Genomic DNA, 72089 nt, shown 5'->3' with positions numbered 1-72089 from the left:
TTCCAAATCTAATACCCTTAGCAATTTAAAATTGGAAAATGCCCTAACCAAGGACGGTGGTGGCTTACAACCACGAAAAGTAAGAAGGGAGCGAAGGTACGACATTCTTACATTGCTCGATACAAAAGCATCCTCTGTGATGATGGATAAGCGTCGACACTTCTCAACATTCTTTGTGATTTTTGCATTGAGCGCGAGGCAAGACTCCTCTTCCACTGACTCCTCAATGGCTAGGTCTCGCATAAGGTCATGCATTCGACAAAAACTTACCCTACCGCTACCGCCTGTTTTTGAAACCAATAGAATGCTCCTATCAATTAGCTGCATGAGGTAGTCCTTTCCTACCTCCTCGACTAACATGCCTGATCTTCTTTCTTCTATGAATCCTTCTGCTATCCAAAGTCTGATGAGTTTTTCGGTATTAATCTCATAATCTTCAGGGAACAAAGCGCAATAGAGAAAGCATGATTTGAGATGTCTAGGCAACTCATTGTAGCTCAACTTTAGGATACTTCTCACATTTTCAGATGTAGAACCGTTGCTCAAATGCCACCCTAGGCTGTTATACACTTTTTCCCACTCTGTCTGTGTTCTCTCCTTCTTAGAGATAACACCTCCCAATACTGCAAGCGCAAGTGGCAAACCTTTACATTTCCTCAGCATATCATCACACACTCGCTGTAGTTCTTGAGGAATAGAGGTTTCCACATAACTCCCTCGAGACGCTTTCCTACAAAACAAGGCCAATGCTTCATCATGGGATAGAGGTTCCATCCGATGAACAAAACTTGAGACATCATCTGCTTCCAGTGCAGAAGCTATGCTTTCGATGCGAGTCGTAACCACGATAGTACTTCCATTAAAATTCATGGGCAATGCGTCTTTGACTTGATTCCAAGCCTTTGCATCCCACACATCGTCCAACACAAGCATGTATCTTTTTCCCTTCAAGAAGCCACTGAGTTCTTTTTTCATATCGGTTTCATCCATCCTCTCTGGATCCTGCAAGTAGCCACTTAGTTCTTTTTTCATTTCGGTTTCATCCATCTTCTCCTGATCCTTCTTTACACATAACTCTTTGAGCATACGTTTTAGAAGATCCCTAGTATCAAAACTTTGGGATACAACTACCCAAGCGTGAATTTTGAAATGTTTCTTCACTTTCGGGTTATTATAAACTTTGGTTACGAGGGTGGTCTTCCCGGATCCTCCCATCCCGGCTACTATAATGGACATAAGCTTTGGAACTTCACCTCCCACTTCTTCATTCACCAACTTTGCAATCAAGGAATCCACGTCCTTTTGAAATCCCACAAAATCATGTTGCTCCATAAGATATGAATCACCATCCCTCCATGTTTGATTTGTAGTATATGAACTATTATTATCTAGAGTAGACCTTTGAAGGTCATACCTGTCTTTCCTTTGTGAAATTTCATCGATCCTCTGTCGGATGTTCTGTATCTTCTTCGCAAGGTCACGACGTGCTTTTAATTGCCTAATTTTGTGAGTGCTCTTGCTAAGGAAACCCTTAAGGCCACCACCTTGGTAAGATCCAAGCATGAACTCGTCAATAACATCCTCAATATCATATGCAACACGTCTTACTTGTTTCACCCATGTCCTGATTCTCTCGTCGATGTCTCTCTTTTTATCTGCATCTTTCAGAAAAGCTTCCATACTCTCTAATTCTTCTTTCAACTCTTGCACTTGAGGCCCAACCCCTCTTTGCAACCGCCACTCACTCACCAACATGGCGTCTAACTTCCGGATTAGGTATCCAACAGCCGGATCAGCCATCTCTGCTACTCACAAGCGACTGCTTCCAACTGACTCTTCTTCCCTACATCAAGCTTATGTTAACGCCAAAAACCTGCATCAGTCTAGAATCTAGTTTGGTGGGTGTTGGACAAAGTAAAAAATGGTGACTCGGCTTTCACATGGTGTGCTACCGCTCATTGGATCCCACTTGTCTTGTCCAAATTGACTCTTGTCCTATGCAAGCTGCGTCTAAAAAATTCTCAATTCAACCACACCCGTCCCTTCTTGTATGAAACAAAGACAAAAGTACAGCCCATACTTTCAGTAGATACTTTTTTTTATCGTGATATTTCGGTTTCAAGGGGGCTGATGGTGAGAAAATAAGGAGCATGTTGAAACATTTGTTGCCCATAAGATTGGACTTGCATTCAGACAAGGCATGGTTGTCTTGTCCCATAAGTCAATAACGTGGTGGAAAAAAGCTGAGGCTGGACCCAGAAAAAGACCACCAAAGGGGCTTTGGCCGCTCGGCAGGCGGTCAAGGTTTTATTCTCATGAGCATCCTCCTCTGCACCAGCTGACACCAAGCATAAGTTCCAGGGGTCCTAGCTTTGGCTTTCTTTCTTTTTTTTATTCCTTTTTCCCTTTTTCTTCACATACTTCTACAATCAGTTCCAAAAAGAATCTTGTTTTCTGTTTCATACTACTCTGCTTCACACATCGCTTCCCCTATCCATTTTGCTGTCTGGCAACTGTGATTCACCTATGAGATCTAAGGCAATCTGATATCCTAAAGATTTGAGATCTTATGATCTCATGTGAAAAAATCTTTGGCCCAACACTCTCACTCTTAAAAATTAGGTAAAATTTCATTTAGGGGCCAACCATTTGCCCTTAATTCTAAATATGGATCTCACATCTCTGAAAATCCAAATATGACCCTCTGTTTTTTCTATACCTCATGTTAAATAACAAGCCAAATTACAATTGTCACCTTCATTATTAACAGTTCAAACTGTACTTTTACTGTTTTTTATGAGGATGATTGAGTGCACTACATAAAATCGCAAAAATCGAAAATGATCTTTACTGGCGTAACTATTATAAATAAAAAAAAAAAGTCGATGAACCATAATTACAGGTTTATATATAAGGATCCAATAGGGGATATGGATCGAATTATATCAGGGCCATTTTTAGCCTATAAAAGCATGTCCTCATATGTTCACTCGATTTCAAAATTCAAAAATTTCCATCATTTTATGGTTATGTTTTGAGTCAAGCCACCCAGTAAGGGTTGAGTTTCACACGTTTCTATAACCCATTGTCCTCATTCTTTATAGAACGATATCATGTGAATGAGGTTCGACAGTCACAGGTCCAAACAGTAGAAGTGAAATATTACCATTTTCATCATGGTATTAATTTAATTAACATGACAAAACGCCTCTTTATTTAACAGCTTTTCCTAGTAGAAGCATTTTTATATTTTAATGCTTGCTTGTATTTTTACAACGATTTCTCAAAATGCACAAATTTTTTTTTTTTATATATTGCATGAGTTTCCTAAACAAAAAATTTGCAAGGACAAGACTGTTGGGCGGGATCACTCAGCAGGTAGAATCAAATTCCTGGTTGACTGGCCTCAACTATGGTTGCTTTTGGTCTCTTGTTGTGCGGAGAAATTGCGTGGATGGTGTGAACTGTTTGGTTGGACTGATCCAGATCCAACCCAATGCAGACCCAGGCCCACATGTGATGCACCAATTTAAACCAAGTTTCACCTAGACCAAGCATTAGACTCAGAAGTGGTTTGACCCGTTTAAGACACATTTGTTCTGAAATTAACTTGGTCCGAGCTACATTCTAGCTTGTGTTTACCCAATGTTTAGGTGTGAATGGGCTAGGCTCCAACCTAAGCTCACCTTGTTTCTGCATGCACCAGACACACACAAAAGTGGAGCTTCGATTGTTTGATTAGGTGGGCCCGAACCCGATACCATAACCAAAAACCGGGTCCAAGTCAGATACCAACCAAACCCGACCCCTTGACACCCCTAATGGTGCCACAGAACAATTGCCTTGTATGCGGCTTCTAATTCCATGAAATTGATTTTGATCATGATCCGTTTTCTCATGACGACTTGAGAAAATACATCCTGTTATGGTTCACATTTACATGAGAAAGTGTTCATTTACATAAGCTTCCCACACTTCATGTGAGATGTGATAATTCACCGCGCACAAAGTGCATTGGTAATTCGAAAAGACACCAATGGCCAATCCTTCTCTCTTAAAAAGAATGAAAATTTGCGGAGGGTATCCATCTTAGTCTTCACTATCAATCCATCTCAAGCGCGACCTTTGCTCCCTAGCCAAAGCTATTTAGGGACAGCCATATATTAAAGACTATGTTTACCAGCGCCCCTAGCTCCACCACGTAAAATTCCTCCCTGATCTTTTTTTTCATATAAATTTCTCAAGAAAGTAAACTTTTACTAACAGATAATTGAGGTCTGGATTGTATGATGATAAGGTTTCAAGGGAGGACACAACACGATAAGGTCTGGATTGCATGAAGATAAGGACTCCTGATCACTATGAGTGAGAGGTATCAGATGGACTGGATTGCATGAAGATAAGGTTTCAAGGGGGTTGAAACACTCGTTGCAGATAAGATTGGACTTGCATTCACACAAGAAGTGTATAATTGCATTGTTGTCCCATAATAACGTGGTGGAAAAAAGAAGTAGAAAAAGACCACCAACCAACCCTTTCCTTGTATATGTGGAAATTGACTAATACTCGCTTCTCGTTTCTGCTTCACACATCGCGCGCTTCCCCTATCCATTTCGCTGTGTGGCAACTGTGATTCATTCTATAAGGTTGTGATCTAAGGCAATCGGATATCCTAAAGATTTCAGATCTTAGGATCTCATGAGCAAAAATCTTTGGCCCAACATTCTCACTCATAAAAATTAGGTAAAATTTCATTTAGGGGGCAACCATTTGCCCTTAATTCTAAATATGGATCTCATATCTTGGAAAATCCAAATATGACCCTCTGTTTTTCTAGAAACTGTAAAATAAGGGCTTGCATTTATTACTGTCCATTACCTCATGTTAAATGACAAGCCAAATTATATTTGTGACCTTCATCATTAACGGTTCAAACTGTACTTTTACTTCTTTTTTACGAGGATAGAGAAAATCGCAAATTAATATCGCTAGAAATGATCTTTACTGGTGCAACCTTTATATTGGCCAGTAAAAGTATTTTGTTTGGTGCACGCTGCTAGTTCGTCGGTAGAAGTCTCTTCCTGCGGCAACACCACTGAAGGATCTCACTTCCCTTTTCCTATATTGGTACTTTTCAATTTTACAACGACAATAAAACAAACCAAAAGGGAGTCACGTTTTCAAAAATGATAAATATTGATCTGACGACTCTATTTGATTGTTTTCAGAAAAAAGTTTGGCCCGTTTGATTTGGAGAAACCGAGTTCCCGTTTGTATATTTGCACTAAGCATGCTTGAATCACAATGACATTTTCTTAACAACCTTATAACACATATCTGCATGATTGAATCACTATAAATTTTTTTTGTCAGCCTTAGAGCACATATCTGAATTCTGTTAATGGCCTTCACTTTATTGCTAGTCTATGTGTCATTCATCCGTGTTACTTTGAATGCCTTAAATTAGGTGCATTGCATATAATTTATTTCATTATATTTTGTTTATCAATACTAACCTTTTGGTTCTCTTGTAGGATGCTGGAGATAATCAGCTCAGAGAAACTGATGGGCAAATCGAGATAACGAAGATGATGATGTTCCAAATCTTAGCGATGATTAGATTCATGTGTTGAATTTGTTGCACCTTATTGTTGTTTCAAACGAAACTCTTTGTATATGTTGACTTATAAATAATTAGAACTTGGCAAGGATTATAGTGGATCAATAAAAAAAAATTCCTTGTAACTTTTGTTAAATTTGTTTCACCTGCTTTGTATATGTGTACTTTATTTTTTATACACAGGTTATATAAATTATATAACAAAAAAAAAATTCTCGATATTTATATTTCAAACAATTTTTTTTTAAAAAAAAACTATGATAGATTAACGACGGATATTCTGTCGTTAATATCCACTGCAAAATTAGGGACGGATATTTATCTGTCTCAAAAATTGAATCAATCGATGTTTTGCGGTGGAATGTAATCCGTCGCGAATCTGTCGATAAATTGGTGACGGAATTTAGCGACAGATTATCGACAAATATGTATCTATCATAAAACCAAATCAATGCTTAATTTGGGATGGATTAACGATGGATCATGACATTCACTAATTTGTCGCTTATTAGTAGCGGAAGTAACGACAGATCAGTTCTGTCGCTAATTAGCGACCAGAAAATTGCGACGAACCCTATCCATTGCTAAGCCATCGTCAATCCATCACTAAACAGTTCAACGATGGATTTGCGACAAATTAGCATCGGATAGCGTCCATCGCTAATCCGCAGAATTCTGGTAGTGAATGTGCCCATTGACACACATGGCCGAAACTTTGTTTTGGTAATAGCGGATCTAACACAACAACTGCATCCTTAAGCGGAATTTAGGTCGGATTTGGTTATTTTTCACATAATCAGATGGATTCGATTTGAATGTTTTGATTTTTGTGTTAGAATCTCAATTTCAATCCAATTAGGGCATTTCCAATTAACCAAATTTGGTAATACCCATATCTGACCCAAACCCAACCCATTTATATCCTTATTTGGAAAGGTGAATTCATTGTCATGTGAAAATATATGCCATAAGAATGAATCTATGTTATTTAAAATCATATGAATTAGTTTCTTATGTTGAATTTTCATTTTATGAAACAAAAAACAATTTAATTTATCAACTTCGTTTTGCACTAAGAAATGTTGAATTCAACTACATAATTTCATACTTTGTTCAAATTGAAGGATAGTTTTATAGCCAAACCCAAATGTGTTGAACCCAATATCTTTTATTCCATATTTTAATATATTATATCCAAATCTAAATATGTTAGATGTGTAAATGTTAGTAAAAAGTTTCAGCGATGCTTTGAAAATATCATGAAACATGCAATATTATTGTTGACAGTTTAAACAACCAAAATATTGTAATATCTACGTTTACATTGGCTACATCCCAGAAAAAAGGGAAACTTTATATATTTTTTACTTTTGTGTCTTTCTAGTATTTTTGTCCCTAATTTTTTGCTTTTTTTTGTTGCCGATATTTTTCAATAAAAACAAGAAAAAGATCACCTACTCATGAGAATCCAACTATAGTCAGTTTCTAGTTTTAAACTTTTGTGTTGTGTGAGTATGCATGAGAAAGAGAGAGCAAAATATGGGGGGTGAGAAAAAATTCCATATGAATAGAAGTCACATTGTGTGGGTTTGGTTGGGTGTGTGTGACTTCTAATCCCATGAAATAGACTTTCATTGAGGTCTATTTTCTCATTGACTTTAGCTATGTTTGGCCCATTATTGCCTCGTTTGTTTCATGCTACTTGCAAGGGAAGGTGCTGAGCTGGCAATCCTGATGTAAGCATTTCCCACCACCATAAATGAAACAAATATCAAATCATGGAATAGTGTTATGCAGGCACAAGTGAGTCCCGATTTTTTCCACCACCTAACATTTTTGTGTAGCTTGGAGCAAGATGGATGTGCAAGGAATGAGAAAAATCAAATGGAAGAAGCAATGGAAAATAAGGTTGTGTATTAGACTGTGGTTTATATTCTCATTATGGTAACTATTGCTGCACTACCTTGTAACCATCTTTTCTAAAAATGAGTCGGTGTAAAATGCTAAGAACTTTTTTGTTGAAATTTCATGGAAAGCCATTTATATTATCTTTATTTGCTTTCCTTGTGATAATTTTAAGTTCAAATTTTCTTTTGTAACACATTTTCATATATTGAAAACTTCACATGATGAGTTTGTGTTGGGTTTTCCCTCCTTATCTCCCATTCGCTACACTCCAGACCTATTCGTTGCAGTCACTTTCAAGCACGTCGTCTGATCTTGTTGAGAACATTTTTCGTATTCGCTGGACAGCGATGTGTAGAAGTCCTTTCAGCTGAATGACGATTCAGCTGTTCAGAGTTTGTGGATCAGCGATTTGTGGTTTAGGTTTGGAGGTGCGTAAGTCGACTTCGTATTCACTACATATCGATTTGTGAGTATCGCGGGAGAGCAATTTGTGTTGTCAGCCTGATAGCGATTTGTGGCTTCTGCAGAAAGTCGATTTGTGAGTATCGCTGGGTAGCGATTTGTGGCTTCTGCAGGAAGTCGATTTGTGAGTATCGCTGGATAGCGATTTGTGGCTCCTGTAGGAAGTTGATTTGGAGTATTGCTGGATAGCGATTTGTGGCTTCTGCAGGAAGTCGGTTTGGAGTATCGCTGGATAGCGATTTGTGGCTTCTGCAGGAAGTCGATTTGGAGTATCGCAGAATAGCGATTTGTGGCTTCTGCAGGAAGTCGATTTGTGACATCACTGCATGGCGATTTGTGGTCATCGCTGGAGAGCGATTTATGGCATCACAACATAGTGATTTACGGGTATTGCTGAAATAGCAATTAGTGCTTCTGATGCTTCGTAAGTTGTGCAAGGCAATTCGGATCTTATCCCTTATAAATATATGATGGATGAGAGATGTGTGATGATCTTTTCGGTGAGAGCTTTGCAGAGTGTGAAAAAAGGCAAAGTGAGAGAAACACTTTTAGGGCACCGAAAGGGTGCAGAGAGAGCAAGGGTAAGAAGTGTTGCTACACTTCTTTTTGGACAGCTTCATTAAGTTGTTTTTTCAGATCATTTGTACCTTGTTCTTCAGTGAGATATATCCTCTTGTTCATTTGTTACACCTCGTGTGTTTGTAAGGCTTATACCTTTTGTAATCTTTGTTTAAAGATAGTGAAAGGTGTTGATATATCGATCGTTGTGGACGTACCTCAGTTGAGAGGGAACCACGTAAATTGTTGGGTTGTCACTACAAGAAAAATGTTAATTAGCGACAGAAATTTGCAATGGATTTTTTCTGTCACGAATTTACGACAGATTAGCTAGAGAAAACTATCCATCGCTAACATTCGTATGATTTGTGAAATTAGCGACGGAAAAAAATCATCGCTAATCCATTGCTATTTAGCGATGGATTAGCAATGACAATTTTTTGTCGCTAATTCTCTATACAGGAAAAACATTTTAGCGACGAATTTAGCGAGGGAATTGTTTCCTCGCTAATCTGTCACTAATTAGCGATGGATTATGGACAAAAAAATTCCCTCGCTAAATTCGTCGCTAATTTTCGATTTAAACCGACCCATCTAGAGCGCAAAATTTTCCCTCTTTCCCCGTTCAAAATTTAAACCGACCTCTCCATTGCTCTAAACAGACTTCTTCGTCGAGGGTGACGAAGTTCGGACGACTTCTTCGTGGAGGGCGCAAAGCAGTTCATTGCCATCGGGTTGACGCCATCGTCGACGAGGTCATTGATGCTGCAGAGGTTCTTCCGGTTGCTATTTCCTCGATCGTCGTCGATGAAGCGTATCAAGGCATCCCTGGCCAAGTGGTAGGGAAAAGGGAAGCAGAAAAGCGGAAGGGCTGATTTCGGAGGACGGCGACGAGGCAGAGCGGTCGCTGGATAAAAGTTTCACGAAGGACGGCGATGCCGGAGAGCACGTCGGTTCTGTGCTGAAGACCCCGCAGTGGCGGGCCTGTCCGCTCGAGTGTAAGACCCTGTGCAATGCCTGTCGGGTGTGGTACAAATCTGGCTTATTGTTGCCGGAATACCGTCCGACACAGGGCATTTTATTTTATTTGATTTTTTAAAATTTAGTGATGGAGTAGTGACGGATAATGTCCATCGCAAAACAAAATCTGTGTTGCTTATTTAGCGACGGACTAACGACGAATCATATTCGTCGCTAATCTGTCGTAAATTAGCGACAGAAGTAAAGACAAATAAGTTTTGTCACTAATTTGCGACCGAAAATTTGTGATGGGCGCTATCCATCTCTAATCCATCGTCAATCTGTCGCTAAACAGTTTAGCGATGGATATCGTCCGTCGCAAATTCACGATTTTCTTGTAGTGTATTTTTGTTTCTGCTGTTGGTTTGATTTATTTCTTCCATTGTCATCGTCGCATTGTTTCTATCGATTCACACTTGTGAGAAAGACTCAATGTGTCTGTTTGTTTTCGCTTTATTCCCCCAACAGTTTGTCCATCGTGTGCATGCTTTTCATCCACATCTAGGAACATATGGTGTATGATTTTAACATAAAGAGTGGAAAAAGACACTTCGTATGAGGCGGGGAGGGCATGAGTGGTTTTTCAAACCACGTTCTCCCTTTCATACACAAAGAGGGGTTCCCCTTTCATCTTTCGTCTTCAACTTTCTTTTCCCACCAAGCAACAATGCTTTGCTTTGATGGTTCTGCATCAACCAAATTTTCCAACTACCATTTGCTTAACAAGAATATATGAAAGTTGGTGGCATCCTTATATATGATGGCAAAAATTGAACAAGTTAGAGGAATCGACAAAGAAAAGCCAAAGCGTGAATCTCTCCAAATCACAACGAAAATCTCATTCCACACAATGCATAAGAGCAGTACAACACCAAAGTAGAAAAACAAACGGATGATAACGGAAGCACAAAAAAATCCGAAAAATAATAATGCCACACTGGAACTGTGGTGCATATGAAATCTACGAGTGAAAAAAAACTTTCTTTTCTCTCCCAATGCACCACAACCATAGGAATAGAGACCTGTGCCAAACTGCGAAATTAACCGACGATAAGCATAGTCGCAGACTTACAAATCTTGCTATTGGGATTTTCTTAGCAAGGGAGAAACACACAATAAATTAAAAATTTTGTTTTTCTTTAATAAAATATTGGCATGTTTAAAATTCTAAAATATATAAAATTATAAGAAAAACTCAAATATATATATATATATATATATATAGAATTAATGATGTAATAATATCGTGATAAAAACACAATTTTTTCAAAATAATATTTTGAAAATGTCACTTTTTCGATTATCTTGCTATAAAATAAGAAGATTTAAAAAAAATTGCCGATATTTGTGACTATTAAGGGCGGGCTACTTCCCACTCGTTTGGCCTTATTATTTGGGTGGATCAAGCCAAAACTCAGTCCAAAACTATTTTTTTAATAAAATATTTAATATTTAAAATACATTCAAAGTGGTACTCGTGTAAAGAAAATGCAAGTGGTTATGGATTTTTGCCGATATGCACTCCCGAAGAAAAAACATAAAAAAGTATAAAATAAATAAATAAATTGACAACAGGTTAAAAGTAGATGAAAGCTGGAACAGTTGAATCTGTAGAGAGACTCACTTGAAAAAGCAAAAGCGGCGTCATCTCTATTCTTCGCCCAATAGTCATTGTTCACCATTGTCTTTCTTCAATTAAGGGAATGTGTTGAACTAGGGAGTGATCTTGGCCTTCATCTTTACTCAACCTTTTTGTGAATTCAATTGGCATGTCCGAATAGAAAAACTCTTGGAGGTTGGTGAGGTATTGAATTCCCTGAGGCACTGTCTTTAGCTTGCGGCAACTATCGATGCTTAGCTCCTTAAGGTTTGGCATTGCACCCTTCGGCAACACCACGCTTTCCAAATTGTCCAAACCACCCAAGTACAGGTGCTTAAGCTTGGGAAACCCCTTATCTTCACATTCTAATTTATGTCCCCAATAAGCCTCGCAAATCATAAGTCGTACCAAACGTGGACACGATTGGAGGACCGAAAATGGGTCTTCACTCAAACTGGCGCTCCATAACTCTAAGTCGGTGAGGTTAGGCAGGTATTCAACCCTAGTCGGTAACTTCTCTAAACCCCCTTCGAGTGAAAGGGTTTCAAGGTGCTGTAAAGGAGGTGAAAATAATGAGAGTACTTGAACACCATCATTCTGAATGAAGCTGACACGCAGCTCTGAGAGGCATACCATCTTTTGAATGGAAGTACAAAGCTCATCACTGTGTTCTCCATGAACATATGCTATTCCAAGGTTTCTGAGTGCGGTCAGGCTCCCAATCTCTTGAATGATTTTTTTCCTTGAACCGCTTATATACCTCAAGGTTTGTAGGCATCTCAAATTACTGATTCCCTCGGATAGTTCGGCAACTTGAAGGATACCTCCACTGAAAGCACCAGCCTCCAAATGGCGCAAGCTTTTCATTTTGTAAATCCCTTTAGAGATACTAGTAATATTAGTGAAACTCACATCTAACGTTTGTAGGTTCTGAAGCCTTTGAATTGACCTAGGGAGTTCTGTCAGAAACCTGTTATGACTTAAACTCAAGAACCTCAAATGAAACATTTCTGCCACTTCACTAGGAAGCCTTTTGAGATTGGCCCACTCCAAATCTAATACCCTTAGCAATTTAAATTTTGAAAATGCCCTGACCAAGGACCGTGGTAGCATATAGGTACCAAGAGAAGGACTGGGGCGAAGGTACAACATTCTTACATTTCTCGATACATACACAACATCGCTACCAAAAGTAAAAACGCGGCGAAGGAAGAAACGAAGTAAGAGAAGCTCGAGATGGCACGCAATTCTTCCACTGCCCCATTCAAACACAACATTGTTACCAAAAGTAAGAAGGGAGCGAAGGTACGACATTCTTACACGGCTCGATACAAATGCAACATCATCTGCATCCTCTGTGATGATGGATAAGCGTCGACACTTCTCAACATTCTTTGTGGTTTTTGCATTGAGCGCGAGGCAAAACTCCTCTTCCTCTGACTCCTCAATGGCTAGGTCTCGCATAAGGTCGTGCATTCGAAATGATTTTACTCTACCGCTAAAGTCTGTTGCTGAAACCAATAGCATGCTCCTATCAATTAGTTGCATGAGGTAGTCCTTTCCTACCTCCTCGGCTAACATGCCTGATCTTCTTTCTTCTATGAATCCTTCTGCTATCCAAAGTCTGATGAGTTTTTCGATATTAATCATATGATCTTCAGGGAACAAAGCGCAATAGAGAAAACATGATTTGAGATGTCTAGGCAACTCACTGTAGCTCAACTTTAGGATATTTCTCACATTTTTAGATGTAGAACCATTGCTCAAATACCACCCGAGGCTGTCATACACCTTTTTCCACTCTGACTGTGTTCTCTCCTTCTTAGAGATAACACCTCCCAATACTGCAATCGCAAGTGGCAAACCTTCACATTTCTTCAGCATATCATCACACACTCGCTGTAGTTCTTGAGGAACAGAGGTTTCCACAGAACTCACTGGAAACGCTTTCCTACGAAACAAGGCCAATGCTTCATCATGGGGTAGAGGTTCCATCCGATGAACAAAACTTGAGACATCATCTGCTTCCAGTGCATATTCTAGGCTTTCGATGCGAGTCGTAACCACGAGAGTACTTCCATTAAAATTCATTGGCAATGCGGCTTTGACTGCATTCCAACCCATTGCATCCCACACATCGTCCAACACAAGCATGTATTTATTTTTCCCCAAGTACTCTCTGAGTTTATTTATCATATCAGTTTCATCCATCTTTTCCTTTTCCTGATCCTGCTTTATGCATAACTCTTTGAGCATACGATTTAGAAGATCCCTAGTATCAAAACTTTGGGATACAACTACCCAAGCGCAACAATCGAAATGTTTCTTCACTTTTGGGTCATTATAAACTTTGGTCATGAGGGTGGTCTTCCCTGATCCTCCCATCCCTGCCACTATAATGGACCTAAGCTTTGGAACATCACTAGGCCCTTCATCATTTACCAATTTTTTGATTAAGGAATCAATGTCCTTTTGGAACCCCACAAAATCACTTTGCTCCATACGATACGCATCACCATCCTTCCATTTTTGACCTCTTGTTTCTGAACTCTTATCCGGAGTAGTTGGGAGTAGATTATACATGCTTTGCCTTTGTGAAATACGATCAATCCTCTTTATGATTCCTTGTATCTTCTTCGCTAGGTGATGACGTTTTTTTAATTGCCTAATGTTGAGAGTGTTGTTAAGGAAGCCATGACTCGTAAATCGAACCATGAATTCATCAATAACATCCTCAACATCATAAGCGACACGTCTCACTTGTTTCACCCATGTATTGATTCTCTCATCCCTGTCTTTCTTTGCATCAGCATCTTTGAGAAAAGCTTTAATACTCTCTAATTCTTCTTTCATCAATTGAACTTCATCACGAACTGCTCCCAGCAACTGCCACTCGCTCACCAACAAGGTGTCCAATTTCTGAAGCAGTAATCCAACGGCCGCATCAGCCATATCTGCTCCTCCCAAGCTCTCCAATGGCTGCTTCCACCTTATCCTCCTTTTTTCGTGGATAGCAAGTCTACGTTAATGAGGCAAGGCTGCAAGGTTTGCCCTCAAGGATCTTGAACATGTAGTCTAGCTAGGTTAGGCTCGATAACTCAATTAGGCTCAGTTGACATACTTATATAGAATTTTAATATATATATATATATATATTATTTTTCTATACTTGAACAAAAAAAAGGAGTGTTACCTTAAGTTTCTTTGAAAGATGACCTGAGTTTAAATTTCACTACTTAATTTTTTTTTAAAAGAACTTTTGACACAAATTTTTAAAAAAACTTTAATACTATTTATAAATGTGTTCAGCTAGAGCTGAGCCTTGCTTGAACTTGAATCGAGCCGAGCCTGAGAATAGGCTGTTCAAGCTCGCTTCGGCTCAAGCTCAACCTGAGCTTGAACAGCCACTTCTTCTCGATTCAAGCCCTCAGCTCGAACCCAGCTAGCGTGACATTTACTTTTTGATGCCTAATGTGATGTCACATCTTCTCATGTCCCGTCATGTCTGTTTAAGACAGCTAACATTTACTTTTGAGCTCCTAATTTTTTTTTTCTTTTAAAATTTAAAATGATAAATTTGCCCTTAATAATGACTTGGTTTTCAGTGAGAGTTCTTCATTCGTAAAAAAGAAGCTTTATACTTTCTCTCTCAAGGCAGGCCAATTTATAACAACAAAAGTGGTACAAAAGAGTTTGGATTGACTAAGCTTTAATTCTAAATCCAACAAAAAATTGTTTATCATAGACTGTAATATATATATATATATGGATTAGGATTTGCTACATCGTTTGTATGTGCAAATGACCTAGCAAATCAGTGGAACCCCTTGTTATGTTTTTTTTTTCTCACAACTTACATCTTAGCTACAGTTTTTGTTTAGTAAGAACAGATTTTTGGATCTCTGAAATCCAGCATTCATCATTAACAGTTCAAAAATATATATTAGATAACATTTTCTCAAGTTTTTTTTTTTTTTGGAAAACAAGATTTTTCAAAATATCATAAGATTTGTCGTCATTGATATTTTGATGACATTTGTAACTGGTGTGGAAGGTAAACGCATGGCCGGCTGGCCTCTTTGAGATTTGAAAAAACAATATGGAGAAATATGGGCCTTCAATGAAATATGCCTATGGCCTCAACTTCTCTAGAGAGGCCCCGGGGCTAAACCTGTATCTTTCACATAAGTTTTCTCTTCCCTAATCTTTTTTCATATGAATTTCTTGAGATGTCGTTTTTAGAGTTTTCATAAGCTTCCGACACTTCATGTTAGATGTGAGAATTCACCGTGCACAAAGTGCACGGGTGAACAACTATGGTAATTCACGGCTTGCCGCACCACAGCATACTGTAAGCCAACATTTCAGCCGATGGCACCATCGAAAAGACACCAATGGCCAATCCTTCTCTCTTAAAAAGAATGAAAATTTGCGGAGGGTATCCATCTTAGTAGGGTTGGCGGGTCGGGTTGGCGGGTTGGCGGGTCAGCATACCTCAACCCGAACCCGACCCGTTTATTAAACGGGTCGGCTGTGGCAAACACGAACCCGACCCGTTTAATAAACGGGTAACCCGACACGACCCGCCAACCCATTTAATAAATTAATGGGTTGGGTCGGGTAAACCGGTTTTCAGGTTGGCGGGTCGGGTTGGCGGGTTGACGGATCGGGTTGGCAGGTAGGCAGGTTGGCGGGTTGACCCACCCGCCTAACCCGTTTATTAAACGGGTCAGCCAGGTTGGCGGGTTGGCATACCCCCAACCCGAACCCGACCTGTTTAATAAACGGGTTACACGCGTCGACCCGTTTATTAAACGGGTTGGCTTAAGCCCAACCCGAACCCGCCTAAGAGGCGGGTTGGCGGGTCGTGTCAGAAATTGCCACCCCTACATCTTAGTCTTCACTATCAATCCATCTCAAGCGCTACCTTTGCTCGATAGCCAAGCTATTTAGGGACAGCCATATATTAAAAACTGTTTACCAGCGCCCCTACCTCCACCACGTAAAATTCTTCCCTCATCTTTTTTTTTCATATAAATTTCTCAAGTCCGTAAACTTTTCGTAACATCAGATATGGACTCAAGGACTCCTTCTCACTATGGATGAGCCGTAGCAGATGGACCACAACACAATAATTGAGCTCTAGATTGCATGATGACAAGGTTTCAAGGGGGCTGATGGTGAAAAAATAAGGCGCGTGGTGAATGCATTATGTACAAAATTTTATTATTTGAACGAGACAATTGTGATCCACCCATAAGTAGGGGTGGCAATCGGGTCGTGTTGGCGGGTCAGCATACCTCAAAACGAACTCGACCCGTTTATTAAACGGGTCGGTTGTGGCAAACACGAACCCACCCCATTTATTAAATGGGTAACCGGACACAACACGGTTAGCCGTTTAATAAACTGGTTGGGTTGGGTAAACGGGTTGGCGGGTCGGGTTCAGGGTTTTACATTGAAAAGTTTATGGGTTGGCGGGTTAGCGGGCGGGTTGGTGGGTTAGCGGGCCCGTTTATTAAACGGGTTGGCAGGTTGGCATACCCCTAACACGAACCCGACCCGTTTAATAAACGGGTTAGGCAGGTCGACCCGTTTATGACACAAACCCGTTTAAGTCAAAACCCGGCTAAGAAACAGGTTGGTGGGTCGTGTCAGATTTTTCCACCCCTACCCATAAGCACTTCTTGGCCATATGAAAACTTAAATGATTCAAAAATAAATAGAAAAGGCTGCAAGGTTTCAAAAATAGAAATGTCAAGAAAAAAAAGACTTCGTTGTTCTACATGCCGAACAATATGTAACCATTTGCATGTGCAAAAAACCTTTATGGAAGTTTGACAGCGTTGTACATCACTATTTGGTTAAAAGTTGTCATTAAGATCTGAAATTGTGCTTACTGGAAGGGAGTTTTGCTTCTTGAAGCTTTTACCAAAATAAACCTATTTCAGTTTTAAAAGGCACAACATCTATCTTACTAATCCATGCATCAAATTACAAGAAAGTTACAAATTAAATAGCACGAATAAATTCAAATAAATGTATATTAGAAGACTAGACACAAGATGGACTTACCACATATTTTGACTAGAGGATGTCATGCTCTCAATTCATAGCTTGAAGAAGACTACTCTAGCTATCTTCTTCCTTCCTCTATCATATTGTGAATAATAAAGCCTAATCACACTGATATATATAGCCTTTACAATAGGGTTGAAACATAGACAAAAGTACCACCCATATTTTCAAGTAGATACTTTTTTATGGTGATAATTGAGGTCTGGATTGCATGATGATAAGGTTTCAAGGGAGAACACAACACGATAATTAAGGTCTGGATTGTATGAAGATGGGACTCAAGGACTCCTCACTATGAGTGAGAGGTATCAGATGGACCACAACACCAAAATTAAGGTCTGAATTGCATGAAGATAAGGTTCCAAGGGGGTTGAAACACTCATTGCTGATAAGATTGGACTTGCATTCACACAAGAAGTGTATAATTGCATTGTTTTCCCATAATAACGTTGTGGAAAAAAGACCTAGAAAAAGACCACCAACCAACCCTTTCCTTGTGTACGTGGAAATTGAGTAATACTCGCTTCTCGTTTCTGCTTCACACATCGCTTCCCCTATCCATTTCGCTGTGTGGCAACTGTGATTCATTCTATAAGGTTGTGATCTAAGGCAATCGGATATCCTAAAGATTTTAGATCTTAGCATCTCATGAGCAAAAATCTTTGGCCCAACACTCTCACTCTTAAAAAATTAGGTAAAATTTCATTTAGGGGCCAACCATTTGCCCTTAATTCTAAATATGGATCTCACATCTCTGTTTTTCTAGAAACTGTAAAATAAGAGCTTGTATTTATTACTGTCCTTTACCTCATGTTAAATGACAAGCCAAATTATAATTGTGACCTTCATCATTAACGGTTCAAACTCTACCTTTACTTCTTTTTTTGAGGATACAGAAAATCGCAAATTAATATCGCTAGAAATGATCTTTACTGGTGCAACCTTTATATTGGCCAGTAAAAGTATTTTGTTTGGTGAACGCTGCTAGTTCGTCGGTAGAAGTCTCTTCCTGCGGCAACACCACTGAAGGATCTCACTTCCCTTTTCCTATAGTGGTACTTTTCAATTTTCCAACAAACCAAAAGGGAGTCACGTTTTCAAAAATGATAAATATTGACCTGAGTTCTCTATTTGATTGTTTTCAGAAAAAAGTTTGGCCCATTTTATTAAATTTCAAAAATTTGAGGCTATATTTGGAATTAAGGGCAAAAATTTAGAAGATATATTTTTTCTATAGCTGTGGATATGATTACGTTTGCTGTATTGAAAAATTCCTGTTTAAAAAGGGGGAAATGACTAAATGCTCAAGAACTGAAACACATATTTTCTATTAATTTTATTTCTTAAGAATTGTTTTCATTGTAACCAAGGGAAATGTGAAGTGATTTCTGCAAGCCCGGAAAATAAGTTTTCAAAGCTTATATTCGTTATAAAAATTTTCTCACCAAATTTGCCTTCACTTTTTTGTTAATTCCATGGATACCCCTTACTTTGTACAACTGGTAGCATTGAAAGATGGAGCTTGACTTTTGGGTCACTTCTGAACAAGCTCAAACCTAAATGTTCTTTTGGTGTTAAGTTGTGCCTGCGGTATGAACCACAAGATGATACATGACTAATTAAGGTATATAATAATGAACTAAAATTTAAATATGTTCAACTTCAAAAATTTTGGGGGATTTATTTGAGTTACTTGTATAGCTATGATGAGTCCCTACGCTCTACTCCACTCCTTATGAACCAAGATTTTCATAGGTTTTTTATAAATATAACCTTGCAAATGCATTTGGTATGATCCATTTGCTTAGAATCAACTATTGGATCATTGTACTCAGATCGAGAAATATAATTTTTTATTTTTACCACCAAGCTAGTACCCCACATGGTAAGCAGGGTCCTGTGTCCAGCTGAAGGCCCAAGATCGAACCCCTCTGTCACATGGGGGCGGCTGTTCTTCTGGTAGGGGTCTGCCTAACCCCAGCTTCGACCAAAGCTAACTCACTCTACCATTTTGCCCTTTATTCTAAATATGGATCTCACATTTCTGAAAATCCAAATATGATTGTTTTTTCTGGAAACTGTCAAATAAGGGCCTGTATTTATTATTGTTTTTTACCTCATGTTAAACCAGAAGCCAAATTACAATTGTGACCTAAATCTTGTTTCATATGAATTTCTTGAGATATAGCCTTTAGATTTATCATAAGCTTCTAACAAGTTAATAGCATGGTGGAAAAAAAACTGGAGCTGGACCCATTATGGTTTCAATCCATGTTATAGTCTTTGCATCAACCAATCCTTTCGCTGTGCATGTGGAAATTAAAAACCAAGAAAAAAACCTGCAAAGAGGTTGGCATAGTAGGTTGGGATCCTAAGCCGCTAGGCAGGCAGTCAAAGTTTTATTGTCATGGGCATCCTCCTCTGCACCAGCTAACATCTCGTATATGTTTCCAGAGAAGGGGTCTAGGCCGATGAGTTTTATGCTGTCGACATGATGACACAAAGCAAATTAAATTTACTGGCTAAGGTGGTCATGAAAAATATTTATCGTATATTTTTTATATGCGTAAGTTTTTGACAACTCATATGATATGTATGTCATGATTAATGCAATTCAATCTATACATGGTTTCTTAACTATAATCTTTAAAATGTTTATACACTCTTTTTTCAACATGCGAACTTGATTTATTTTATGTTTGATGAAAAATTATGTTTTCTCTCATCAAGAAAAATATTATACTTATATTATTATGGATTATGATACTCCTTGTGAAATACTACCAAAAATATTATATGAAAAGTGTTATACATGATTTCATTCATAAGAGAGTGGATGTTGTACGGGATTGATTTACTATACATGGAGCATGATAGATTTCAAGAATTATGTAATATATTACAAAACAAAGAGTTTGTTATGTGATCGATAATATGTAATGGTTGAAGAACAAGTTGTCATTTTGTTGTTAACATTAAGACCTAATGAACAAAATTGAACATTTTTGGTGAAACTATTAGCATATATAGATATAACAATATTTGAATGCCATGCACTAGAATTCTACCAAAAATAAGTGGCAACCATCGTTTCTACTCATATTTCAAGGTAAACAATTTGTGTGTAATTCATAATAATTTTCTTCATAAGACATTAATTCATAGTAATTGTAGGTTTACAATAATATTCTTGTTTTGCAGGATTGTATTGATGCCATTGACAAGACTCATATACATGTGTGTATACCAATAAAAGAACAAGCATGATTTTACAATCAAAAGAATCAACGCGCAAAAAATATGATGGTTACAATAGACTTTGATATAAAGTTTCACTATGTATTGGTTAGATAGGAGGGTTCAGCATCTGATTCAAGAATTTTGTATGATGCAGTTGATAAAAGAGATGACCCACTCCAAGTACTTCAAGGTATATTTTCAAATCTAAAAAAAATTTGTTAAATGTTTTCATTGGTATATTGATTGTTTTTATATGTATAAAAAAGCACTACCTTGTAGATGCATATTATCCTAATATAACTGAAACTTTATTACCATTTTGCAAGAATACACAAATCATGATCCACCCAAAATGAAGAAAGAAATATTCAATGCATCATTGAGAATTATTGTTGAGCACACATTTGGTTTATTGAAAGCTCATTTTCATATGCTTAAAACGCGTCAACGAAGTATGTATATCAATTATAGCGTGCATTCTTCACAATTTTATTTTTGAACAAAACCCAAATGCTGACCAGTTTGAACCAGATGATGTCACAAGAAACCTAAGTCATCATCCTATTAAAGAAACTTAAGTCATCTCCCGAAGTGTCAAGCAAAGAAGCAACAAAGTTCATCGTTTATGAATTGCAGACATGCTTTAGTGAGAATATCGTCGTCTTAGAGTAGCTTGATTTAAAAAAAACACTGCTGGGAAGCTATGACTATAAGAGTGAATGTTAAATTTTTATAGTTTATGTTTGTATGACTGATTTTAATGCGTGGACTATGTATGTGTTATGGGATGAATTGGACTTATATTTTTCAACAACCTTGCTTGGATTTACTTGGAATATGAAATCAAATATGAGACATATGCAAGATTGAAAATATTTTCCACACAAACAAACAAGCAAAAAAAAAATTTAAATTTTAAAAATAATTTCCAGCTAGATTCCATGATGATAAGGTTTCAAGGGAGCTGATGATAAGAAAATAAGGACCATTGAAACACTTGCCAATAAGATTGGACTTACATTCAAGGCGTACGTAGTGTGTAATGGAACCATTGTTCCACACGTCAATAGCGTGGTGGAAAAAAGTTGGGGCAGCTTCCCGATGCAGCGATCTATGAACCAATGCTCCACCAAGCTCACAATCCTTAAAAATTTATTTATTTTCTTTTAAAAATTTACAGGTTTTAAATCCCTTTATGCCCCCTTAGTATTGGGTACACAAAGTAGAATGGAGCTGGGACCAAGTTAATTTCACAACAAATGTGTCTTAAATGGGTCAAACCACTTCTGAGTCTAATGTTTGGTCTAGCTGAAACTTGGGCTAAATTGGTGCATCACATGTGGGCCCGTCTTAAGGAAACTCATGCAATATATAAAAAAAAAAAAATTGCATTTTGAGAAATCGTTATAAAAATATAAGCAAACATTAAAATATAATATAAAAATGCTTATACTAGGAAAAAGCTGTTAAATAAATTAAGAAGATTTTTGTCATGTTAATTAACTTAATACCATGACGAAAGTGGTAATATTTTTGAAATATTGTGGTTTTCAAAATCCAGTTTCTGAGGCCGCCCAATGTCCCGAATAACCTAATCTAATTGTGAAACTTTTATCATGATAAAGTTCAAAAATAGTACTTCCAGTTCACTTCTACTGTTTGGATATGTGACCAATGTAATAATGGTTAAACCTCATTCATATGATATCGTTCTATAAAGAATGAGGAAAATGGGTTATAGAAACCGGTGAAACTCAGCCCATACTGGGTCGCCTGCCTAGCGGCTAAGGCCCTCACCCTACTACCCCAACCACCTTGGAGGGTCTTTTTCTAGGTCCTTAATTTCCACATGCACAACGAAAGGGTTGGTTAATGCAAAGACTATAACATAATTACTTTATTTTTTTCTTTTAAAATTTTGCAGGTTTTAAATCCCTTTATGCCCCTCAGTTGTGAATGGGCAAGGCTCCAACCTAAGCTCAACTCGTTTCTGCGCGCACTAGACACACAAAAGTGGAGCTTTGATTGTTTGATTATGTGTGCTTGAATGGTAAAAAGAATTCGGATTCAATTCAATGGTGCCTAGGGGTGTCAACGGGCCTGGTTTACCTGGACCCGACCCGAACCAATCCCTAAAGGATTCGGGTATGGTGATAGATAATAAGACCTGAGTCTGAACTTGAAGGTCCGATTAATACATGGACCCGGGTATGCTTTGTGAAATTTTATACCAGACTCGGACCCGACTTTAGTTCCGATTAAGACCCATAATTTTTCAATGAAAAAATGATAAAAAAAAAAAAACATGGTTTTACCGGGTCTGGTTCATGTAGTTCTTAGCAGGTTCAGGTGTGGTTTTTCTTATATTGGACCCGATTAGACCTGGGCCCAGACCTGATACCAAACCCGAAAACCGGTGCCACAGAACAATTGCCTTGTGTGCAGCTTCTAATTCCATGAAATTGACTTTGATCATGATCCATTTTCTCATGCCGACTTGAGAAAATAGATCCTATTAAGGTTCACATTTACATGAGAAAGTGTTCATTTTCATATGAAAATTGATCGCTTCCTAGACTTGCGATTGCAGGCCATGGGAAAGGAGTCCTTCCTCGCGCAGTACTGCTTGGCACATTATGAACGAGTCTTGATGGGAGGGCTAGATTCCCTGATGATAAGATTTCAAAAAAGCTGATGTGTACGTGAAAGCAACATACAAAAAAGGCTCTTTACATATCTAAAGTGAACTCAAAATATATTTTTGAATTTTATCATGGCATCAGCTTTACGTTTAAAGTCATGTCAGCCATGGTGATCTTTAAAAACAAATGAATCTTTTCTTAGATAATCCAAGGGAGATTTCAGGGAAAAAGTGCTAATAGAAGGGCATGACATCTTTGGTTTTCTTCGTTCCATAGTATCAGAAAGCGCCTTCTTAAGGGGGGAAAGCATACTTCCAAAGCGAGAAGAGTCACTTTTTACTCTCTTCTCATTTTGGGGAAAGCACGCTTTCCACTCATTTCCTCATGTATCTTTTTGGTTTCCCACTTATTTCCTTTCACTTCCCACACGCTTTTCCCTTGCTTCTATCTCATGTCTCTCTTGCTTTTTGTGTTTTTCATGTCATTATTTATTTATTTCATTGTCCTCTCATTTCCCACTCACTTCGTTCTAGCTTCTTAATTGTTTCACCATCATTTCTCCTTCCTTTCTTTTTTTGCCTTTTCAAACTTCTACAATTGCTTCAAAAAAGAATCTCATTTTCTGCTTCATATTACTTCGCAACACTCTCTTCCTGCTTCTGCTTCAGGCGTCGCTTCCCTATCCATTTCGTTTCTTGGTAACTGTGTTTCACTCTACCATTTTGCCCTTTATTCTAAATATGGATCTCACATTTCTGAAAATCCAAATATGACTTTGTTTTTCTAGAAACTGCCAAATAAGGGCCTGCATTTATTATTGTCTTTTACCTCGTGTTAAATCACAAACCAAATTACAATTGTGGCCTTCATCATTAACAGTTCAAACTGTTTACTTTTACATTTTTATATCAATATGAGTGAGTTAACTTACAGGAAATCTGTGTTTTACTGGCGCACAAAGACCGCCAGAAACAATCTTTACTGGTGCAACCTCTCTATTCACCAGTAAAAGTATTTTCTTTGGAGCACGCCATGCGTTCGCCAGTAGAAGTCGCTTTTGCTGGGTACGCCACTGAAGGGCATCACTGATAATCCCCCTTTCCTATGATGGTGCTTTTCAATTTTCAAAGGACAACACAAGAAATCAAAAGGGAGTCATGTTTTCCAAGATGATAGATATTGACCTGAGGTCCCTATTGGACTGTTTTTAAAAACAGTTTGGCCCATTTTTTGGAATTTAAAAAAAGTGAAGCTTATATTTGAAATTAAGGGCAAAAAGTTGCCCCTAAATGAAAGTTTTTCTAAAAAAATATATGCATCCAAAGTGAAGATTATCTCTATGTTGATTCACGTACATCTGAAGAAACATCTCTGGATAATCTGCCAACAACTGCATGGGACCAGATCCGATATTGCACATACATAATTTAGGTGTGGCATGAAGAGATCACAAGTTCCCAATTGGATCATGTAGTTCCTATATAAGGTAGGCCAAGGATGGTGTTATATACTACTTGCCTCTACATGAAGTGGACAAGTGAATCCAAAACATGCACAAGACCGTGTCCTTCCCATGGTTCAAGTAGCATCAGCCTTGAATACTTTAGGCTTCCAACCAATTGTCATCAATCCCCACCAGTTCATGCACTAAACTACCATGAAGTGACACCAATGAAGGTGATAATAGATTGTATTTATGTCCATTTCTGAGGGCATCAGGGATGACCAACTTTCTGATTTCTTAGCAATCTCTCATGCCTTTGAGAGTATCATGTATCCACATCTCGAGCAACTACATTGAAGCTTCAGTCATAAAGAAGGCATCACCAACTTGAGCCTTGTTTTACTGGCACCTTGGGCAATCAATCTTGCACAATGTTGTCGAGTTCTGCTGGATTTTGGCCAGCAATGTGTGCCACCTATAACATTGTCAAGGTTATCCCCGATTTTGCACAGAGAGGCCTCATTTCTGGCATTGATGGTATGATGTCAAGAGTTATGCATAGTATTTCATAATATAGTTATGTGTGAACCACTGCTCTTTTACTTCCTTTAGGAGAGGGAAGTGTGTACTGCTCCCTTCTGTCAATGATATGATCATTAAAGGAAATGATATACAAAAGGTAGATGATATCAATAAAACATTAGCTAGCATTTTCTTTATGAAAGATTTGGGACATTTAAAATATCTTGTTGGTTTGGAGATTGATTACTCAAAAAAAGAGAATGTATTTGTCCCAACATAGTATGCAACTGATTTGGTAGTAAAGGCAAAATTGGCAAATGAGACAGAAAGTTAATTCGCTTATCAAAGCAACATAAAATTGAGTCTCTAATGGTGTAAAATTAGAAGGTCCAATGATATATATATATATAGTTGGGAGCTTAATATACTTGACAATATCTAGACCAGATATTACATATGCAGTTTATGTGGTTAGTCAGTTTATGAATTCTCTTGGGTCGATTCATATCTCACAATGCATTATGGAATGTTTTTTTCATCTGTTTTCACAAATTTGAAAGTTTTTATAATGCTGACTTTAGATGCTCTACTCGGGACCAACTGTCTATTACCGGATTTTGTATCTTTCTTGATAACTTCCTAATCTCGTGAAAAAGCAAGAAACAATGAATAGTAAACATGTTTATAGCAGATATAGATTATGGGGCAATGGCTCAAGTTACAGTTGAGGTCATCTAGATAAGGTGGCTATTGAGTGAGTTGGGGGTTTCCATTATTGATCAGACTCCTTTGTATTGTGACAATATGAGTGTTATTTATATAGCAAGGAATCCAGAATTTCACGAGCGAATTAAGCATATTGAAATAGATTGTCACTATACCATAAGAGCTATGAGGATGGGATTATTGCACTAGATCATGTGAGATCTAAGGATTAGATTGCAAATGTGTTCACTAAGAGCTTAGCTCCTTTACATTTCAATAATTTCTTTTTCAAACTTGAAATGATTCATCTAGCAACATCCTAAGTTTGAAGAGAAGTGTTAAGAGTTATGTATAATATTTCATAGTATAGTTATATGTATACTACCCCTCTTCTATATTCCTTTGTATATGACATTCTTTAAAGGGGTATTTTTGCCTTCATGTGTAAAGGGGTCGATCCCTAATATACGTTGTATTCTCTCATTTCTAAGGCTAATGAAACCCTTTTGGTTTTCTTCCTCTTCTCTAGCTTCTTCTATTCTTCTCTTGAGTCTTTGCGATTGTAGAGTCAGAACCTTGGTATTGCTTGAAACATGAAGACCAAGTTCATGTACTTGAGTGTTTCTATGAGGCTTTAAGTTGATAACCTGACCAAGTTTTGCAAATGCAACTTTAGGAACATTGAAAGTTCGTGAAATTGGTGAGGTTTCATGCAACACCGAAGAGCTTTCTCGAATTTATGATTGGTTGTGCAAATTGTATGAATTTAAGAAAGACAAAGCCAGCTAGTGGTTTTTCTATTCCATAAAGATGCACCTTATAGAAGGGATTGTGAGATACTTATCTTATCTATCAATGATAAACTCAGCCCACCTACCATGGTTAGTTGGGAATACAACTTCCAGGCTCTTCATGTTCAAAGCTTTGGTTAGGCATCTTGCAACGGTAATAATCTCGGCAGTGGATCCCATTGAACTCATTTCCAGAGGAAAATCAAGGACATCAACAACCTTCCATCCCTTTTAGGACCCTATGCTTTCTCAGTCTTCATGTCTATGCCATGTAGGGCCACTAACAAGGCTCATCAAGCACAATCTTATTCATATGGAAAGAAGATGACAGTGGTATTTGTTGGTTGGTGAAGCAGACACTGTTTCAGTGATTTATGTCACATTTGGGAGATGGGTTAGCCTCTCAGCTAAACACCATGTAGCCCACCCCTGCTAGCTAACATAGATAGAAATAGATCCTTCCTGGGACATACACCAGTGCAACAAATGTCGCTGCTTGTTCTCATTTCTTTGAAGTGCCTGGCAGAGGAAAGGGCTGCAAGTGATGGTGAGCCTATTCTGCTTATTTAGAAAGAGGAGACGCAAAAACAAATCATTCCTTCCCAGGTTTCTGGTATAAATGAATAAAGGCACATGGGACCACCATAGCATCGGTGGCAAAGCACAATAGAAAGGGGCTGAATGGACTGATAAGTGCCCCTTTAAGCCATAGAAAAAAAGGTCTCATATGGAGCTAGCATGGGTGCCTCAAAAGTTGGCCAAAGAAAGATGAGAACTGATTGAGTGCCCTTTTGGGCCATTGAAAAAGGTCACGTGGAGCTAACATGGCTGACAAAAAGGTTAGCCAAGGAAAGATGCGACTGGACGGACTGTCAGAGCTCGAAGTGGGATTACCAGAGGAAAGACAACCCTTGTTCGCAATGGCATTGGAAGCATCGACTAGGCCATTTCTCTGGGTGATCCAAACCGCATGGTGAACAATGCTGCCAACTGGGTTCTCAGAGAATGTAGAATGCAGGGGAAGGAAGGTGGTGGACGAGGCTGAACAGAGGGAGATTATGGAAAGTGAAGCAGCTGACAGATTCCTGATACAACAGATGGCTGGAATTCAACTGAGGCTACACTTGCAGAAAGCCACTATTGTGCTCTCCAATATCCAGAGACCAGTTTGTGAACTGTGAGTTCATTGCAAGTCTGGGGAGTAGGAGTACATTTGGCAAGACAAGGGAGAATGTCTGATCAAGAAGACTCAATAGCAAGAGCTCATCAGGAGAAACTTGGCATTGAGGGAGGGAGTAACCCGTATGGATGATGAGCCGACAGCAATGGAAAATATTATCTTCACAGCAGTGATGAATGGGAAAGTCTAATAGATGAAGAATTCATTATCAGAACACGAAGTGAACGCATCACAACTTTTAGCAGTAACATCCACATTGCAAGAAGTTTGTCCTTTGTGATCCATACGTTCAGCAGAACGGGAGAACAGAGTGCATTCATACCCTTGTGCATTATAGCATGCATTTGATGCACTTTGAATGACTGCACCTCACTGCAGTTCCCAACCAAGTTCATGCAAAAAAGAGGCTAGAGGAACATACCAAGTATGTGACTCTAGATCTCCATCTATTCATTTGCATGTTTCTATCCAATATCACAATTGTGCTCTGCGCAGTGTCCAAGCATGATAAATGAATTGCCAGTGTTGCATCTGAGTTCAGACATGTGAGAGTGTGCCTGTGCCTGCTGGTGTAGGCCAGCGTGTTCTTTATTATTCAAAATAGAGGATAAGAGGGATTTTCAGGTATGCAACCCAACAAGTTACAGTCATCAATAAAAAGTCTGCCAACATCTTTACCTTTTCTTCCAAAAGAACCTACACATCTTACATAATAATAATAATATGGGCAAGCCCAGAAAAAGAAACAGAACAGTCATATAAGACATGTATGTGGTACAGACAAAATCCACAGACTTGTATGCTAGGACAGCCCTCGCAAGAGCTACATTACTGCTAATGTAGAGAAATGTCGATACCATAACCCACCTGCACAAGCCCTTGTTTTATTTGTTGTTGCATCTTCCTTGTTTCAGCTCCAGTAAGATTTGTTCTCATTCATATGGTTGGGAATCATGCAGTCATGAATATGTAAATTGTTGCATTATACATAATTTCACATTCTGCACGTATTATTCTTACACTCATCAACCTGCAAAGAGTGGCCAGAGATGGTCATGCATGAGGTATATTATATCAATAACAGCAACAGAATAAATCAGGAGAAAATCATTCTTTTTGTAAAATTATCTAATAGTTGGACTGAAATAGATCTAGAATCAATACCCTTCGTCAGAAAATGACTAACTAGATAACTCAGTCAGACTACTAACATCCTGTTAACCTTTAATCCTAGTTCTGTGACGAAGCGGGAGAAGAAAAGCATTTCTAGCAGTAGAAGACTGAACAAAAAATGTGTACAAGCAGAAGCATCAATCTGACCATGATAAATAATTATGAAACAATTGGATGGTCTTTATAGTAAGTGAATTTTCATCCTTCAGCTGTTTGGTTCAGTGCAAATGAGAGAATCATACAGAAAATACAAGAATTAAAATAGAAGGCAAAAGGAAGAACACTAACATTAGCTTCATGCAATGCAGTGATTACTGTTATAGGATGTGAATCTTGAATCTAAAGGTTCAAGTTGGTACAAAGGTTCAAAAGAGGAAGAAAAATAGATCACTTGAGTATGAACAAATATGTGCAGCCCTCACTCTAATACATAATAATGTCTACATACATAAAAGTATGCGTGTATGCAAGCATGTGTGGTTGTATGCAAGAGATTACAGCCATATACCTCAAACAAATCAAAAATTTGGTTTCAAGAACACTTGTTCTGACCACAAATCCACATAAAAGAAAATAAACACAAAAAATGGAAGAGACAGAATGACGCCAATAGAGTCCATCTAATTTTTCTTTCATAGAATATCAAGAGTAGATTAAGTAAATTTTTGGGCACATACCATGTTTTTCTTCCTTTCTTCTAAAACTTTTTCCAGTGACGGCCGACCTTCAACAAACAACTAAGCTTCATGAGGATTCTTCAGTACTCAAAGAACAAGTTCTCAATCATATGATCTTTCTTAACATGCATATCTCATGGACCATAGGACTTAAAATTTAAACAAATAACATAATATTGAGGAATACAAATGAATGCATTAGTTTATAATTCATACAATGGCAATTACAATCAAATTCAATACTTAAATAGGAAGTTCTGAGGAAAACAGACAGGTGTTTTGATGTTCCTAGTATACATACATACATGTGAATATGTATGTACATTGATAAACCTAACATTAGACCCTTTATATTAATGTTGCAAGTGTTCAGCTGATAGAACTGAAGAAAACATCCTTAAAAGTGCTAGCATTGTGCAAATGTGCGATTACTTTTTATGGGTAGATTAGATCATTTGTTTTGAAAAGAAAAGAAGAATGCATATACAATTTTAAAATAATAAGCAGATTTTAGTAATTTTAATTTGAAAAGTGAACATGACTTTCTTCACTTTAAAAAGTAACTAGATCTAAAAAATGGTGCCACCATTTAGTAATTTCTAATAGTTGATTGTGGTTCATATTAATACAAAGGGTTTAGCATTAGATTTAACCATAAGTGTGTGTGTGTGTGGCCATCATAACTAACTCGTTTTGTCTGAATCCCAACATATTTCAAGTATTGAGTTAGAATCCAATTCTTATTATATGAACTAACATAGCATTTGTCTTCATCAATTTTTTTCCTCAATATATTCTATTATTGTAAAAATTTTAAATATAATGGGCATATAAGAGACAAAATAGAAAGGTGAAAAAGCTAAAAATCTAGGAAATGGAGTAAAAGAAAAAAGAAACTCAACAAAATAAATTATGATATCTTGCAAGACGAGCTCATTGAAATTCACACAATGATTGATAGAATACTAGACTTAATGTTATCTTAAAGTGATTTCTCAATCTTCATGATGCCTATGCACTTCAAATCGAACTAAATGAAAGATGAGGATCTATTTAGCAGAATAAGCAATGTGTAAATTCTAAGCAATAAATCATATTCATAAGTGAAGACTTAAGTGAGCCCGTAAAAATGTGAAAAAACATAAAAAGGATGACATAAATTTGGAAATAGAAATGAATAAAGAAAATGATTCTTGACTATACAGTAGCTTTTGATCTTGAAATGGAAAAAGAAGCATGAATGCCTTATTTACATTCTATAATACATACAGCATGTACAGATAATTTACTTTCTATTAAAATGTAGAAAATGGCCAATGTTCAAGGATTATAAGGTCATACCACAATTTTCAATTAAATACAAACTATGTCACAGGGATTCGGCCAGACAGGTGCCGCACCCGCGTCGACGCGATGCGACGCGGGTGCGGCACCCCAGTGCGGTCAACCCGACCTTGGGTGCGTTGACCGCACCCAGGGTCATTTGGTCCATTTTTTGGATTTTTGGTTTTAAAAAATTGCCCTATGAAATGGGCTGCAGAATTAAAAAAAAATAACTGTCTGCATCCCAATCGAAAAAAAACCACTCCGATCCACCAAAGCCTCACCGAAGCCCCAGACCACCAAAAACACCAATCCCCATCAACCCAAACTCTCTACAAACCCTACCGGTTACTAAGCCAAATCAACCACGCTCTAAGCACGAAAACCACCCAAATTTGCGCACCCCGGCCACCTGAAACCCAAATTCCCAAACGCCCAACAGATACAAGAAGAAAAAAAACTGAAAACTCTAGAGAGAGAAGGAAACTCGTACCTCTTTGTAGAGAGAACCGAGACGAACCCTGAATTTGGGGAATTAGGGTTCCGTTGTTACGGCGATGCCCTAATAGATTTGTTTCATCGGAGGAGAAAAATAGGGAATCGAATCGAGGGGGAGAAGCGAGGGGATCTGAAACAATGCCTCTCCTCTCTCTTCTCTTTTTCACTCTCTTGAATTTAGGTATTTATGAAAGAGCGGCCCAACTTATAACCTGTTGATTGAAAGCAGGCCCAAATTTCTATTTTTACACTAAACCACCTATAAAACTTTACATTTCAATGGGCACAACGCAATTGCGTCGGCTAAGCAGGATGGATCCGAAGAATCGAAACGATTGGACCCGACCCGGTTTTTCAGTCTCATGATTCGGGTCAGGCTAAAGTTTGGACTCATTTTAAAAACGAGTTGATCCTTGGGTGTATGATAACCATAAGGAGTTTGTACATAATACCTGAGCCTAATATCTCGCTATTTGTGGTATAGATACCGACGCTTATGGGAAACCTAATATTACCAAATGTCTGTCTACATTAACAAACCGAACTGACCAAGGACCCGCACCGGGGGAACCCCCGGACCCCCCTTCTCTCTCTCTCTCTCTCTCTCTCTCTCTCTCTCTCTCTCTCTCTCTCTATATATATATATATATATATATATATATATATATATATATATATATATATATAGTTTGATGAAACTTTTGCACATACTTAAATTTGATAAAATTTACTATCCAAAGTCAGTTTATATATATATATATATATATATATATATATATATATATATATATATATATATATATATATATATTAGGAGGAGCATGTCATGGTTTGGAAAACCAATTTGGTTTCAAAGAGAAGGACAATAAGATGACCATTTTCTTAAGACAACCTTTTAGAAGGTTTAAAAGTTGGTGAAAGACTAGAGTAGAGACTAGCATATGAATTTTTACTGACCTAGAGAAAGCTTCTGACATTTTTGTGTGTCAAGCAAATGCAGTTGTTTGAACAATGAGACACACAAACATACACACTCACTCACTTATGCAATCTTATAGAGAGAGAAACAGTGTTTTACCTGTAATTTGTAGACGATATTTGGCCCAAACAGCATAAATTGCACCTACTATGCTTGCAATCTGCCAAAAAAAAGCGTTTGTACAGTGAATCATTGGTTTCTCGGTGGTTTTTTATGCTTTCAAGATAATCCAAGTGTTGCCTTCAAAATAATGCTCCTATCAAGAAGCACATAATCCTGCAACCCCAATAGAAGTGTAAAACACCATGTTTCCTATGTGCATAATGCTCTCTATGGTTCTGAGGTTAAACAGCTTGATTTGCCCAGAACTTTTTTTTCTCCAATTGCACCAAAGTGCCAAAGCTGGATGCAAGATGTGTTGAAATTCATACTCAATGATACTTGTACTAGGGTTCTTAATCAACCACAATAAGGACACAGACATGGAGAAACAATTGAAGGTTCATCATGTGGGGATTCATCAGTTGGAGATCATGTCACAGTTATGGAAGTCTTCATAGAAATGATTTCCTTTTATTTTAGAATTTAAGTGTAAATCTTTCCTCTTTTAGGTTAACAGGTGTATGGACTTGAACCATAGAAAAATGAAATCTTGGGAAAAATTGCTTCTGCAATTTGTCTATAAGAGGTGAAAATCAACACTATTCTGTTCATAAAAGACAGTAGCATGAAAGGAGAACAGGTAGTAGCATAAAGAAATTCAGGATTTTACTGACTGCTGGGAAACTCCATGTAGCAACCAAGTCAATTCATGTTCATGGAAGTTGGGCAGGTTTCTTCTTCCTAGAGCTGATTGAAATGCATTATGCACTCCCTAGAACAATCTTGTATCGTATACCATCATTATATTGAGTCCCATGAGAAGAACACATTACATGGCTGAATCATGGATGTGAATGACTTGATTAGTGGGGCATCCTTAATTTCCCAAAGCTTGCATTCCTTGAGTTAAAAGATTTCTTCTCTCCCTCTTCTCTTCTTCATTGGTGTAGATTGCTGATTACTCGTCAAAACACAGCACATTGATAATGTCTTTCACTTTTGTTGCTTAGGAAAAAAAGAAGCCGACAAAGCTGAGTTTTTATTAAAAAACGAAAATGTCTAACTGCAGTATGAGGCCAACAGAACGAAAGCAGACCACATCTTCTATGATGTGCTGGCTGGTTAAGGGAATATCCTAGTATCGGGATGAAACAGGAAAGGTGTGAGACGATAGGCATTTGACAAAATTACAAGTACAAGCTTCTGAGCTAAGTCACACGGACTCGGCTAGGGAGGCGCTGCACCCGAGTCGACATGCCCCGACACGGGTGCGGACACGATTGCGGCTTTGGATACGGCCCTGACTCGGTCAACGCCGAGTCGGACTCGGTCAACGAGTCAAGGCCGAGTCCGTCCTTGTTTTGGACTCGGTCAACGTTCACCGAGTCCAAAAATATCCATTTTTAAGGCAAAAAACAAAAAAAATGATCTTTTTATATATTTTTTTTTAAAATATATATATAGCATGAGTCTCAAACATAAGCCCCAGAAAATATATATATATATATATATATATATATATATATATATATATATATAGCATGGACCCCCGCCCGCTGACCGTGCAGCGGGACCCGCGCTGGGGGGAGCCCCCGGACCCCCCTTTCTGCAAGGGCAAAAGTACAATTTGCAAAGTTTGTAAAAACACTAATGTTGGTGCCAAACTTTAGAGGACAATATCGACATATATGCACACACTGGATATATTATTATATATATATATATAATTTAAAATATATATATATATATAGCCGAGTCCCCGTGTCCAAAATTTTTAAAATTGTGCCGCACCCGTGTCGCACCCGAACCCGCACCCATGTGACATAGCTTCTGAGCCAACAGGTTCAGGTTAACACTGATTAATCACTGATAAATGGATTTACAATAATCATAAACAAAATGTATACATGGAAACTCTAGGAAAAGGGCAAACGGTGCCAAAGACAAGAATATCAGAGGAGTAAATAGAGAAGGATAAAGTCACCAAGTCTTTTTCCTAACGTGTCCTTACACATGAATAAGATTAGATAAAAATCTTAAGGTGAATGGCATGGAAGACAAGCAAAATACTCAAGTTAAAATAAGCTCTTTACCAGAAAAATACAATAAGGATAACCTATACATGGATAAGCAAGATAATTTGATAACCCCATGGCTGACAGCAGTTGATTGTTGACCTCCTGAAGCACTATTTGGAATTGAGGAAATCAAAAGTCCAATATCGGCTAATAAAGATAATAATGCACTTTGTCCAAGTGGTTTTCAAAATTTTCCTGAGAAAATATTCTTTTGATGCATTTTAAAGATGGACTTACCATGTACTTCAGCGATTTCTGCAGGAAATGTTTTCTTTTCTTGGAATTAAATGCATGACTACAAGTACCAATTCAATAAGAGGTGGGTTGCTAAGAACTTTAACATGATCCATATGTATAAAGACTAGTTGGTATGTCTTCATCTTGGACAGGAAAATTGACCAACTTGACATCTACTTAATATGATTTTGAATCATTTCTGTGGAAAACTATCTTCATATTAAAAAATCAATTTGAAAATATTGGTTATTTAAACATGGATTAATGCAGTTTCTTCAATTCTCAACGGCCATTATGTGTAGTGATAAATGAGGAGCAATCTTAGCACAATTGCACAGCAAGTTAACTTCATTTTTAAAGATACAGAATTCCAAAATTTGTGTCGTATGATATTATGTTTAGCCTCCATTTCAATAACTCCACCTATATAGAAAGGAATACTTTTTTCTTGTTAATGAAATTCAATTACTGACTATTGAAAAAATTACAAATGCATCTTAAAAATTCAAACCTTTGTATATGATAAAGGGAACTACAACCATGGATAGGGTAAATATCTATATCAAAGCAAAGATGAGCTAATCAAGACAGGGATAAAGATAAAAAACTGATAGCTTTCACAAACCATCACAGGCAGCTAGAAAAGAGAGAATGTAGAAGAACCCTAAGAGATGGCATACCGGCTCAAACTTTGTGATGGCATAAACCCATCCAAGGCCAACTTCCTCATACAATCTCCTAAATGCCTGCATAACAATATCAATCAATACATGGTCACAGTTTTAAACAATTATAGATATTATAGAATACATAAAAGGAAAATTTCTTTCACAGAACGAATACTGACTACAATCCGAATTTAAAAGGACAGAACCATGTAGGTGGTAAAAACTATAAGTTTTTTTAAGAAAGAAGAAAAGGACCCATATTAGGTCGGCGACACGTTTCCTATTATAAGATAACCAAAGTCCAACAAGACTATGGTACCAAACATACAAGATGCATTAATAGTATAGGATTCAGAGTTCAGATCTTGGAAGATGCTTTAGTTTCTCCCTCCCAAAGGTCTTGACAAGTCAGCCATTTCTATCTTCCAATTGCATGACAACCTCCAATATATGGCACACAATAGTATCATGGAAAGAATCCTACTATAGTAGTTGATGTTCTAGCCAAAATTGCTGCAGGAAAAAGTTAAAAGACGCACTTAAGTTGTTCTAAACTTTTTTTATTGTGGCTGAACTATGAACAATACAAGATTCACCAAGTGATTTTCTCCAGAGGTTCTAAAATAAAGGTTGTGATTAGAAGCAAAAGATTACAGATGCAGGTCTAGTGCAAGTGTTAGGAAGCTACCATAACTCTGAATCGAGATGAAATGTTTGTTAAGTTGTAATATAAGTATATATATTTAATTATATATACTTATATATATAGCTACCATAACTCTGAATCGAGATGAAATGCTTGTTAAGTTGTAATATAAGTATATATATTTAATTATATATACTTATATATATGTATGTACATATATATACATATAAATATGTATATATATATATTATTGTTGTAATAGGTAATACCCAATAGGGATATTTTAGTCATTTCACTGTTATGTAATAGGCTGTGCCCATTAGGGGCACATCTGTCATTTTATATTTTTCCTTTATTTTTTCCTGTTTTGTATTTCTTATTTTTGTTATGGGCATTTTGAACATGTCATAGCCGTTGGGAGATCCCAACAACTATATTTTATAACCGTTGGTGCTCCCAAAGCCCTCATATGTGTATATAAAGGGGTGCTCCCCCCTTTGTTGGGTTATGCTTTCTCAAGCACCCTCACTCTCAATAAAGATTATATTTTTTTAATTCTGTTTTAACACTTAAGTGGCTTGTGTGCATGTGTTTATGTATTGATCCATAAGTGGTCCTTGTTTGGTTGTGTTCTTGTGCTCTTGTAAGCTCATGAGAGGCACCTACTGTTAAAGTACATGTATATATATATATATATATAACAAAGTGAAATCCATTAGAGGTATTTTGGTCATTACACATTATGTAATTATTGGTGTTCCTAGAGGGAACTTTAAGGTTCTCCTTTTAAATGTATTTTATTCTTTTTCTCAAGGGCATTATAGTCCTTATAATGCCCTTGGAATAAAGCTATTGAGAGTGCTCCCAACAGCTATATTTCTAGTTGTTGGGAAATACTTGTTGGAATTTGGCTCAAAACTATCCCTATGTATTCTCTCTATTTTCATTTTTTCCTAAGTTTGTGGGTAATGGGTTCTCTACAAAAGTTTAGTCCAGCATTCAAGGTTTTTGGGAAAACTCTCGTCCTTATATAGAGGGGGTGGTGCCTTAAAGGGAAAGGCCCTCGAGGGCATTAGATCTTGGGCTTTTGCATCACATTATTCTTGGACATTGGACCTTAACCTTGATTTTCATCTTGACTCTTGACCCTTGATTTTGGACTTTAATTTGGTCCTTGGTCCTTGAGCTTGGGTTTGGATTTGGTCATTGACTTATTTTTTTAGTACTTGGGGGGACGGATTTAATCTCCAAGTCTAAAATTGACCTTTGATCAAGCCTTGAGATTGTCATTGACTTTGCATTGATTTCTCTTTGGACCTCCTGCATTGTATTTGGATCCGTTTGAACCTTGCCCAACAGTTTTGCATGAGGAATTAAAGGTTTGAAAAGGTCTAGTAGCTGCCCTTATCCTTGACTGGTTTGACTTTTGACTATTGAACCAATCTTGGTCGAACTTGACCCTTCCAGGGTCATTTTTTGACCTTGATTTGGCGCCCCTCTATTCCTAACGGATTGAGCCTTTATGGCTAGCTGTTTTGGTCAGCCATGGCCCAGTGACTATTTTGGGCCTCTTAAAAGCCCTTTATAGCCTTTATGAATGGCCTTGGGTTGGGGCCTATATAAACCCCAACCCTCTTGCATTTCTCTCAACTCTCACCACTTTCTTCTCCTTTCTCTCTCGAATTGCTCTCCTCTCTCTCACGAGTTCTGCTCCCTCTCATAGTGAGGTCCTTTGCTCTCTCTCTCTCTCTCTCTCTCTCTCTCTCTCTCTCTCTCTCTCTCTCTTGGGTTGAATCCAAATCCAAATCTAGGAAGAGACATAGAGATCCCAGATTCTGGTAGAGAGATCTGGTTAACCCGGACCCAATTAACCCAAACGGTTTGGTCTTGATTCAGTTAGTCTAGATCCAGTTGTTATTCGGATCCATATCAAGTTACAATTCGGATCATGATCCAGATGCTATTCAGATCTTGATCTAGTTGTTATTCTGGCCCAAATCAAGTTGCTATTTAGATCCAAATCCAATTATAGTTCAAATCCAGATCTAGTTGTTGTTCGGGCCCAGATCCAATTGTTATTCAGATCCTAATCTAGTTGTTGTTTGGACCCAGATCCAATTGTTATTCGGATCCTGATTCAATTGTTATTCAGATCAAGTTACAGTTCAGATCCTGATCCAGTTATTGTTCATATTCAGATTTAGATTCAGCTATAGTTCTTATCCATACCCACTTGTATTCAGAATCCATACTCATACCCAGAATCGATACCTAAATTGAGCCTAGATCTTCCTATCCTAATCAAGAGGTTGTTCAAGGTGGTTCGTGTCGAGTTTATTGGTCTCACCTAGTGCAGGACGTGGACCGATTTTTGCGAGTAGGTGAAAGCTTAGTTGTATCGTGGGAGTGTTGTGGCATGAATACCCATTGCACCGAGGACTTGATCCTAAGTGGGACACCTATCGCTTGAAAGATAGAGTGTGTATATGCATGCCTCCGAGCGTACATGGTTCAAGCTCAGTGGCCTGACCCACTAAGTTAAGCAGAATTTCCAACAGTACTCCCAACAACTATATTTCTAGATGTTGGGAGCACTTCCCAATAGCTCTTATTTGCTTCCTTTTATGTAGAAATAGTTGGTGTAACCCCGCTTGTATGTTAAGAATGTTCACAAGCATTCTCTTAATATTATTTCTAGATTTTTTACTTGTGTTTTATTAGCCCCCTAAGTGGCTTGTGTGGTTGTGCGCTTGTATTGACCCCACTTGTACTCTTTTTGTATTTTCATTACATGGTATCAGAGCATTGATGCTCTTCGGTTGTATCTCACGCGAGACGATCAAGAAGATCATGAAGAGCGGTGAAGCTTTGGTTTGTTGCCTCAGGAAGTGTGATCAAACTTATTCAAAATATTTTTTGCCTTCCTCTTCTCTTCTTTTCTCTTTATCTTTTAGCTTCTTCTACTTTTTCTTTTCTTGGAACAATGGTCAAAAAAAAAGTAATTATGGTTGTTCTCATCAAATTTGACGAAAAAACTATAATATGTGAGTCACCGCCATGAAAAGAATCTTAGTTGGCAAAGATTTGTGGGACTATGTTGATGGCACCATATCGGAACCTCAACCTATTCTCACAAAATATATTTGTAGGGAAGATGATGAAATCTAAGAGAAAACTCTTAAAGACAAAGAGAGAGAAAACACTTTCTTAGACTACAAAAAAGCTATTAAAGCATGAGACGTTGGTCATGCCAAGGTTTTATTCCTATTTATGGAGAGGATATTGAAGAACCTTGTGAAAATATATTAGAATTTGATAGGGCCGATAAAGCGTGGGTTATATCAAACAAACCTACACCCAACATGATGGTGCCGATAAATGGGACTTGCAAGATAAGATTCACACTTGCAAGCAAGGTGAAAAAAGTAGTACAGAGTACTATGGTACTCTTAAAAGACTTTGGGACCAAATGGCTAAAATAGAGCTAATTTGGGATACCATTGATGATGCTCGCCGTAGAAAAAATCAAATCCTTGGTGATTAATTTTTTCAATTGGTGAGAGGGTTTAGGCTCGAGTTTGAACATGTTTGAGTATCTATTATCTGTTAAAATGTAAAATTGTACATATATGTATATATAATAATATTATATTATTATATATATATATATATAAATACATTTTTTATTTCTTTCTTTTCTGTAATTTTTTTCCTTTATTTTTATTTTTTGTCTTTATGTCATCTAGTTCAGTTTGAACTAGAATGACTGTTGCTAGTCAAGTCCTGTCCAGACTTGACTAGCAATAGAGCTGTTGGACTGTGCCCAACAGCTCTATTGAGTCATCTTTCAGCTGTGTATATAAAGGGGTGCAGCCCCTCTTGTATTTTATTCCAATGCTTCTTAAGCAATTGGTTTTTCATATCAATAAAGAAACATTTTTATTTTTATTTTTATTTTGTTTCCAGTTATACCCTTTCTAAGGGTTATGCTTTAGTGTCATTCTTGACACTTGCCCTTGTTAATCTAAGCTCGTGTTTCGAAGATCCCCATTTCATTTCATGGTATCAGAGCCGCGGAAGTACTAAATCTTGAGGAAAAGCTGCATCGGTTTCCGTGCCCGTTTGCAAAAGTGTTCGCCACTTGAAGAGAAGTGTTTTATCACTTCATTGGAGAAGATTTCACATCTTGTTGTATTGTTTTTTTTTCTTTTCTTTCTTTTTCATTTTCCTTCTTGTTTCTCTTCTATCCCTATTCTTTCTCTCCTTGTAATCGATGGATGACAATGATAAAGTCACCATCATGCCTATGAAACTAATTGATACGAACTATGTAACATGGGCTTCAATCATGAAGCACCATATATGGGGAAAAGGCTTATGGGGGATTGTGGATGGTTCCGATTCGGAACCTAAGCTATCTCTTACTAAAAAGGAGGGAGATAAAGAGGTCCCTTTATCGGAAGAAGAGAAAATCAAGGCTATTGCCTCATACGAGAAGAAATGGAAAGAATGAAGAATATCTCATGCGAAGATAATGTCATGGCTTATCAATAGCGTTGACATTAAAAAATGCTCAAGTCTTGCCAAATTTGATCATGCCGATAAGGCATGGGAATACCTTAAGAATATGTATTCCCTTAAAGATATTGCACACGTGTGCAACCTCCAAGAAAAAGTTTGAATGATGACACAAGGAGACAAAACTATTCGTGAATATTACAATGGGTTGTCCGAACTTTGGGAAGAACTTTCCCTTTTAGAACCAAAGTGGCATTGTGCCGAAGACATCGAACTTCGTCAGAAACAACTCGATGCTGAACATTTTTACCAGTTTATCACTGGATTAAGGCCGAAATTTGAAACCACTAAATCGGCCCTACTTCACCGGGGAAAAATTCCTTCTATTGTTGAAACTATTGAAGAGTTAACAATGGAAGAAAATCGTCTCCGGAAAGGTTTTTTAAAAATTGAAGATGATTCCGTTTTAGCCGTGTCTAGACAAGGGAATCATGTTCGATCATATAGGCCTCCTCACTTTAACCGACAAAATGGTGACTATGATAAGAAGAAAGTTATTTGTCATCATTGTCATGAACCAGGACACTACAGGCCACAATGTCCCAAACTTAAGGAGCTGAGAGAAAAAAGAGCTGCAATTGCTGGATCGGAGCCTAAAGATCAGGATGCACCAGTTTCCTTGGCCCAACTAATGGAGATTCTTCAGCCTCTCATCAAAAGTGCCTCTTCCTCATCTGAAGCTTCAACCGGCGCAGCAGCCTCATCTTTTTCTGATCTAGGTAAAATTTCTTGGCTTCTTGACTCTGGTGCATCTTTTCATATGACCCCAAATAATCAAAGTCTATCCAAATGTGTTAAAAATAAAATAAGTGTGTCAAAGGTCTTTACTGCTGATGGGACTTCTCTTGAAATAGAAGGAATAGGAAATTTTGAAAAAATTTATAAAACAAAAAATTTTTTTATTCCAAAAATTAGACATGTTCCCAAATTAAATTTAAATATTTTATCTGTATCTCAAATTTCTGATTATGGGTGTAATATTTCTTTTTCTTCTCATGGTTGTTGGGTACAGGATCGCCAGTCAGGCAAGCTGGTTGGGGAAGGCCATAGAGAAGGAGGACTCTATTACATGGATTTTTTGGAAATGTCGAAGAAAGCTTTTTGTTATAATATTCAAAAAATAGAGTTGGAACTGTGGCATAAGAGACTTGGTCACCCATATATAGCCAAAATCCAACATTTTCCAAATCTAGGGAAATTTTGTAACTCTGAATCTTTTGATTGTAAAGATTGTATTCTCGGCAAAATGAAAAGATTACCATTTCAGAACAGAACCTTTTTCTCTTCAAGACCACTTGAATTAATACACTCGGATGTTTGGGGTCCTGCACCAGTAATTTCTAAAGAAGGATTTGTTTACTATGTTATTTTTGTCGATGATTTCTCCCGACATACGTGGATGTACTTTCTCAAATATAAGTCTGAAGTATTTTCATACTTTCAAACTTTTCATAATATGGTTAAAAACAAGTTTCAAAATGATATTACTATTTTTCGCACAGATTCAGGGGGAGAGTTTTTATCCACAGATTTTCAAAATTATCTTAAATTGCATGGCATCACACATCAAAGATCTTGTCCTTATACACCTCAACAAAATGGATTGGCAGAACGAAAACATCGCCATATTATAGAAACCACTAGGACTTTATTAATAGCAAATCAAGTCCCGAAAGATTTTTGGGCAGAAGCTGCCTTAACTGCCACCTATCTCATTAATAGGATGCCATCTTCTTCGTTACAAAATATCACTCCCATTGAAAAACTTATGAACATTTCTCCAGACTACTCTAGACTAAGAATATTTGGGTGCAAATGTTTCATATTTACTGACAAAAATGATAAACTTTCCCCTCGTGCGATTCCCTGTGTCTTTTTAGGATATGCTGAAAACCAGAAAGGTTATAGATGTTTTGACTTCAAAAATAATAAAATATATGTGTCTAGAAATGTTTCCTTTCTTGAAAAGGAGAGCTTCTTTGATTTTAGAAAATTAAAAGACGTCACTGAGTACTCCTTTTTGCTAGATCTAACATCAACATCTGATGAATATGACCTTGACTGTAACTTTGATGATGATCAAAGAATTATTGATCTTAATGTTGATAATGAAGAAGTTCATAGAGATACTAGTATTCAATATTTCAGGCGACAAGAGTCTAATCCTCCATGTGCACTTGAGAAATATTCTAACATTCCAACTAGACAATCATCCCGAATCTCGAGACCTCCAGGAAAGTTTGTATCATACGAGTCTTTCTCACCCACATATAGGGCAGTTATTGCATTAATTCACTCATATGAAGAACCATCCACATATTTTCAAGCAAAAAATGATATTAAATGGATAGAAGCCATGAAAGCTGAATTAGATGCACTTGAAAAGGCTTCTACATGGAATATTCAAGATCTTCCTCCAGGGAAGAAAACTATAGGATGTCGATGGGTTTATAAAATTAAAACCAAGAGTGATGGTACTCTTGAAAGATATAAAGCCCGTTTAGTAGCCAAAGGTTATGCCCAAGAATATGAGATTGATTATGAAGAAACCTTTGCTCAGGTGGCTCGTATGACTACTGTCCGAACCTTAATTGTCTTAGCTTCTATCAAAAAATGGTCTATTTTTCAAATGGATGTCAAAAATGCTTTTTTAAATGGAAAGCTAGTTGAAGAAGTATGTATGGAACCTCCTCCTGGTCTAAGTATTCCTAAGGGTAAAGTTTTTCGCTTAGAAAAAACTCTTTATGGACTTAAACAAGCACCAAAAGCTTGGTATGATAGGTTTAGTCGTGTTATAATTGATAATGGTTTTCAATTCTGTTTAACTGACACTGCTTTGTTTATTAAGAATTCTGATGCATGGATCATTGTGCTTCTTCTCTATGTGGATGATATGATAATCACCGGAAGCGATAAACAGGGAGTTGAAACAATCAAAACACTTCTTAAATCTCATTTTGAAATGACTGATTTGGGCTTGTTGAGATATTTTTTAGGCATTGAAGTTGCTTATTCTCCTAGAGGATATTTATTATCTCAGACTAAATTTGCTTTTGATATTGTTTTCAGGTCTGGTATTACTGATGATAAGAAAGTTGACACTCCAGAAGTTGTTAATGTTAAAATGAAGATTGATGATGGAGAACTTCTTGCAGACCCTACTCCTTACAGACAGCTTGTCGGGGCACTTTCCTATCTATCCATTACCAGACCAGATATAGCACATGTTGTTCATACAGCAAGTCAATTTCAACATGCTCCTACTTCTGTTCATATGGGAGCAGTCATGCGTATTATCAGATACATCAAGTTCTCTCTTTCACGAGGACTTTTCTTATCTTCCTCCTCTTCTCTTGATTTAATTGCATACATTGATGCTGATTGGGGAGGTGATCCCAATAACAGACACTCAACCACTGGCTTTTGTGTCTTTTTAGGGGAATCATTAATCTCGTGGAGGTGTAAAAAGCAGCAGATGGTATCTCTCTCATCCACCGAAGCTGAATACAGAGCCATGGAAACCACGACCATGAAAGTAGTTTGGCTTCGACGACTGCTTGCTGACATGGGAGCTGAAGCAACAAAGGCTTCACAAATGTGTTGTGACAACAAAAGTGCGATCTACATTGCCAGTAACAAAACATTCCACGAACGCACCAAACACATCGAAATGGATTGTCACTACGTCAGAGAGGAATATCTACACGGAATAATTGATCTGCCATATGTCACTTCAGAATATCAGTTAGCAGACTTCTTTACAAAGCATCTCGCTGCTCCCCGATTTCACTTTCTCTTAGACAAACTTTCGCTCATTGTACCGTAAGTTTGAGGGGGAGTGTTAAAATGTAAAATTGTATATATATGTATATATAATAATATTATATTATTATATTATTATATAAATACATTTTTTATTTCTTTCTTTTCTGTAATTTTTTTCCTTTATTTTTATTTTTTGTCTTTATGTCATCTAGTTCAGTTTGAACTAGAATGACTGTTGCTAGTCAAGTCCTGTCCAGACTTGACTAGCAATAGAGTTGTTGGACTGACACAGTCCAACAGCTCTTAATAGAGCTGTTGGACTGACACATTCCAACAGCTCTAAATAGAGCTGTTGGACAGTGCCCAACAGCTCTATTGAGTCCTCTTTCAGCTGTGTATATAAAGGGGTGCAGCCCCTCTTGTATTTTATTCCAATGCTTCTTAAGCAATTGGTTTTTCATATCAATAAAGAAACAGCTCAAGATCCCCATTTCATTTCATTATCCACCAGAAAAAAAATTGAGAAAAGCTTCCACCTTTACATGAGATTTTAGCCCAAGTTTGCATAGAAGAAACAAGGTTAAAATCCATGACCGAATCTATGAAGTCCAAGGATAATGTATTGGCGGTTTCTAGACCCATTGTCAATACTTATCCTTATAGGCCTCCTCATTTCAACAAAAATAATTAAAAGCCAAGGAACAATGATGGGAGATATGATTGGAAAAATGATAATAAAAAAGGAAAAATCTTTTATTATAATTGTGGAGAACCGAGGCATATCAAACATTTTTGCCCAAAATTCAAAAAGGATGAGAAAAGAGTAGCTACCTTAGAAGCCCCCCAAGAAGACAAGATACTAACAATTCTGGTTACAAAAACATATATTTGTCTCAACTCACAGAAGCTCTACAACCGCTCATCAAAAGCTCATCTTCCTTAACTGGTGTCGCGGTCTTTTCTTCGTCACCTCCTGGTAAGATCTCTTGGCTCCTTTGGTGCTTCATTTCATATGACCCTTAATAAAAGTATACTCTCATACTATAGTATTAATTCAAGTAGATCTAATGTTTTTACTATGGATGGATCCTCTCTTGAAATTAAAAGAATTGAAAACTTTATAAATTATTTAAAATTTTCTATTGCAAAAGTCAGAATTGTACCAAAACTTAATTTAAATCTTTTTTCAGTTCCCCAAATTATTGACCATGGTTGTAGTATCTCCTTCACTTTTGACCGATATTTTATACAGGATCTCCAGTTTGGCAGACACATTGGAGAAGGTCATAGAGAATGAGGCCTCTACTACATGGATCAGTTGATTATTCCCAAAAGATACTTTTTGTTTAAATGTACAAAAATTGAATATATTTTTGTGGCATCTCAAACTAGGTCATCCTAGAATCTCTAAATTATCCATTATATCTCATTTGAGAAAATTTTGTAATGAAAAAATCCAATGTACAGATTGTATTTTTGGGAAAATAAAAGCAATTCCTTATCAAGAGAACTTTTTTTGCTTCCAAACCACTTGAATTAATAAATTTGAATATTTGGGGTCCTGCTCCTATTGCCTCTAAAAGAGGATTTACTTATTATGTAATTTTTGTGGATGATTATTCTCAATTCACGTAAATTTATTTTCTTAGGCACAAATATGAAGTTTTGGAAACTTTCAAAACTTTTTGTAACCTTGTTGGAAATTTGCTTAAAACCAATATTTCTATATTTCATTTTGATTCAGGAGGAGAATACATGTCAAATGACTAAAGATTATTTGAAAAATTATGGCACCTTTCATCAACGATTTTATGCAAACACGCCTCAACAAAATGGTTAAGCCGAAAGGAAACACAGGCATATAATAAAAACCACTACAACATTGTTTATTTTCAAACATGTTCCAAAACATTTTTGGGCCGAAACTGCAGTTACTTTGGTATACCTTATAATAGACTCCCTTCATGCAACTTTCAAAATATTTCTCCTTGTGAGAAACTTTATAAAACTACCCCCGACTATTTCAAACTAGGAACTTTTGGATATAAATGTTTTATTTTTACAAATAAAAATGATAAACTTTTTCCAAGAGCCATTCCTTGTGTCTTTCTTGGTTATGGGAAAAGTAAAAAAGGATTTAGATGTTATGATTTTAAGCATGATAAACTTTATATATCAAGGAATGTTACCTTTATAGAAAAAGAAAGTTTCTTTCATTTAAATGTGCTTATTAAAGAAAAAGATGATTAGCCCTTTTTCAAATTATCTCCTAAATGCTATGTCACAGGGACTCGGCAAAACAGATGCCGCACCCGCGTCGACGCGACGCGACGCGGGATCGCGTGCGGGTGCGGCACCGGGTGCGGTCAACACGACCCTGGGTGCGGTCAACGCACCCAGGATCATTTTTGTCCACAATTTTGGGCGAAAAAAAAAATTTCCCCCCGATGAAAAGGAGGAGGATTAGGGCAAAAAAAATTTTTTGCCCTAATCTCTCCTCTCTCTCCCCCTGAGCTCGAGCTCTCCCATCGCCGCCCCCAGCTCCACCTCCCAGGCTCCTCCTCTCGGCTCATCCTCTCCTTTCGCAGGTATGTCTCTCACTCTCTTCTTGGGTCGGCTGGGGAGGAGCCGAGCACCCCCCCCCCTCTCTCGGTCTCTTGTTGGGTCGGCAGGGGAGGGGTTGAGCCTCCCCTGCTCCCTTGTTTTTCGGCACAGGAGGGGTCGAGCCCCTCCCCCATCTAGCTCTTTTTTTGGGTCGACAGGGGAGGGGCCGAGCCCCTCCCCTTTATGTTTTTCGTTTTTGGGTCGACAGGGGAGGGGCCGAGCCCCCCCCCCCATCTGTTTTTTTTTCTTTGGGTCGACAGGGGAGGAGCCGAGCCCCTCCCCCATCTGTTTTTTTTTGGGGGGGGGGGGTCGACATGGAAGGGGCCGAGCCCCTCCCCCATATGTTTTTTTTCTTTGGGTCGACAGGGGAGGGGCCGAGCCCCATCTGTTTTTTTTCTTTGGGTCGACAGGGGAGGGGCCGAGCCCCATCTGTTTTTTTTCTTTGGGTCGACAGGGGGCCCCTCCCCCATCTGTTTTTTTTCTTTTTTGGATCGACAGGGGAGGGGTCGAGCCCCCCTCGCTCTCGCTCTCTTGTTGGGTTGGCAGGGGAGGGGCTGAGCCCCCCCTTCTCCCTGTGTTTTCGAATTGATTTGAAAATTATAATGTATTTTTTTTGTGTTTTCAGGATAAAAATGACGGATAAAGGGAAAGGACTTGCGTCATCCTCATCCTAACATGTGAGTTCTGCTGCTAGTTTTGCTGATAGTTGCAGTGGGATTGATGATGTGGGGCCACTATGGATACATGTAGATAAACTTGTGAAAACTGGAGAAGGAGGTGGTGGAAACAAAAGATTTCGATGCAAGCTCTGCGAAAGAGATTTTGTTGGGTCTTACACAAGAGTGAAGGCTCATTTGTTGAAGATACCAGGACATGGCATTTCAGCTTGCAGAAAAGTTGATGAGGCAATGCGAAGGCAATACAAGAAGAATATGAGAAGAGAAAGGCAATGGCCGATTCTTCTGCAGTCAGTGTGCCATTTGCAAGCCACCAAGAAGATGCTGAAAAAAAAAGGAAAGTCAATCTAGGAGGTAGAGGAACGATACAAGCAGCATTCAATACATATGGAAGAGAAGAATTGGATAGAAAAGTTGGGAGGTATTTTCATTCTGGTTCACTCCCATTTAATAAGGCTAGAAATCCTTATTGGAAGAATTTAGTAACATCCTTGGCAAATTGTAATTTGAGTGGTTATGTGCCTCCAAGTTCAGAAAAAATACGAACCACACTTCTTGCAGAAGAGAGGGAAAACGTAGAGAGGTTGCTAGAAATTAAAAAACATTCATGGGAGCAAAATGGAGTTTCCATTGTATCTGATGGATGGACAGATATTCAAAGGCGTCCATTAATCAATTGCATTGCTTGTTCGCTTAGTAGCCCAATATTCTTGAAAGCAGTTGATGCATCTGGGGAATATAAAAATGCAGAGTATTTGAAGAGATTGTTTATAGAAGTGATAAAAGAAGTGGGTGATCAGAAAGTGGTACAAATCATTAAAGACAACGCTCCGGTTTGTAAAAGTGCAGCATTGAGTTTGGAGAGTGAGTACCCTCATATTTTTTGAACTCCCTGTGTAGCACACAGCTTAAATCTAGCCCTAAAGAGCATATGCAACCCCAAAGAAGAAGAAAATTCACAAGCATATGCTTTATGTTCATGGATTGAAGATTTAGAAAGAAATGTCAAAAGCATTAGGAATTTTGTTGTTAACCACCATCGTGCTAATGTTATATTTAATAGGCATTCTGATTTGAAATTGTTGAAGGTCGCTGAAACACGTTTTGTGTCCATCATTGTGATGATGAAGAGGATTAAAAGAGTGAAGAATGCTTTGATTAACATGGTGACTGATGAAAATTGGACATTCTATCGTGTTGATGATGATATGAAGGCTTAAGAAATTAAGAAATTCATTCTTGATGATGAGTTTTGGGACAAAGTGGTATACTTCCTTCAATTTACGCAACCTATTTGGGAAATGTTAAGAGAAGTTGATAAGGATGAGCACATGCTTCATAGAGTTTATGAAATGTGGGATAATATGATTGAAAAAATACAAGCTATAGTTTCCATGCATGAAGAAAAAAATCCTGCATTGAATGATTCAGATTTTTTTAATCATATTCATTCAATTTTAGTCAGAAGATGGGATAAGAGCAACACTCCTTTGCATTGCATGGCACATTCTCTTAATCCAAAATATTATGCAAATAAGTGGCGGGCTGGTGGTATTGGTCGTGTCCCTCCAAATTTAGACCCAGAGCTATCAAGACATAGAAATATGTGTATGACAAGACTTTTTCCAGAAGCATATCTTCTACATCAAGTCACACAAGAGTTTGGAAAATTTTCATCTTCGAGATTATATGCACAGGCATTATTCGCGAGAGAAGAAGATAATATAGATCCTATCACATGGTGGTCAACATTTGGATCAGAAACACCTCTTCTGCAACGTCTTGCATTAAGATTGTTATCGCAGCCTGCTAGTTCATCTTGTTGTGAAAGAAATTGGAGCACATATTCTCAAATCCACAACATGAAGAGAAATAAACTCACCAGCAAGCGTGCAGAGGATTTAGTATATGTTCATTCAAATCTTCGATTACTTTCGCGAAGCAATGATGAATACAGGTACTAATTTGCTCTCTTAGTTATTTAATTATTTCTTAGTTTTCATTTAAATATACTTGTATTGTATTTATCATTTTCAAATTGGGTTTATAATGCAGACAAGGAACATCCGAATTTTGGGATGTAAAACCCAGAAGAGTGTGACTTCGAGGGAGAACATGAATTCAACGTAACAAACATGGATTTAGTTAAGCCCAGTATTCCTTCTAATGATGCATTTGATGATGAAGAAGAAAATTATTAGCATCCATTACTTCATCAGGATATACTTTGGTATGTAATTTAGTTCTTTTATGCAATACTTATTTGATTGATATTTAGGTTGATTTATGTAATTGCTTTACTTATTTGATTGATAATTTGATATTTAGGTTGATATACTGCATGCATGATGAATCATATTATGAGTTTATGACAATGTTTACCGTTAAATGTTAAATTGTTAAAACTTCAAAATTATATATATATATATATATATATATATATAATTTTTTTTTTACATTTTTGCCCCTTCCGCACCCCCGCACCCGGGTTTTTCGGAAGTGCCGAATCCCCGCACCCGCACCCGCTCCCGCACCCGCACCCATGTGACATAGCCTAAATGTAATGATGAAGTGTTGATGATGTTGTTAATGATGAAGCTCAATATGACATCCAGTGTAGTGAGTCCCATGATATTAATGATGGACATTTAGTTATCCAATACAAAAGAAAAAATGATGATAGACATCCTACAGCCTTAGAACAATATTCTAGCATAGAAAATCCTGAACAAAACACTCTTAGGCAGTCAGAAAGAATACATAGGCCTCTACATAGGTTTATATCTTACAAAAACTTTACTCAATATAGAGTTTGTCTAGCCAAAATTTTCTCTTACTTTAAACCCTCCTCGTACAGGTGTATATCTCTTAAAGCATCTCCACAGAAACTTAAACAATTCCATCTTACCAACCTGTCACTTGGTTCTGACATTTTTTGTCACTTTCAATATTTTCTAAGAGGAAAATTCTTACTTAAAATCTTATTTTTCATGCTCGATCTAAATAGAAAATGTTAAAAAAAAAGACTATCGAATATGCAATAAAATGCTTTGAATGCCAGTGTATTTGACCTTTTGTCACTTTTTTATGGCTGGGCATCACATGCACCACGTTTGTTGCTAAACATTCATGATTGTGCAGGTCTAGAGTGAGTCTCATGGAAATCCATGGTCAAGTAACACATGAGCCATAGTGGCCTGAAGATATTGATTGGCCATGTGGCACATTTTTGTCATTATTTATTAAATTAATTTGGAAAAATGAGTGATACTGCAATGTTTTCAGATTCATTCAATTTTTTACATGTTCGGACACTGGAAATCATGGGTTGAAATGATTTTCAACCTGAAAAGAGAATATTTTGAAAGGGATGAATATTTAAATATAACCTAAATATGTCAAATGTAATGTCCTAATGTACAAAAAAAAAAACTTGAAAGATGGACTTCTTCTCTCCTTAAAATACTGTCCCTCTCCTATTGTTTGTCCTTCTAAACACATGCTAATATTTTAATTTCATGATAAACTTATAATGTCCTTAAGAAGAAACAAACTTACAATTTTAAGATATTGCTACATTTTAGCCTAGTAGACATCCAAGTGTACCCTTAGTATTTAGATTTAATTAAACATTAGCGAGTTAATTCAGTGAACTGAGTCTATCAGAAGTTCCTTCATGGATACCTACTCAAGAAATGGAGACACCACCACCCCATTCGATCAAAATGAACGAATAAAATCATATTTACTGAACAATGGTAACATATTTTATTAAAAGGACTTTTATGTTATTCCAAATCCAATTCTTTTCTTCATGAAATCAGAGGTAGGGTTTCGCCATTGAACAGGCAGCATCTCATCATTTTTATTTTTGCTCAATGATTTGTTTTATTGACTTAGTTATTTAATTTTCTATACTGCACTGCCTTATTAACACAGAAATCTGATAGCAATGCAATAACCTGCCATGATCAAACCTTGTACTGATTATAATCTCAAAAGTGACATTAACTAAGTTCCAAATATTAACACAGATATGAGTGCATTATTTTCTCCATATGTTAAATAATAAATATGTCCAATGAGATTTGCTAATATACTATTTATTCATATTAATATGAACATTATTCTCCAATTAAGCTCCGCAGAGAATCATTTTCCATGCTTATACTTTATAGTTTTAATTATGAGACAATTTAGATCATTAGTATACATGCATATGTGAGATGCATGCATGCCTATGTCTTTATATATTGCATCATATGAATGTCATGCATGCATGTCTATGTCTTTATATATCATTTTTATGATATATCAATTCATGATTATGTGAAAGACGTTTATCAACACATTGCAGTTTGCCACCAATTTCCATTTCAACAATGAGGTATCACATGGATCACGATGACATGATACAAGAAAATCTAAGATATAGGATGATTGCCTTATATGCCCATAAGGTTGAATCCAGAAGTAATGAGAATCAAATAATCCATTTTGTAGCTAACATCATAAAAGATATCTTCGAACTGGCAAAGTATTTAGTAGTAGAGGACATACAGCAACATCTGTAAGTACAGTCCCGTCATACAAGATGGCATGGATTCTCCCCATAACCTACAGAGGCATGAACTATTTAAATTGCTTATCAAAATTAAATACCACAATATGTGAACGCATATAAATGTAAGAATCATTAACTGACCATGTTGGTTTACATCAAAGTCGCACGTTGACAAAGTTAATAAAATGTTATTAACAATGTAAAACAAATGGACAGAGAAAAGAAAATTAGACTATATTATCACTTGCATAATTAAATGAAATATAAGTATTATACAACAACATGCAATAAAGATTTATTAGTAGAGGGTTAACTACAAAATACATAAAAGAATAGATTGTCGATAAATATGTAGATTGCAGCTTAAGCCACACAAAAGCAAAATATTTGCGAAATCATATTAAAATTTTTCCAAAGGTTAGCCAAAAGAATAAATGTGTAATGTAAAAGGATAGCTTGTTAACATATAAATACAGTGGACCAGCAGCAATCTAATTTTCAGTTGCTTCATTCAGAACTGAAAATCAAAATAAAATGGATAATTCTGGGTCCTGAACTATTTCATCAATTTAAGACTATTCATATTAATTGGCAGCAGAATATTCAAGTAAAGGGTCTAAACTGTTCCTAGCCTCGACCTAGTGTCAGGAATGTCCAGTAAGAATTTTCAATAGTTCTATTTAACATTTCCAACAAAGTGTCCCACCTTTAACAAAGCTTCACTAATATAACAATTTCTGTTTTTTGTGATTCTCCAGTGGCATCTCGCCAATATATTTATTATGCATAGTTCTGAATTTCTATAATTCCAGAACATACCCTATGGAATTGGGGTGCCTAGTATATGTTAACATCTTCAAAGAACTAGGCAATGCTAGAGAAAATTTTAGTCTCAGATAATTATATGTAGAATGTAACAGAAAAACATTTGACACTTTTCAGGCATCTTATTGAAGATTGATATTGGACAAAAAGCTTGAGAAGTGAACATGTTTCATCTTTTCTCGATTTATATTGCTTTCACATACTGCACTGCAGCAGAATGCACTAAGAAATGAATAGCACGCCATACAGAACAGAAGGAAACTCTTCGATGGTTACATACAGTCTCATACTCAAGTCCTCCATTTTCTTTGGCAGAGTACTCAATTGAACTTATATCCACAAATTTGATAGTTCCATACTTCATGTTCCTCTCCTTCAGCATATTGACCTGATCGCAAAAACAGATATCCTATATGTCTCAATGTTTAAACGGAAGAGTGATGAACTCCAATACCATATATAATTAGTAGAGTAATTGAAATAAGCGAACAAGAAAATACACAAAATAAAGAGGAACCCAACTCTAATTACAAAAGTAATTCTAATAGAAAGAAAAAATAATGGAATCAAGCAATTAATACAAGCCATAAACAAAAAGAGCAGTCAAAAGTCCAAACTGCATGTTAAATTCAGTTTACTTTATCGCATGTATAAACTGCTCAAGAAGAGGGCATATTTGCTATTGTTTTTCATCACTCACATAGAACTTATGACTCATGAGGCATGTTTTATGCACTATGACTTCAAATAAGATGAAAATTTTTAGATGCATGAATGAACTTAACACTAATATCATGCTGGCTCAACAAATGCACATGTATGTAGCATTTTTCTGCACAACTTCCAGAGGTCTGATAAACTACAAGAGTTTGTTGGATAAACAAAATCAATATTTGACTCCAAATTTAGAGAAAGTTTACAGATTCAGTAAAGAAGGATTATCGAGTATTTGCCTAAGGATTAGATGACAATCACGAAGATTTAAGTAATTATATCAGTCTTAAGAGCAACATAAGGTGGCTCGCTGTTGTAGACCAACTCTCAGACAACACTTTAAAGAAAGAATAAGAACCAGACAGAATGCACATGTGCAGGCATGCCATTATCTTACTCTTCATGAATGCGTGAAGATTCATACAATAGCAAGGCAGTGTGTTATACATGTAATGAAATAGCGGAAGTGATAAAAACAATGCCACTACGGGCTTACAAGATGACAATCACAAAAGGTGTACAAGCACACTAAGGGCTAAACTAGATTACACTCACAATGTGCACAAACACAAATCCACTAAGGGACAACACAAATAGCCAACAAAAGGCAAACACAAGAGTAAAAAATATAGGATCTTTTTAAGAAAGTGCTTGAGTAAAAGCATAAAGAATAGGGGGGATTACACCCCTATTTATACATGAGAAAAGGAGAGAAGAGAGACCATTGGGGGCTCCCAATAGAATCGTTGGGAGCTCCCAACGGTCAGATTTCTGACTGTTGGGAGTCCCAACGACTATGGTCTTAGATTTTTGACTGTTGGGAGTCCCAACGACTCTATGGTCAAAAAGACCATAGAGGAAAAATAAAAAATAAATAAAACAAAAAAATAACTTTTAATAAACAGTTTTATTACAAAGAAAAATAACTAAAATGCCGCTATAGGGAATTTAACTATTACAAGATTAATAACTATATATATGAATATATGTATGTATACATATATTTTAACACTCTCCCTCAAACTTATGGTGAAATAACCGAAAGATTGATAAGGAGGAAAATAAAACGATGTGTAAGAAGAGCTTTGGTGAAGAAATCTGCAACATATGGCAATGTAATAGTTCCTCGCAAATATTCATCTCTAACATAATGGTAATCTATCTCAATGTGTCTGGTATACTCATAAAAGATGTGATTGCTTGCAATATAGATTGCACTTTTGTTATCACCACACAACTTCGAAGAATAGATCATGACGCCCATATTTTTTGGAAGACTTTGCAATCATACAAGTTTCATTGTTGTTGTGACCATTGCTCGATATTCAGCTTCGGTTAAAGACAAAGATACATTTTGCTACTTTTTGCATCTCCATGAAATTAGAGAATCTCTAAAAACACACAAAAATATGTAGTTGAGATTCTATTATTGGGATTTTCCTTCCAATCAGCATTAGTATAAGCAAATAAACCCAGAGAGGAAGAAAAAGATAAGAAAAGCCTTTTAGTGATGGTATTCTTGATATATCCCAATAATTCATAACACAACACTCATGTGTATAGCGGTCGGGGCAATGTTGAAACTGCCTGACAGAATGAATTACATGAGCTATATAAGGTCTGGTAATGAATAAGTAAGCGAGTGTCCCGAACAACTGACGATAAGGTGTAGGATCCTCAAGGAGAGTCTCATCTTCAAGCCTTAACTTAACGTTGATCACTTCTGAGGGGTTTACTTTCTTTTCATCTAAAATTCCAGACTTGGCACAATCAACAGCAAGTTTCATTTGATATAAAATGTACCCTCTGGGAGAGTATGGAACTTCAACACCAGTTGGTTAAATAACCCGTCAGACATGTCAATCTTTTTTTATAAATATTTTTAATATCACTAACTCTCAGTTGGTCACTCCCAGTGATTATCATATCATCTACGTAAAGTAGAAGTAATGACTACTTTGGTACCTGTACTTTTAATAAAAAGAGCAATATCCGTATAACAGGAATGAAAACCCAAAGAAGTCATGACACTACTAAGTCTATCATACCAATCCTTGGGGGCTTATTTAAGGTTATACAAGGTCTTTTTCAGTTTAAGAATTTTATCATTTTCAATACTAACTTTTGGTGGAGGGTTCATATAAACCTCCTCACTTAATTCTCTATTAAGAAAAACATTTTTAACATCAAGTTCAAATATGGGTCATTTTTTTATTGAAGCAACTGCTATGAGGGTCCTAACAATGGTCATTGTAGCTACTAGGGAAAAGGTTTTTTCATAGTCAATTTTATATTCTTGATAATATCTTTTGGCAACTAAGCTGACTTTATATCTTTCTAGGATTCTATCACTCTTGGTTTTAACCTTAAAAACACATCTACATCCTTTAGCTTTCTTCCCTGAAGGTAATGAAGTTACTTTCCAAGTATTAGCCCTTTTAAGAAAATATAATTCTATATTCATTGCTTCAACCCAATGTGAAATATTTTTAGCATCGTTATAGTGTGATGGTTCATAGTAAGAATGAAAGGCTATTAACCATGCTCTATAATTTGGTGTCAAAGTATCAAAGGATACAAACCGACTAGGTGGAATAGAGACATGATTGAATCTTCTAAGTGAGGTTTCTTCTTTAGAGAAATCATGTGTATACTTTTCCAGGGCACTTGGAAGGTTCTTTTTCCCATGCCGAGTATACACTTATATTGGTTTATCAATAATATTATCATTACCTGATTCGGCATTTTCAATATTAGAATGCCCATCATTATCACCATTATCACTCTAACAATTATCATTTGAATAAACAGCACAAGAGGTTAATTCTTATTGTGGCAAGAAATCAAATAAGAAGTTATAATCCACTTCCTCTTTTTCCTTAATTATCTCAAATCCAAATTCATTTTCTAAAAAAGTCACATCCTTAGAAACATAAAGTTTGTTATTCTTGAAGTCAAAACATCTAAAGCCTTTTTTATTTTCTATACAACCCATAAAGACACATTCAATGGATTTTGGAGATAATTTATCTCTCTTATGCAAAAGGACAAAACATTTGCAACCAAAACTTCTGAAATTTTTATAATCTGGAGTTCTTTCAAATAGTTTTTCATATGAAAAAATATTTTGAAGGGATGATGAGGGAATTCTATTTATTGAGTTGATGTTAGAACGGCCTTGTCCCGAAAATTCTTTGGAACATTTTTAGAGATAAGTAAGGTCCTAGATGTTTCCATAATATGCCTATGTTTTCTTTCGGTTAGTCTGTTTTGTTGAGGAATTCTTAGACAATTTTTTATAACAAATCCTCTTTTGTTTTAAATAATTTTAAAATTCATTTATTAGGTATTCACCATCCGAGTCAGATCTAAGGATGAAAATATTGCTTTGAAATTGATTTCTAATAATCATGTGGAATTCTTTAAAACAATAAAATACATCGGATTTGAGATTAAGAAAGTAAATCCACACAAATCTAATGAAATCATCAATAAATGTAATATAATATGAATAACCTCCTTTTGATATGACCGAGGAGGGTCCCCAAACATCGGAATACACTAATTTAAAAGGTCGTTTAGAGACAAATGTTCTATATGAAAATGAAATAACTTTCATTTTTTTTAAAATACAATCCTTGCAAATTAATTCTCTTATTACAAAAAATTTTCCCAAAAGAGATACATCTTTGAATAGCTTGATGTCCAAGTCTCTTATGCTAAGTTTCAATGTCTTTATCTTTGACATAGTTACAAAATGATTTTGAATGGAGATTTAAAGATTTCATGTAGTAGAGATCGCATCTCCTATGGCCTTAGCCAATCCATTTCTCATACCAGAGATCTTGCACGAACAATACTTAGATAAGAAGGAGATTTCACATCCATGGTCGGATATTTGAGAAACCAAAAAAAGATTTAAATTTAATTTTGGAACACAAAAGTTTTAAGAAGGCTCTAAGGTTCCAATACTTTTAATTTTCAAGGATGTTCCACCAAAAGTGAAAACATAGAAACTTTTTTAATTAGTGCAAACATTAGATAGACTATTCTTATGTATAGTCATATCAAAAGAAACACCCGAGTCAAGGATCCAAGAACACATACCTGGAGATTAAGATGTTATCGCAGCCCCCAAAGTTAAAAGAGATTTAAGTAGTTATTGAAGTGCCTCTGATAGTCGGATAAGTGAAAAAAGTGTCTCCTCCTTTACTAATAAATTCTTCTTTCTTTGGTATAGTTTCATCAACGGAAGCTACTCTGTTTTTGGAGGTATCATTAAGTTTGGGACAATTTGGCCTTATGTGTCCCAGTTCATGACAATGGTGACAAATGGCTTTCCTATACCCATCATTATAGCTATTTTATCTCCCAAAGTGTGGAGGCTTGTAAGATTTAACATGATTGTCGGGTTTTGCCAGGTTTTGAGTCGACCAATACGTCATCTCCCCCTTTAACCATACCAAGACGAGTTTCTTCTTGGCAAACTTTGGCAACCGCATCTTCCAACGAAAGAGCTTTAGTTTTATGCAGGAGAGAAAATCTTACTTGCTCAAACTCGGGCCTAATCCTATGTAAAAATTAGAAAAAATATTCTTTTTTCATTTGTTCGCTCCTTAGCTCCACATCTTCAATAGCAACCCACTTGGGTTCAAGAAGAGATAATTCATTCCAAAGTGGGCCAAGAGAGGTAAAATAATCACGAATGTCCATTTCATCTTGTTTGATTACTCATATCTTGTCTTGCAAAAAAAATTGTCTTGCAAGATCTTTTTGAGTATACGTACCCTTTGAAAAAAATCAATCATCATTGGCTTTACGAAATTTGGCAATGTTGGCATCTTGAGTTCAACATTGTTCATAAACCATGCAAAAATCTTGGCATGGTTACTTTCTTACTCCTCTACCTTAGTTTGATAGTCTTAAATAGCTTTCATACATGCAGCACCTTCTAAGGCTTTCTCTTGATCTCCTTTCTTTGTGAGCTTGAGTTGTGGTTCCAGGATGGTGCCCATGAAATACCCCCAAAGTTTCTTTCATTTGAAATTGTTCTCTATAGTGGATGCCCACATCATGTAATGTGTCATTTGACTTGAAGGAGAGATCGATTTTTTGCTCATGCTCCATTCTTGAAGAGAGTGATAGTAAGAGAAAAGGGAAGATGAAATAATGTGCAAAAGCACAATTGAAGAAGTTTTTCCTCACTTTGAATCACCACGAACACACGGTCACTTTGAAGATGCACTTCCTCAATAACTCGCTGGCTCTGATACCATGTAATGATATAGTGAAAGTGATAAAAACAATGCCACTAAGGGCTTACAAGATGACAATCACAAAATGTGCACAAGCCAATACCATTAAAAGCTAAACAAGATCACACTCACAGTGCGCACAAGCACAAGTCCACTGAGAGACAACACAAATAGCCAACAAAGGGCAAACACAAGAGTAAAAAATAGAGGATCTTATTGAGAAAGTGCATGAGTAAAAGCACAAAGAATAAGGGGGATTACACCCCTATTTATACATGAGAAAAGGAGAGAAGAGAGACCATTGAGGGCTCCCAATAGAGCCCTTGGGAGCTCCCAATGGTCAGATTTCTGACCGTTGGGAATCCCAACGACTCTATGGTCAAAAAGACCATAGAACCCCAAATGGCTCCTCTAATTACAAAAATAGAAAAATAAATAAATAAAAGGAAAAATAACTGCTTTAATAAACAGTTTTATTACAAAGGGAAATGACTAAAATGCCCCTATAGGGCATTTAACTATTACAAGATTAATAACTAATTAACTATATATATATATGAATATATGTATGTATACATAGGTATATACATACATGTATACATATATTTAACAATACATGCACCCATAGATGAAAATATTTTGATACAATAGCAAGGCAGTGGGTTATACATGATTGATCAATTTCAGATCTAACGTCCAGTCAAATTTTCCCTGGATGAATATATCTATCAGAAAGGAGACACAATTTTTTCTTGCTGTCATAGAAAACCAAATTATTCTCTTTAGCATGTTCTAGTTGTATATAGCTTTAAGCACTTTGGACTAAAATAACAGCATTTGGACTGCACAAACATGGGCATATACTATAGTGTGGTAAGAATGGACAGGGGATGGTTCTCAGGTCATGGCAAGCAGTTAAGGCACTTAATTCTTCCAAGTTTCATAGGAATTTGTTCAGTGAAGCCATTCAGGAAACAAGCTCAGGGACATTTCATACTTGAGCTATACAAAAGTGCCTCAGGCATATCTCTCTTTTATTTCAGTTCTATGACTTGCTGAACAAACCACCTCAATAAGTTTAGTAAGATGGACATGGACCTCTCATGCCTGCTCCTTTCAGAACCAAATAACTGACAGACCAACCAGTGTTTTAATGAATGAGCAGATTACAGCCAATTCTCAAATAGTGAAATCCATGACATTCACCAGGCCTAAGAGATCCCAGAATATATGAATAGTAATGAGGATTTTTGATCTTTTGGGAACAAGATGGGGTTGTAGAAGACCATTAGACAGCTAACATGAAAATTCATCTCCATAACGCATCCACAAGAAATCACCAGACATGCTTCTTCCTTGGAGACTAGGACATAGTGTCCTATTCAAATTGCCCTCCAAAACTTCAGTCAAAGACACAGACCAACTGATAACTGACCATCTATATACACAACCTAACTAAAGATTTGGTTAAGCTTTTTTTCTGTCCCAGGTTAAATAGCCATACATGGACTCCACATTTATTCTTTAACAACTAGAATCAGATTTAATGATATCAGAATAACGTTTTCAAAAGACAAGAGCACTTATGTTGCTTGAATTTCACGGAAGACTCCAAGAAAAACCATTTCAAATAGATACAAAAAAGAGACTCTGTTAAGGGAAAAGCATACAGAACCAAGTTTCTGACATCAGTCCAAGGGTAAGATAAAGGTGTGAAAATCCGCCAGGTTAGATAACTATAATTTACAGTTGAAGAAAAACACATCGTTGTCAAGGATCCAAGTACGAGCCGTCACACACACGGCTATGGAATCTAGCAACTGTAGTCGGTCTAAATAGAAATCAAAGATGCCGAAAATACTTTAATATCATCAACCAGTGAATGATGACATATGAGTTGATGAACAACCAACATTTTAAATTATTCAACAAAAATCAGATGCATTGAGGTGACCTCGCGCATGCACAGCGGGCAGTCTCCATCATAGAGCATTTTAATTTTCCAATTCTCAGGTGATCGAGCTCGATCTTTTTCCAACACTCTTTGAACAGAAGCAGTGTCGCTATGTATTGCAGAAATCCTGTATCTGACACCTGTTATAAACATATAAGCACCATTGTGATAGAATGGAAAGCAAAACCAAGCGGAATAGAACAGGGAGAGAAGTAAAAGAAGTTTTCATGCAAATCAGTAACACAACCAGCAATTGGCTCAAATGGCCCTAAATATTCCCCTTTGAAATGCACTTTTTTGCAGCTAAATATTGTTTAATCAAATTAAATGTTTTTCACATATCCACTTTTGCTGTTTTATGGGACTATATGTATTACATTCCAGTTTCGATTTTCCATTTTGATCGAAATTCTGCTAATGCGATGTTGCTGTTGTTATTATCACTGTGTGTGTGTAGAGAGAGAGTGTGGTGTCCAACTGATTCTTCGGGGGAGGAAGCCAAGGAAAACTGTTTCTTTCTTTTTCTTTCTCACCACCCTCTTGTTGAGGGGATTGAAATCCAAAATATTCGGGCCATTCGACTTTTAAAGCAGTCCTACATCATGAAAATTAGGAATCCTTCCAGTTGGCCTTAGTTTCATAACCACAAAATGGGGAGATGGGGCAACCATGAACCATAAGAACGCACATTGGCATCGACCAAATTCTACCACTAAAAACCAACAGAAACCCCTCCCAACAAACAGAAGAAACGACCACCACAACGAAACAGAGAATTAAGAGAGATGGTCTTACCGGGTCGATGGTGACAATCAACGTTGGTGAGAACAGGAGAAGGACGTGATTTCAGGTGGGGAGGAATGGAGTAAAGGAAGAAGCCACTGTTTCTGACCAAAGATGCTGCTCTTGACACCATTTTCTTCTTCTTCTCTTGTTCCTACCAACAATGATGAAATGAAACGCAAATAGTAATAAAGATTCAGGGATGGGATTCATGCTTCCGTTGCCATGAGATTTTCTAGCGTGGACGTTGTGCCACCGCCATAGAGTTTCTTGGTCAAACGTATCAAACTCCTTTATAACCTCAGGTTTTTGCTTCTTTTGACAGACTGATGAAATATTAGCATGCCGCGTGTCCCCATCTCACCCACGCAAAAGACGTGACATGATTAATCTCACCATATTGACATTCATGTTTCAGAATTTTAATTTCTTATTTTTTTCTTTAGCAAAATTTTCTTAGGCCCTGTTTGGAAACTGGCTATAGCTAGAATTCAAAGTGAACAATATCGAGCACCAAAGTTGTTTGAGATAGATAGAGTTTCCACATTTTTCTTCCCACCTACGTGAGGTGGTATTTATCATGCTCCGACAACCTTCCTAATGTTTTCTACTGTAAACCCCCTCCGACCATTTCATCGGAGGAAATGAACAAAATAAAAAAAATGATAGTTTAACCGTGTTTACGAGAGCACCTCACCACCCCACCTCTCCATCGTTCGTGGGAGGGTGAGGGTTATCCTCACCCTGCCCTAACGCAGGCCCTTCATCTCGCACCAAGCGAGCAGAGAGGAAGAAAAAAATGGGGTGGGGGTGGGGGGGGGGGGGGGGGGGGGTTATGAGGGCTCACTGAAATCTGACGCCGGCGACGATGTAAGACTCCATTTCTTCTTCTTCATCTTCTTCTTCATTTATCTTTTCGTTTTCGACAAAAGTTGGGGCCGATTGAAGAGTTTCTGTTAAACACAAAAAAATAGAAGTTACGAGAGAGAGGAGGAGGAGGGGGGCGGCCCCTCTGCCACAGGGAGGAAGGAGAGAGAGGGTCGGCAGCGGCCGGCCCTCTGTAAACGTAAAAAAAAATAACGGAAGGGGCTCTACCCCTTTCACTTTTGGTAAAATTGACATATCTTTGCACCTCAAACTCAAAATTGAGTGAGGTTTGGTGCGCCAGACTTGTATTGTAGAGGAGAATCTACTTGTGCATTGGTTTTGGTTAAATTAGTGACACAAAAATTGAGGTTTCATAAGTCAATTTGGTTGGGTATTTTGGTAATTATGTAAGAGATTTGGTGCATTAATGCGAGTATGTTTATGTAATGACCATATCATATTGTTAGAGCATCTTGAGACTTGATTGCGACCAGAGCATAGTGTTTGCACTTGAGGTAAGAGATATTATAAGTAATTTTAAATGTAAATAAACATTTTTTACATTGTATACTATTGTAATATTGTGAATTAATATGATTAGCATGATAGCTTTTGAGTGAGAACATGACATGCATAAAAATTATCATGCTTAACATTATGAGATAATTTCATATATATATTTATGGTGATGTACATGTTGTTATGGTATCTTATGTATATTGTAAATAGATTATGTTGTGATAGTATATCTGTGTGATTTCTGATAACATGCATTGTGATGAGATTATGTTTAGATTGGAGTCTCATTTATTCTATTCATATTATATGAATAAATATTTTGAGATAAACATGCATGACTCCTTAAATCTTGAAAGTGGTGACCTTTGGTAAAAGCTATCTGGTTCATGGTCAGAGTGTAGCCACCATGGAGAGTGGGCCATCGGTGATTTAACGATGTGGAGATACTACATCGTTGTGTGCTTCATATAAGATAGTGTGAGCTCTAATGTCATCATGAAATTAAAGAGTGAGATCTATTGTGATCAGTTTATAATATTAATCTTGAGAGAACGAGTAAATTATGAGTTTGAGAATGTGGTTCAATGTGTTGAACTTAGTTTATGACTTATGATTACACTCACATAATGTTTGGAACTCTGGAAGACCATGGATGATTGATAACCATCGTGGTTAGGATGTAGCATGAACTATATCGAGATTGAGAGTCTGACCTCCCAACTAGCTATCGGTGGAGTCCCCGTGGTAGTTTCACTACAATGCCTGGTGGTCTGGGGACTATTGAGAGTATATAATTCATTGTCTAGCCAACATATAATATTAGGGTGTTCTACGCAAGTTATTACGCCTATAGACGTCTATGATTGCTATAGCCGATTTAGTAATAGATTATTGTGAGAGAGTGTTTGAAAAAAATAATGAGAGTAATTAAAATATACAAACTTGTATGGTGTGTCGAAAACTAAACTAAGACTAAAGGCTTAGAGCCTACTACAATTGTAAGTTAAGTGTTATTTACTTATAATTATTTCTTACTGGGTTGTAGACTCACCCTCCGTGTTTAATTACAATTGTAGGTTCTAGGCACACTAGTACAGACAGGACTTAATCAACTTCTTCTTATTTTTAGGTAAAGCATTAGTAGCATTTATCTTTCATCTCATTAAACAATAATGTATTTGTTATTTCTTTTGTTATGAATAATGAACATTGTGAAAGAAAGTGAGTTATTGTGAATAGGAAAGAAAAAAAAATTAGTCATGTTTCTTTATGTGAACTCTATACTCTTTCTCTCCGAAAAGTAATATCAATCGAACTCGAACTCCCGAGGTCTTAAATCGGGGTGTTACATCTATTACTAATTTCAGCTTTTTAGATGCATTCCAAACACCTACTACTAAATCCTCAACTCAACTATTCTACTTATCCTAAACAACCATGTAAATTTGCTAAAACATCAATTTTGTGGATTTTATAATTACATGCTTAGCTGCCGGCGGCATGGCCTTAATTTCCAAATCATGTAAGCATCACTTGCTTGATAGACCTCCCATTATCCATTGAGTCAGCTTTGCCACATCGGACAAAACCTTCTTAGAGCACAAGTCAAGCTCATGATAGGCGAGCAATCATGCAAGCTCAAAAGCAACAACATGGATGGGAAGGGATAGTTGTGGAGCGAGATTGATACCTGGTTCAAGTTTCATGACCAACACATGTTTTTTATAAAGAGAATGAATCTTTTTATCGAAGGATCGGAAAAAAATAGATCCGGATCTCCTGCATGAATGATCTAAAAGATCCAAAACCAAAAATAGTAGCGGCGTTTACAAAGTCAGTCAATCTTTAAGGGGCATTCGTCTGTCATAGAGATAGATGTGCCTTCGGCTTGAGAATGGGGAGGCTTTCTGGTATGTGCTTTCTTCTACCCATGAATGCTATAAGTGAATTGAGAGTTTCCTGTCAAGTATTGTTATCTTCTTATAGGGCCTTTATCTCTGCCATGGAGAACCATTTCAAAAGGCTGAAAAATCTATCTTTCCCAAAGAGCAGCTATGTGACCTCTGTTATGACAGAGATGACAATGAATGAAAGAAGCTTTTGTCTTGCACTGGAATTGCAATGACAAGGTTTGTGACATTGATAGTAATCATGATTAACCATTAATTGCAACGACGAGGTTTGTGACATTGATAGTAATCATAATTAACCATAGTGACAAATCACAGCCCTTTTCTAAAAGGGCAAAAAGTGTAATATGCTTTCAAGTTGATAAAAACATTAAAACATTTTTAAATATCATCAGAATTTCTTTTCCACTAATTTTTTGTTTTTTCCTTTGCCAAAATTTTAACTTTTGCTGATAAAAAAAATCAATTTCTCACTATACATACTCACTAGAATTGTTTACCGGAGGTGAAAAAATCTACAACTGATGATGATCAAACGGCTCCTCTAATGTTTGAATTTTTCGTTGATCATACTCTGCATATTTTACATTACAAAATTTTGATATTCAAATGTTTTTTAAAATGCTAAAAATCGATACATTTTGGAAAAACTTATTTAGATATTAACACCTTATGAAAATCATATTTTTTACTAAATAAATAATAACAAAAAAATATACATGATATCCTATCAATGAAACAATCAAACATCTTGAGTAGAGTCGTCCAATCATCATCAATTGCAGATTGTCCTTTAGTTAGACAGTGGAACACACTCTTGTTTGCATAGATCTAGCCACCAAATAGCAAATCTAACCATACATTAGCATAATTTATTTAGTATATTAGAAGGTTTTACCATGTCTAATACACACTATAAGATTCCGTTTCTAAGTTGGTGAAAATCAACAGCTCACAATTCTTGAAAATAAGGGTGGTTTAAAAATGTTATAAAACTTTGTATTCAAACCAACTTTAACCCATAAAAATAATAAATAGAGCATGTTAAACATATATTTTCCCATATAGGATGCTTCTATGACAGTCCTGTACCACGACAGTACACACTTGATTTACGTATATTTAAACTCCAAAAGCAAAATCTAACCATATTCTTCGGTTCATAACATCCTGGATGTGGAAAGGAAACATCATGGAACATCAAGTGCAAGATATATGACCAAACCATAGTTACTAGAAGCTTCTTGCTATGGAAGCAAGCTTCACAAGCTGAAAATTTCTTGTTTTCCTGAAATAAGGTAAAGCTTTGAGAAACCCATTTTTGAAATATGGGAAACTCAATTTCTTTTAATGGAAAGCGCGCTTCCTGTTAATTCCCTTTTTATTTAACATTTTTCTCCTGCTTTTTGTCACTTCACTCTCTTCTCACTTCCTATGTTTTTTATATTAAAAATAATAGTTTTTATAACAAGCTTGTATATTTGTTTTATATTGTTTTATACTTGTGTACATGTCATTTATTATTTGTTTATATGTGTTTCCTTTTTATTTTTAATGCACTTGCATGATCACAACCACTTTGGCTAGATTTCCTTGCGATCATGTCATTTACTACTTTTTAACACTTGCTTTCCCGCTTTGGCTTCACGCATCGCTTCTCATATTCATTTTGTTTCGTGGTAACTATGGGCCAAACCCAGATGAAGAAAATGAGCTCATGAATGAAATCTGCAGGTCAGTCATGCAATTTGGTATGATATGTCAAATCTGAACTGGATACCATATTCATATTCAGTTAGAGAGTTTGAGGTCCAGATGCAAATCTACCCAATGATTGACCTGGATTCAACAGGAATCGGATTGATGCAAGAAATCGAAAAAAGAATTCACCTACTATTGTTTGCAGGACATATTTGGATCTAGCTGTGTCAAGGGCTCGGTTCCTAGCCAAAATGGGTAGGTCCAGACCCCGATCCTATTAAGAGATGTCAGTATCGAGTGGATATAGATCTGACCACATCTTTCATAAGAAAAACCATGCCCAAGTCTGTCCGCATCTTTTATAAGAAAAACCACACCAGATCTCCTAAAGGTTAGGAATCCATACTCGGAAAAATAATATTTTTATGTTTTTTACATTTAAAGATTGCAGATCTTAATCGGAAATCAGGTCAGACCCAGGTTTGGAATAAAATTTTATAAACCATACCTAGCCCATATAATCAGACCTCATGATCCCAGCCTGAATTGTTAACCGGACTCCATCTTTTGTTACCAAATGCTGATCCTACCAGATTCGGTACCGGTAAGCGAAGCGAAATTGGATGCGAGCATCAGGTCATACGCAACCCATTGACACCCCTGCCTGGATCTAAGCCCAACCAGACAATCACCCTGTAAGCCCAGAGTATATCCGCATTAATGGGTCTAATACCAACACGCTTATCGGGTAGGTCCGGGTCAGATTCAGCACTTGCTCAGACCAAGTCCACTTATAATATTCCTTGGGGACAACTGAAAATAGTTAAGGCTAGATCCGGTCAGGTATAGCCAGGATCTGGATCTGGATCCTGGAATCCAGCCAAAAACAGACTTAGATCCATCTGACCCGAGTCTCTCACAGAACCAGACTAACCTAATTGGTTAGGCACCAATCATGCCATGTCCAACCTAGACCAGTATTCAAGCAAATGTTGTTGGATCAGACCAGCATCCCAGACTTGCACCCAACTGAAGTCTCAACAGTTTTACAGCCCTACAACTATGAGTAACTTCAAACAACATCAAATATGGAACGTTGGGGTCTCGAGTTCAAATCCTCCAGCTTTCCTTATCAAACCAAAAAAAGAAAAAAAAATCCCACAGAGCTGCTTGTACAAGTCATTTCCAAATACAGTCTTTCAAAGAAAATTCGTGATCCTTAGAACTGCATTATTCTTATTTCCAATTGCAGCAACATGGGACTAATATGAGATCCAGCTGAATATGGCCCTTGCGTTTCCAAACTACACCTTCAACTGATTCACACGATGACCTCTCGAGCTTCATATTATCTAGCCAAAAAGTACTTGGCTATTAATAATCAAAATAACTAGGTCGGACCATATTTATCAGGAAGATAAATTGATACGAGAAGCAATATGTGAAGCAAAACTGAGTGTTAAAAAGTAGTATGAAGTAGGAAACAGATTCATTTTGGAAGCGACTGCAAGTGTGTGTGAAAAGCAAAAAAATAAAAAAGTAACAAAAAGAAAAAAAAGGAAACAAGTGAGAAGCAAAAGAGAAACAAAAAATATAAATATTAACATGAAAAAGGAAAATTCAAAGATAAAGCAAGTGGGAAGCCATAAGAAAGAATAGAATGTGAAACGAAATGGACGAGGAAAACAATTTGAGAAGCAAATGGGCAGCCGTATTTCTTATAAATGAGAAGTGTGCTTTCAACAAATGGAAAGCGAGTCTCCCCATGCTTTCCTATTTTTCCTTATTTTAAGGGAAGTATGGTGATTCACTTCCCCTATAAGTAAGGTTGTCGGGTTTACCCGGAACAAACCCTATAGGGCCTGGGTACTGTGATAAATAAGATCTGATTAAGACCCGAGTCATTAATACATGAATTCAAGTATAGTTTGGGAAATTTTATACCAGACTCGGGCCCAATCCAAGTTCCAATTAAGACCTGCAAATTTTCAATGTAAAAATGATAAAAAATTTATTATTTTACTGGGTATGATTCGTATAGACTCGCTTTACTATATGGTGCGGAATGTTGGGCTGCCAAGAAACATCATATTCAAAAACTGAATGTAGTTGAAATGCGCATGCTTAAATGAATGTGTGAAAATACAATAAAAGATAAGATTCTGAACGAGGAGATACATAAGAAGGTAGACGCATTCATTGAAAATAAGATAAGAGAGAATCGTTTGTGGTGGTTTGAACATATTCAGCGAAGGCCTAATGATGCTCCAGTTAGAAGGATGGAGAAATGAGAATATATACTAGTTAAAATAGGTCAGGATAAGCCTAGAAAGACTTGAATGGAGATGATAGGAAAGGATATGAATGCTTTGAACCTCACCAAGGACATGGCATTGGATAGAAATTATTGAAAGAGAATGATTCATGTGGAAGACCCAGTATGATTTTCTGTTTTGGTTCATATCACCGACCCCAATTGTTTTGGGATGAAGGCGTAGTTGTTGTTGTTGTTTGTTGATATGGTTCGTATAGTTATCAAATCCGGGTATGGTTTTTCTTATAGTGAACCCGATTAGACCCAGGTACAGATGTAATACCATACCCAAAAATCAAATCCAAATTTGATTCCACCCGGGTCCAAACCAATCCCAACCCGTTGACAACCCTACCCATAAGGAGGTACTTCCAGTAACTATTGGTTGGACCATAGGAATGGTTTGGAAAGCATTACCCAAATGATTCAACAGTAGTAAAAAAAAATTTTGAAGTGTGAACCTTCATAAGGCTCTGTTTGAGAGTCAGTGTTGGGAAGGAAGGAAAAGGATTTTCACAATAACCACCAGTCCCCCGCATTTGGTGTCTCGTGTTTAGAAGGGAAGAGATATAGGGTAGGGGGGGGGGGGGGGGGAGGAAGAGAGATGGGACGAGATTTGGCTCAGGATTTCAACTACAACCGGCTAAAAACTGAGGTATGGTAAATTAAACACTATTGAATTTAATCATGGCCATGGCTACAACACAAAATCAATTTGGAACTAATGTGAAGAACTATTCTGCAAGCAGCTTGTGTTAGTTTGTTCCAAGTGACAATTGACTCGTTTCAAACGGGTGAACCTAGGCCTTGTTGCACAAACCCATGGCCAGGGAGCCTCATTCTCATCTTCAACAGCAATAGGTATATGCCAACTCCCAACTTCCGATTCCTGCAACTCCAAGATGAATAACAATCACCACTCACTAAGTTAAGCAACATCGATACAAAGCACACAAAAGAATGAAAATGATAAAGATGATATCCAACCATATAGATAAACAATGAAAGAGACAATCAGGAAATGTCAAGGACCTGTATAACCGTAGAATATGGTGGTGGCATCTGAAATGTGAGGCGCTTCGATACAGCCAGCCGAACCTTCAAAAGATGGTCACTGCCAGCTTAATTACCCCCACACGCAGCGCCCTAGTAAATCAACATTCCAGTAGAATGAAAGAGAGTAGCGATTATATAGAACATCAGATTTGGAAGCAATGCACCCATTTGAGATCATCAAGATAGTATCGGAGCACCATAAAGATGTAGCACAAGTATGACGGTTCAGGCAATGGTTTTAGGAGTTTTGAAAAGCTCATATGTGCTCTAGAGGCAAGTATTTGTATCAGCTCAGGCTAAAAGGTCTAGCTTTATAGATTTCAACATGATCATATTCAAATTAAAAGAGGCTCAGTATGCATGAGAATGTGCATGAACGTGTCTGTGCATTCATGGTGTGCTAATGTATCTTCTTGCAATCAAGATTAATCAAGGGCCCAACCTAGTATATAGAAACTAAGAAGTCCAATGTAGCTAATCAACTAATATATTGAGGACAGGTTGAGAAAGGTTGTCTTGATATCAGAGAATCAATTTGGTTTTATGCATGAAAGATCAACTATGAAAGCTATACATCTTCTTAGACAACTTATTGAGAGATATAAAGAGAGGAACAAAGATTTGCATATGGTTTTTATTGATTTGGAGAAGGCATACGATAGAGTACCTAAGGATGTTCTCTGATGGACAATGATGAAGAAAGGTGTTTCCCTCAAGTACAATAGTATAATTAAATATATGTACGAAAGAGTAGTAACCAATATCCGCACTTATGGAAGGGTGATAACCAATTTTCCTATAACGGTTGGGTTACATCTATCTGCATTAAGCCCTTTCCTATTTGCTATAGTGATGGATGAGCTACCGAGATCAATTCAAGAAAATGTTTTGTGGTGTATGTTGTTTGTTGATGATATTGTTTTGATTGACGAGTCTAGAGCTGGGGTTAATGCTAAGTTAGAATGATGAATACAGACATTGGAAGCAAGAGATTTTAAGTTGAGTAAGAGTAAGACAAAATATAAGGAATGTCGGTTTAGTAAGCAACGAAGTAGTGATGAGAGTGTAGTGAAGCTTGGTGAGCAAGAAATATCGGTGGATGATTGTTTCAAATATTTGGGATCTATCATACAAAAGTATGAAAAAATTGATGGAGATGTAAATAATAAGATAAAGGTTGGGTGGATGAAATGGAAAAGTGCAACTGGAGTGTTGTGCGACCGCAGAATGCCATTGCGGTTGAAGGGAAAGTTTTATACGACGACTATTAGGCCCGCTTTACTATATGGTACGGAATGTTGGGCTGCCAAAAGACATCATATTCAAAAATTTAGTGTTGTTGAGATGCGTATTTTTAGATGGATGTGTGAAAATACAATAAAAGATAAGATTCGAAACGAGGAGATACGTAAAAAGGTAGGCGTTGCATCCATTGAAAATAAGATGAGAGACAATCGTTTACGGTGGTTTGGACATATTCGACGAAGGCCTAATGATGCTCTAGTTAGAAGGATGCATAAATGAAAAATATATATTAGTTAAAAGAGGTCGGGGTAGGCCCAAGAAGACTTGGATGGAGATGATATGAAAGGATATGAATGCTTTGAACCTCACCGAGGACATGACATTGGATAGAAATGATTGGAGGAGAAGGATTCATGTGGAAGACCCCAAATGATTTTATTTTTTGGTTCATATCATCGACCCCAACTGTTTTGGGATGAAGGTGTAGTAGTTGTTGTTGTATATATATAAGGGGTAGGTGCCTAACGCTTTTTTGTGCCTATCACATGCCTACCGAGCTTTGGAAAGATTATTTCTATTTTTTATAAAATCTGACCATACAGATGTG

The 72089-nt window shown here is 37.0% G+C and overlaps 3 protein-coding genes and 1 long non-coding RNA gene across 7 annotated transcripts in view; all 4 read right to left on the bottom strand.

Annotated features, from left to right (window-relative positions):
• LOC149812848 (putative disease resistance protein At1g50180) overlaps positions 1 to 1833 on the bottom strand; it is a 2943-nt gene extending 1110 nt beyond the window's left edge. The window contains exon 1 of the mRNA XM_089992322.1: positions 1 to 1833. This exon is cut by the window's left edge and continues 1110 nt beyond it. Coding sequence (XP_089848448.1) covers positions 1 to 1800 — 1800 coding nt within the window. The 5' untranslated portion in view covers positions 1801 to 1833.
• Positions 1834 to 10378: 8545 nt separating this feature from the next.
• Positions 10379 to 17337, bottom strand: LOC149812847 (putative disease resistance RPP13-like protein 3). The gene is made up of 3 exons (XM_089992321.1): positions 17244 to 17337; positions 11193 to 14229; positions 10379 to 10600 (listed from the first exon to the last, which is right to left on the bottom strand). The coding sequence occupies exon 2, from the start codon at positions 14118 to 14120 to the stop codon at positions 11244 to 11246; it is 2877 nt and encodes a 958-aa protein (XP_089848447.1). The 5' UTR covers positions 14121 to 14229; positions 17244 to 17337; the 3' UTR covers positions 10379 to 10600; positions 11193 to 11243.
• Positions 17338 to 28330: 10993 nt separating this feature from the next.
• On the bottom strand, positions 28331 to 62134 carry LOC149812846 (Putative thiol-disulfide oxidoreductase DCC). Of its 4 annotated transcripts, XM_089991624.1 has the most exons (8): positions 61883 to 62134; positions 61088 to 61227; positions 53445 to 53552; positions 52336 to 52392; positions 35518 to 35583; positions 32520 to 32580; positions 29621 to 29667; positions 28331 to 28800 (listed from the first exon to the last, which is right to left on the bottom strand). In XM_089991624.1, the coding sequence occupies exons 1-8, from the start codon at positions 62001 to 62003 to the stop codon at positions 28765 to 28767; spliced, it is 636 nt and encodes a 211-aa protein (XP_089847750.1). In that variant the 5' UTR covers positions 62004 to 62134; the 3' UTR covers positions 28331 to 28764. The 4 variants fall into 4 exon arrangements, with proteins under 4 accessions (XP_089847750.1, XP_089847753.1, XP_089847751.1 ...); XM_089991627.1 differs by lacking the exon at positions 32520 to 32580; XM_089991625.1 differs by lacking the exon at positions 52336 to 52392.
• A 7674-nt stretch (positions 62135 to 69808) lies between these two features.
• On the bottom strand, positions 69809 to 70281 carry LOC149812845 (uncharacterized). Its single transcript, XR_016428282.1, has 2 exons — positions 70214 to 70281; positions 69809 to 70070 (listed from the first exon to the last, which is right to left on the bottom strand). It is a non-coding gene; the product is annotated as an uncharacterized LOC149812845 (long non-coding RNA).
• Between the last annotated feature and the right edge of the window lie 1808 nt (positions 70282 to 72089).

The sequence above is a fragment of the Nuphar pumila genome, chromosome 16 (assembly GCF_984573655.1).
Source record: "Nuphar pumila chromosome 16, dmNupPumi1.hap1.1, whole genome shotgun sequence".
Taxonomy (NCBI): Eukaryota; Viridiplantae; Streptophyta; class Magnoliopsida; order Nymphaeales; family Nymphaeaceae; genus Nuphar; species Nuphar pumila.
The sequence above is the reverse complement of the archived record's forward strand: the minus strand, read 5'-3'. Positions and strand labels throughout refer to the sequence as shown.

What these genes read in the sequence shown, in the direction of transcription:
- LOC149812847 (XM_089992321.1), bottom strand. Translation starts at nt 14,120, where the DNA reads ATGGCTGATGCGGCCGTTGGATTACTGCTTCAGAAATTGGACACCTTG.
- LOC149812846 (XM_089991624.1), bottom strand. Translation starts at nt 62,003, where the DNA reads ATGGTGTCAAGAGCAGCATCTTTGGTCAGAAACAGTGGCTTCTTCCTT. An exon ending in GAGGACTTGAGTATGAGACT is followed by an intron (nt 52,393 to 53,444) that starts GTATGTAACCAT and finishes ATGCCTCTGTAG; the next exon opens with GTTATGGGGAGAATCCATGC. An exon ending in ATATCGTCTACAAATTACAG is followed by an intron (nt 29,668 to 32,519) that starts GTAAAACACTGT and finishes TGTTTGTTGAAG; the next exon opens with GTCGGCCGTCACTGGAAAAA.